Source organism: Ascaphus truei, chromosome 3 (genome assembly GCF_040206685.1).
Source record: "Ascaphus truei isolate aAscTru1 chromosome 3, aAscTru1.hap1, whole genome shotgun sequence".
Classification (NCBI taxonomy): domain Eukaryota; kingdom Metazoa; phylum Chordata; class Amphibia; order Anura; family Ascaphidae; genus Ascaphus; species Ascaphus truei.
In genome coordinates, this window is record NC_134485.1 from 145,166,755 (window position 1) to 145,234,254 (window position 67,500).

The following is a 67,500-nucleotide window of genomic DNA, read 5'->3' on the forward strand; positions in this document are numbered from 1 at the left end:
CTCTCTGTTTGTGTGTGGGTCAGTGTCTCTGTGTGTGTGTGTGTGTGTGTGTGTGTGTGTGTGTCAGTGGCCCTATGTGTGTTGGTCTGTGGCTCTGTGTGTGTGTGTGGGGGGGTCAGTGGCGGTGTGTGGGTGTGTGGGTCAGTGGCTCTGTGTGTGTGGGTCAGTGGCTCTGTGTGTGTGGGTCAGTGTCTCTGTGTGTGGATCAGTGGCTCTTTGTGTGTGGGTGTTATGGGTCAATGGCTCTGTGTGTGTGGGTCAGTGGCTCTGTGTGTGGGTGTGTGGATCAGTGGCTCTCTGTGTGTAGGTCAGTGGCTGTGTGGGTCAGTGGCTGTGTGGGTCAGTGGCTTTGGGTGTGTGTGTGTGGGTCAGTGGCTCCGTGTGTGGGTCAGTGGCTCTGTGTGTGTGGGTGTTATGGGTCAGTGGCTCCGTGTGTGGATCAATGGCTCTCTGTGTGTAGGTCAGTGGCTGTGTGGGTCAGTGGCTCTGGGTGTGTGGGTGTGGGTCAGTGGCTCTGGGTGTGTGGGTCAGTGGCTCTGTGTGGATATAACATTTTTTTTAGATCTATTTATCTTGCCTTTGGCTATATCCTCCCCTCCAAATTTCGTCAACATAGCTGCGCGACGTCACGTAATGCACATTGCCATAACAACGAGACGCTCTGTGACGTCACGCGGCATCAAGTTGACATGACCCCGGGACGCATTATGGCACCGAGGAATCACGTGATGCCACATTGTCATGGCAACATGTCACCGCCTGACGTCAGTGTCTCGTTGTCATGGCAACGGGGTGCGTTATGTGATGTCATTTGTTTTATAAATAATTTTTTAATGTGTCCCGGTTTTTCATTTTGAAAATCTTGTCACCCTACATTCTCCTAAATTCTGGCTGGCCCTGTCTCATTTTCTCTCTCCCTCTGTGGAGTGAAGAACACCACTCAATCAGCCCTTCACCTCATAAGGAGATGGAGGAGGGGTACACCAGGCCTGATCTGGGCACAAAGCCTAAGTCAGGGTACTGTGTTCCAGGGAGCTGTGAAAGAAATGTAATGACTCTGTGAATACTCTACATGCAATAAAACCCAGAAAAGACAAAGGAGTGTGCTTACTGTCTGCTGCTGTGAGAGGAGAGTGGTCAGTATGGGCCATCCCCTGCTCAACAAAGAGGATCCACACTGTCTGGAGGCGCTGCACCGAGGAAGATCAAGGTAATCTGCACCCCTGTCCTGGTTCTCCCCACACCATCGCGGAGCACTCAGCCCTCCTGTTTACCAACAGGTACAGCCTAACACCCTGAAGTAGTAGCTAAAAGAGCATACCCACCCGAATCTCACTTAATGGGGGTGGGGGGGTACAAGGGCTACATACACATTAATGCACCTAGGGGAATGAGGGCTTACATGTGTAATCTATAAATAACTGCCCCTGAAATTTTACATGCTACAGTACCGACCAACTTTATTCTAACTTGGCTAGCTCCGCGAATTTCGGAATATCCCGGTGATGTGCGGCTTTGTGTCGTTTTCTCCCGGGGTGTATTACGTTATTTTCCCGGCTGTGATTTAAACATTTTATTCCCGCTGGCTGCAATACTGCAATGCCGTGTACCAATCTATCCTTGATATTGGTATTTCGACGATAGCCTGTTGAAGGAGTATCTCTAAGGACTTTCCTAAGGTCGGGGTCCTCAAGCAGAATATTCCAATGTTTTTGAAGGATGTTTCTAGTTGTATGTGATTGATTGTTGTATGTAGAGATAAATCTAATCTCATCATCCTGTGGAATAATCTGTTTGGGTATCAGAAGATCTGTCCTAGGAGTGGTCAATGCCCTATAGTAGGCTTTTTTGATCAATTTTTGGCTATACCCTCTTGTTTTGAATCTGTTGGACATGTCCTTTGATTGTCTTACAAATTCATCAGTAGAGGAACAGTTTCTCCTCAATCGAAGAAACTGTCCCACTGGAATGTTGTTAGTCACATGTCTAGGGTGATGGCTGTTTGCTCTCAGCAAGTTGTTTGTTGCCGTGGGTTTCCTAAAAATACCTGTGGCGATGGTGTCACCCTCTGATCTTGATATGGTAATATCTAGAAATTCAATTCTAATTTTATCAAACTGCATTGTTAGTTTTAAATTGTGATTGTTGTGATTTAAACAGTTGATAAAGGCACAAAGAAGTGTCTCAGTGCCTTTCCATATCAGGAAAATATCGTCAATGTATCTGACCCACAACTCCACATGCTCAGTGTAATACTCGTTGGCCTCTATGAAGACCACTGTTTCCTCCCACCAGCCTGGAACCATGTGACGTGATTGAAATCCTGTCACATGGTACTAGAGCCAATCAGAGTAGGGATGGAGTTCCCACGCTCTGATTGGCTACCGTACCATGTGTGGACGGCCATGTTTGTTTTCATGACGTCATCTTAAAGGCAATTGAAGCAAAGCCATTCTGATTGGCTGTGCTTTCATTGCCTTTAAGTGACGTCATCATTTTTTTTTTTATCGGCCAAAACACATGGTTTTCACGGCCCGATCAGGGCCGTGGGAACCATATGACGAAAATGTGACGTCATAGGCCTTTAAAAGCCTATGTCGTCTCATTTTTAAGCAAGACGCCGAGGAGGAAAGACCTCCTACAGAAGAAGAAGCCCAGGGCGTGGTCGAAGACGGGAAGAAGACCCCGGAAGAAGATAGAAGAAGAATACAGATGAAGATGGATTACAATTAGAAGACCCGTGGATTGATTTTGATTTTTAGTTTAATGTTTATTTTTTTATGTGTTGATATTTTATGGGTTCCTGTGCCTGGTGGTTTTGATCGTGAGTAACCAGTTCAACGGGAGTCGGCGGGGGCAAGTAATGGTAAGTGAACTAAAGAAATGTATTTAATTGAACTTGTTAATTTTTTTAAATTCTTTTCTTGACATGTTTATTTAATTATCTGTCATATATCATTTCTTGCCACTGTATGTATGTATGTATGTCTAGAGAGATGGGGAATGAAACACAAAAGCTCACCGAGGGTCAAGATTTAATTAAAACATGTTAGTAGTAGTAACAATAAAAACTTACATATAAGGTAAAGTACATCCAGTATTCAGGTGCAGAGGAAACAGTCCTGGTGGTGTCCTGGGCATAAAGAGATGGTGCAGAGGCTTACGAGGTAGACCCGCACGCTGGGGCTGCCTGGCTCAGCACCACATTGTTCTTACTTCCGGGTTGCGGCTTCTCGCAGGACCCGTGAATAGTAGCCCGCCTCAAATGCCGGTTCCCCAGAGAAACTCACTCCGGCGTGCATCGGTGCAGCTAGAAGTCAGCCCACTGGTGTACCTACTCCCAGCTGTCCCATCAACAACCAGAGACCCTTCGGCACGCCGGAGTGAGTTTCTCTGGGGAACCGGCATTTGAGGTGGGCTACTATTCACGGGTCCTGCGAGAAGCCGCAACCCGGAAGTAAGAACAATGTGGTGCTGAGCCAGGCAGCCCCCGCGCGCGGGTCTACCTCGTAAGCCTCTGCACCATCTCTTTACGCCCAGGAAACCACCAGGACTGTTTCCTCTGCACCTGAATACTGGATGTACTTTACCTTATATGTAAGTTTTTATTGTTACTACTACTAACATGTTTTAATTAAATCTTGACCCTCGGTGCGCTTTTGTGTTTCATTCCCTGCTGTTGCCCGCGTTTGGAGTCATCCTGCGACGGGACCTGTGGAGGAGGGGTGCCTTCACATCACATCAGCTGCAAGAGGGAAGAGTTGATCCACTACGAGATCCTGTTAGGAAGCAAGAGCCCGGTTTGACTTTCTCATCTATGTCTAGAGAGATATATACATACAGGGTAAGAAATGATAGTGTTTCAAAAGCTTGATTTGATGTGTTTTTAATTATTTTGACTATGCATCTATGCTTTAATGTGTGTTTAAAGGCTTTTAAAATTAGATAGATGTAATCGTTGCTATTGTATGTTGTATTAGAGGTCAGGGTTAGCCTTGGTTGTCAATTTTGTATGCTTGTTGGTACTTATATATTTTCACAGGCTACATTGCTCAGTTGCATGTTTGAATTAGTTAATTGTTTAATTGTTAGGGATGGAATGTAAATTGTTTAGGGATGGAATGTAAATTGTTTAGGGATGTCATTAATGAATGGTAATTGATTTATGTTTACCGGATTGGTTACAATAGTATATTTGTTTGGAGTTATCTGTATTTTGCTTGCAATGTTATTGTTAACATTCATTTGCAGAATGTATATGGTGCATAGATTGAATGCATCATATATACAATGTAAATGCAATGTGTTGATTGTGATTTGAGGTTTTTGATTGGCATTTGATCTTTTTGATTCTAATATCAGTTAGGATTATGAAAGGAAATTAATTGTATTGTAGTGTGTATTTATGGAGAACTGTTATTTTGAGTACAGCATGTTTTTGATAATCCTTCTACATTTATTTGTATATTGGTTCATCATGTGTGTGTAAATACATATATATCTCTCTCTCTGTATATATATATATATATATATATATATATATATATATATATATATATTTGCATGATGAAGCCAATGTACAAATTCATGGGTGAAGGGTAGGTATCGGGCCAGTGTGGCTTAACCCCTTAAGTACCTTTGCGGTTATTATCCTATATGGTATTTAAGGGGTTAATTGATATCTGAATGTCATTGCAATGTATTGGCTATGTTTTTTGTGGGCAAGACAAGGATGTTGCTGGCGACTGAGACTTCTTATTGATAAGGTCGGTAGTACTTAATTTATTTGAATATGCTAGTTAATGTTTTTAATAATGGGCAAATAATCTATTATCCCTATCTGGATAATAGTTATTTTGCACATTATTGTACTGTAGGTGTAAGGGGGGGGGTGTATGTATTGAATGTATAGGCCAGGTTTATTTTTTTTACATTCAGGGTTTGTTCCGTGGTTCTGCGTGGGACCTCTGGAGACCACCTGCGGGTCTCCTCGGGTATCTCACGGGTATCAGGCTGGTGGTTCCACGGGTGACAAATGCGGGGATGAAGCGGTGGCCTCACATCTGTGGGGGCACCGCGGACCCGTAGTCTGCGGGGATGAAGCCAGTGGCCCGACTTCCGTGGGGGCACCGCTGACCCGTAGGTGCGGGGATGAACCGGTGGTCCCACTTCTGTGGGGGCACCGCGGACCCATAGTGAGCACTCGTGAGTTCCCCAGACCCCCGTGGGAACCACCCGAGGCCCCGCAGACACCTGTGGGTCTGACCCGGGGCTCCCAGACATCCTTGGACCTACCGTGGGGACCCAATTGTGGCCCACGGTGACCCAAAGAGACCACCTGGGGGCCATGGCGCTTGGCGGGACCCACCAGCAGGCCTCCAGAACCTGTTTGAAAAGGGCTGCTGGTACCCTGTAGGTCTGTCAGGTGCCCCGCCAGCCCACCAGGGACTCGCGTGGGGCTGCGTTATGAACCCTGTTTGTAAAAGGATAAATCTTGTATTTATGGGGGGGCACAGGGGGTGGGTAATGTATTTAATAAATAGAATGAAGTTTATTGTGGGTCACTGTATTGTTTTTATTGTGGGTACTGGGGGTTGGGGGGGGGTTCCCCAACGGTATGTGGGTAGGCCTCCCTTGTGGGTAGTGGGTGAGGGTGGTTAGGCCTCATGGGGTGGGGGGTTACTTTGGGAGGGTATGTAGGCATCCCGAGTGGTGGGTGAGTGTGGGTTAACCCCTTAATGACTGTAGCGGTTAATAACCGCTATGGTGATTAAGGGGTTAGGGGACATTACATTGGATGTTTTCATTCTTGTGTCTGTTTTGCAGCAGCGGAGGGGCCATGGGCAGGATGAAGAGGCTGGCCTTCATCGTGGCAACCGGTAATGGGTAAGTGCTATATGTAATTAATGTATTTATTCTTGTTTATGTATTTTAAATACACAGGGGGTGTATGTTGTTTATTGCAATGTTTATTGGGGGCAATTGTCCCCAATAAACATGCTATTCTGCCTTTACCCTTCATTGCCTTAGCGGCTATATGCTATGGTAATGAAGCAGCATTTCTGTATTTTAATAATATTGTGCGGCATCAGGGGCTCCCCTGAGCTGAACCGCATTGATTTGTGGCTCAGAGACCCCCTGCTCACTGTACACTATTATTAAAAATACCTTCATGTTGCTTCGTTACCGTAGCACATAGCCGCTAAGGTAAGGAATGAGTGTTTATTGATATGTGTGTTTTATTTATACTGTAGATGTGCAGAGGGTCTCCGGAGCTGAAGCGCTTTGGTTTTAGGTCCGGGGACCCCCTGCTCCCCGAGATACAGGCCCCTTTAGGGTGTGCAGGTATCCCTCTGCTTTCTTTACATTCCGCAGTCACGTGATCGAGACCTTTAAATGCAGAGGGATACCGGCACCTCATAAAGGGGCCTGTATCTCGGGAAACAGGGGGTCCCCGGACCTGAAACCAATGCGGTTCAGCTCCAGAGACCCCCTGTACATGTACACTATCAGTAAAAATGTATTTTAAATCATTTTTAATGTGCTGATGTTTGCGCCAAGAGAGCGGTGGATCTCTCTCTGCTGCAGACAGAACTCGCCAGGGGACGGCTTCTCGGCAGTTTCTCGCCAAGAAGCCGTCTCGCCACCGGTTACTCGCCATTATTTCAAATGGTGGTGGCGCATTCATTCGCCAGGGATTCGGCCCTCCCTGCATACAGTGAGTTTAACACGCCAAAAACCTGGCGAATTGAAACCCTGGCGAATGCCATTTTTCGGCCCTTTCTGCATAGGCCCCATAGACTGGGGCAATGAGATTAGCGTTAGAACAAAAGGAAAAAGGTTTTTGGGGGTGCTTAAAGACAATTACATGATCCAAATTATTGAGGAACCAACCAGGAGAGGGGCAGTTCTAGATTTGGTCATATCAAACAATGTAGAAGTAATAACAAATATTCAAGTCCTTGAACATTTGGGTAATAGTGATCATAACATGGTCTCATTTGAAATAAATGATCAAAAAACAGATTACTTGGGTTCAACAAAGACTTTAAACTTTAGAAAGGCAGATTTTAATAAACTGAGGTCTAATCTAGTAGTAATACAATGGGATGATGTATTTGCAGGGAAAATGTAGAAGATAAATGGGCAGTCTTTAAAACATTGTTAGAAAAGCACACTTATCTGTGTATACCCTTGGGTAATAAGTATAAAAGAAATAAGTCAAAACCAATGTGGCTAAATAAACAGGTAGGGGAGGAAATGGACAAGAAGAGGAAGGCGTTTAGATTCTTGAAGTCAGAAGGGACAGATAAATCGTATCAGAATTATAAGGAATGTAACAAAAATCAAATGAGCAAAAATGGATAATGAAAAAAGGATTGCAATAGAAAGTAAGGTCAACCCTAAAAAGTTCTTTAAGTACCTTAATAACAAAAAAATGAGAAGAGAAAATATAGGACCCTTTCAGTGTGAGATGGGTAGTCAGATTATTGGAGATAAGGAAAAAGCTGAGGTATTAAACAAATTCTTTGCCTCTGTGTTTACCAGGGAAGAATCAAGTTCAATAGTAGTGCCGCAGGAGGAAGCCACAACCTCCATATTAATGAACAATTGGTTAACTGAGGAAGAAGTTCATAAGCGACTTGAAAAAAATAAAGTAAATAAGGCACCTGGCCCCGATGGCATACATCCAAGAGTTCTCAAGGAGTTAAGCTCAGTAATAGCAAAACCATTATATTTAATATTCAAGGACTCCATTTCCACAGGCTCAGTGCCACAAGATTGGCGTAAAGCAGATGTGGTGCCTATATTTAAAAAGGGAGCTACTGTAGATCACAACCGGGAAATTACAGACCTGAAAGCCTGACTTCAATAGTAGGGAAACTACTTGAAGGTTTAATACGGGATAATATTCAGGAATACCTAATGGAAAACAAAATTATTAGTAATAGTAAGCATGGATTTATGAAGGATAGATCTTGCCAAACTAACCTTATTTGTTTCTTTGAGGAGGTAAGCAGGAATTTAGACCAGGGTAATGCAGTTGATGTGGTCTACTTAGATTTTGCCAAGGCTTTTGATACGGTTTCACACAAGAGGTTGGTGTACAAAATAAAGAAAATTGGACTCTAATAATATATGCACCTGGATTGAAAACTGGTTAAAGGGTAGACAACAGAGGGTTGTCATAAATGGAACTTGTTCAGGTTGGGCTAAAGTCGTGAGTGGAGTACCTCAGGGATCGGTACTGGGACCCGTGCTTTTTAACTTGTTTATTAATGACCTTGAGGTTGGGATCAAGAGCAAAGTCTCCATCTTTGCTGATGATACTAAATTGTGTAAGGTAATAGAATCAGAGCAGGATGTAATTTCTCTTCAGAAGGACTTGGAGACACTAGAAACGTGGGCAGGTAAATGGCATCTGAGGTTTAATACAGATAAATGTAAGGTTATGCATTTGGGATGCAAGAATAAAAAGGCGACTTACAAATTAAATGTCATGCAGTAGCTGCAAAGGCAAACAAGATCTTGTCTTGCATCAAATGGGCAATGGATGGAAGGGAAGTAAACATAATGATGCCCCTTTACAAAGCATTAGTAAGACCACACCTTGAATATGGAGTACAATTTTGGACACCAATCCTAAGAAAAGACATCATGGAACTAGAGAGAGTGCAGAGAAGAGCCACCAAATTAATAAAGGATGGACATTCTAACTTATGAGGAGAGGCTAGCTAAATTAGATTTATTTACATTAGAAAAGAGGTGTCTAAGAGGGGATATGATAACTATATACAAATATATTCAGGGACAATACAAGGAGCTTTCAAAAGAACTATTCATCCCACAGGCAGTACAAAAGACTCGGGGCCACCCCTTAAGGTTGGAGGAAAGGAAATTTCATCAGCAACAAAGGAAAGGGTTCTTTACAGTAAGGGCAATTAAAATGTGGAATTCATTACCCATGGAGACTGTGATGGCAGATACAATAAATTTGTTCAAAAAAAAGGTTGGACATCTTTTTAGATGGGAAAGGTATACAGGGATATACCAAATAAGTATACATGGGAAGGATGTTGATCCAGGGATTAATCCGATTGCCCATTTTTGTAGTCAGGAAGGAATTAATTTTTCCCCTTAATGGGGTTTTTTGTTTGCCTTCCTCTGGATCAAAAAGTAAGAATAGATATAGGATAAAGTATCTGTTGTCTAAATTTAGCATAGGTTGAACTTGATGGACCTACATCTTTTTTCAACCTCATCTACTATGTAACTATGTAACATGCATGTATGTATAAATATGCAAATTTACAATTACTGCGCGCGCACACACAGACTGTGTACTGACGTAGGTTGAACTGCTACAGTATTAGACTTTGAAGACAACAGCTCGCGAACGCCCACCTGAGTTTTTAGACGGTATTGCAGACAGCGCTAATAATACGAGCACTAAAATACCGGAACATATTCCAGAAAAAAATAAAATATACCGCATCTGCCCGCGGTTATCAGAATTACACCGCTACGGCCGCACTAGCATAAAGGGGGTCGCAGCTGTATAACTATTGTGATCAAGGCCTCCAGCCCAGTGAGTACAATATAGTAGTTGAACAATTAAATTGACCAATATGTCCAGTTACCCGTATTACATTCTAGGAGCCTGACATTTTAAAATTAAGTCTTCCATGTAAATGGAAAATAGGTAAAGAGAACATAACTGGTTAGTGACAGTTCTCGGAATAGAAAAAAGAATCTAACAAAGTACAGTATGTATGAATCAGGGGTCTCTTGGGTCTTGATTAAGCCACACACCTTAATTTTTTAGTGAGGAGCAGATGTTCTGTGGCTGCAGTAGAAAGGACATGATTGCATTCATCTGGATTAGAGGAAGAGGTTTCAGGTAATCCAAGCCTTCCCCCTCTTGAGTATGTAATTGTACTTTTCTCCCTTGTAAAGTGAAAGAAAGTTGGAACAGAAAGCCCCATCTAGAAATACCTTTTTTTTTCTTCAAGACACTTTTTGGGAGACCCAAGGTTTCTCCTTGTACGAAGTGTATGGCTGGAGAGGTCCTCTAATACACTGGAGAGGTTACCTTGAAATGTCAGTACTTCCATATCGCTGCCTTTTTTCAGAACACTTTCTTTCATCTGGAAAGATTGAAATCTAACACGAATATCTCGAGGTCCGTTATTGTTGGGGCTCTCTCCCAATAGCTCTGAACTTTTTCAAAAAGCATCATAGGTGGTTCTTAATCTGTAAATATGACACGAAACAGATTTTTTTTTTTTTTTTTTTTCAACTTCAAATTTTTCTTTATTGGGGTCACAGAATCATACATAGTATCACATCCCATTGTGTTACTTCCCCCCAATAATATTTTTAAACATACATCAGGCAACGATAACTGCCCCAGAACACGACAAGGACAGCACATACAGGACAGACAAGACAAACCAGACGACGGACAGGGGAGGGGGGGGGGAGTGGGAGGGAGGGAGGGGGGGGGGGGAAGGGGGTCAACTCAGGGTGTTCCTGCTGACGTGTTATCTCTTACGGGCCTCCTGTCTTTTTTGCTGGCACTCCTTGCTTCCATCTCGAGCACGTAGTGTTTTCTCTATTGTTTTGTTTTGGGGGGCTACTACTCAGGAGGCTGTCAACTACTTGTTCGTCGCTATTTGTCGTTCAGTCCCTGACCCCCAAAGGAGAACGCCCCTGAACCTATTAAAGCAAGATTGCGGTGGTATCCACCCCGGGGATATCTGTCTGTGCCAGCCAAGGCGACCAGACTTTTAGAAAGTTTGTGCCGGTGTCATTAACCAAGCTCGTTAATTGCTCCATCCGGCAAACGTGTCAAATCCTATTTCGAATCTTGGGGATAACTGGGATTTCTGGTTGCTTCCATAATGCTGCAATCTCGCATCTAGTGGCTATTGCGAAATGCGCGATTAATTTGTGCATTTGACATGCCCTGGATCCGCCTGCCCAGCAGGAACAACCACGGGTCCAGGGGGATCTCCCAATCGAGAATCCGCTGTAACCAATCTCTGATCTGTTCCCAAATCGGGACCACTTTTGTGCAGGACCACAGCATGTGTCGCAGGTCAGCTACCTCCCCGCACTGTTTTGGGCAGAGCGGGGAGTAGCCCTTAATAAATTTAGCCAATCTAGCTGTGGTGTAGTACCACCACATCAGGACCTTATACTCGTTCTCCTTTAGTGTGGTACATATGGAGCTTTTAGCTGCTGCTTGTGTGATCTGCTCCCATTCCTCGTCCTCTAACGTCTCCCCTAAGTCAGTCTCCCACTGTCGAATGTAGTGTAGCCGGGTCTCGCTTGTCGTCTCCGGACAGACCACTTCCCTGTACATTCTAGATGTGAGTCCCCTTGTGTCCGTGTCTCTGGAGCACAGCTGCTCAAAATTAGTGCGTGCTGGTCTAATTGGGGTTTTGTTGTAAAAATCTCTGATCTGGAGGTACCTAAAAAATTCTGTATTTGGGATATCCGTTGCGGATTTAATTTGCTCAAATGTTTGTATATGTATCCTGCCCTCCAGATCCTCAAGACGGGTAATGCCCGCTTGTATCCAATACACCATGTTTTTACTGTTCAGGCCTGGAGCGAAATCTGGATTGCCAATGATTGGCGTCATGAGTGATGCTTTTGTGGTTAACTTAAAACAAAATTTAGTGGCCTCCCACACTCGTAGTGAACTGGCAATGGTCTGAAGCGGCGTGCCGATTTGGCGTGCCCTTCTCTTGGGCAGCCAGATCAGCTTCTGGATGTCAATTGGTGCACAACACTTTTTCTCCAACTCTACCCATCTCCTAAGGCTTGGGTCTGTGTGCCATTGGAGAATTTGGGCCAATTGGGCCGCTTTGTAGTAAGCGAACAAACAAGGTACCGCTAGCCCTCCTCTTATTGTGGGTCTCATTAATATACCCTTAGCAATTCTTGGGTTTTTCTTATTCCAAATGAATTTCATAATTGTTGACTGAAGGGAGAGGATGTCAGAGTGAACCAATGGTATAGGTAGGCTCTGCAAAAGATATAACATCCTTGGGAGGAGATTCATCTTCACGCAGTGTATCCTTCCAATCCATGAGATGCCCCCTTTTGCCCACACTCTGAGATCCTCCCTCAACGCCTTTATTAACCTGGGAAAGTTTGCCTTATATAGTTTTGTAGTCCCGTGTAAGATATACCCCTAAATATTTGATAGCGGAGGGTTGCCATTTAAAATTAAAGTTGAGATCAATCAGTTTTTCCACTTCTTTGGGAAGATTTATATTGAGGGCTTCTGATTTAGACTGATTAATCTTAAAGCCGGAAATATGGTTAAATTTGCCCAGAATTTCAAATACATTAGGAAGGGACGTGAGCGGTTTAGATAATGTTAGGATAACATCGTCCGCATATAGAGCGGCCTTATACTCTTGCTCTCCCCATCTGAGATTCCTGTTATATCTGGGCTATTACGTATGTGCGCCGCAAAGGGCTCTATACAAAGAGCAAACAGCAACGGCGACAGCGGGCATCCCTGTCTCGTTCCACTTTTGATGTGAAATTGCTCAGAGGGAAAACCCTGGTGCCTCACCCTCGCCGTTGGGCCCTCATACAGCGCCATGATGGCCCGTAGTAGGCGTCCTCTAAAGTCAAATGCCCCCAGAGTTTCCGTTAAGTGGGGCCAGTCTATTCTGTCGAAGGCTTTCTCCGCGTCCAGACTCAACACCATAGAATATGTATTTTTCTTTTGGGCCAGATCAATCAGGTCAATGATTCTTCTGGTGTTGTCTGCCGCTTGCCTTCCTCCGATAAACCCTACCTGATCCGCATGAATTAACCTGGGAAGGACACTACCCACCCTGTTCGCTATAAGTTTAGAATAGATTTTGATATCCGAATTGATCAGTGAAATGGGCCGGTAGCTCTTACAGTCCGCCGGGTCCATTCCAGGTTTGTGGATCACAGAGATGGATGCCTGAAGCATTTGTGCTGGAAAGGAGGCCCCCTCCAATACCCCGTTAAATAATTTTAGCATATGTGGGGCTAGAATTTTAGCGTATTTCTTATAATATAGATTAGAGAAGCCATCGGGCCCTGGCGCCTTGGCCGGTTTTAATGCTTTGATGACTTCTAATATTTCCTCTAGAGTAAAGTCCGCCTGCAACGCCTCTCTCTCGGCCCTTCCTAAGGTTGGTAATTTTGCCTCTTTCAGGAAGGTGGTCAATAACTCACCCGTTTTAGTGTTATGAGTGACCTTGTCTCCATTATATAGTTTTTCGTAGTAGATTTTGAATTCCTCTACTATTTTCCCAGGTATGGAGGTAAGGTCTCCCTGTTGGTTCCGAATTGCGTGAATAGAGTTATTTTGAAGCTTCTTTTTGAGCTTATTGGCAAGTAGTGTATCAGGTTTGTTCTCCTTTTCATAAAATTTCCGGTTAGACCAAGCCATTTCCTTCTCAGCCTGGGAGGTGAGGAGAAGATTAAGTTTAATTTTGGTGACTAAAAGTTGTTTAAGCGTTTGTTCCCGCTTATTAGTTTTGTGCAGGGCAGAGAGCTCAGCTATTTGTGTTTCTAACTCTTTAGTTTTTTTCTCTCTTTCCCGTTTCCGTTTGGTGGCCAGATTCATCAATATTCCCCTGAGGGTTGCCTTATGAGCTTCCCACAGTGTGGCTTGTGACGCCACGCTTCCCTCATTCTCCTCAAAATATTCTGTAATTTTTTCACCTACCTCCCGCCCGAGAGCCGGGAACTTTAAGAGGATCTCGTTTAGCTTCCAATTCGCTCTAGGTCTGTCCAGCGGAACCAATGTGCACCGCAGCTCTATAGGTGCGTGGTCAGACCATGAAATATCATGGATCTCTGAGCGAGAGACCCCAGGGACCAATCTATTGGACACAAGGAAGTAGTCTATCCGGCTGTATGTGTTATGGGGGTGGGAGTAGAAAGTGTACTCGCATACTCCTTGGTGTTGCTCTCTCCATATGTCTATAAGCTGACAACTTGTTAGGCCTTTTGTCAAAGTTAATACGTCCTGTCTGTGTGATTTGTTAGTGGTCGTGCAACGGTCTAGGCTTGGGTTGAGAACTCTGTTCAGGTCACCCGCTACTATAATGTTCCCCTTTGCGACTATACTTAGCTTATCGAAGAAACTACTAAAAAAAGATGTTGCGTTGTCATTCGGGGCATATATTGTAGCAAATGTTATTGGATACTCCCTAATGGAGCCTGTGATTATCATATATCTCCCTTCTCTGTCGCTATATGATTTGTCGTGCCTGAATGGTATACAGTTGTGGATTAGGATGGCGACCCCTCTTTTTTTTACTCGAGCTGAGGCTAGGAAGTGAGTCCGAAAGTCTTTATCAAAGTACTTGGGGAAGTTGGTTTGGGAAAAGTGGGTCTCCTGTAAGAAGAGCACTTCTGCACCTTTGCATCTGTAGTCTCTAAATGCGACCCTCCTTTTAGCAGGACTATTGAGGCCTTAAACATTATGGGATACTAACACTATGTCCTTACTCATCAGTAGATCTGTGCTGGGCCATCTGACGTAGCTTCATCCTGTCTATCCGGGTTTGTCTTTTCGTGGGTCTCCTGCTTTTTCCGCCCGCTCGACTCTCTCCGGGCCCCTCTGAAAGGATAAGGGAAAGGGAACAAACACCAAGGGACAGGGGGTAGACAAATACACAACACAACACACAGAAACAATTAACATTTCTCGACGTTCTCTTGCATCTCTCCTTTCGCCGATATGTCCGCCTCTGGGTTTTAGGCTCTTGTGCCGGATGTCCAGTCTTGGGGCGTGATGTTTAACACCCCTCTCTGACCATCTAACCCAAAAGGTCACGCCAGTGCACCTCAGGGCTTTTCTCCCCCACCCTAGCGCCCGGCCCATGCAGACTTCGGAGCAGGCTTCCCCCCGCTGCTCCCCCCCCGCTTCCCTTAAACAACTAAATCTTCCTATCTACCGAATTTTGGCTAAACCAACCAGGTCCCATTCGTCTCGTTGCCCCTTCTATAGAAGCTTCGTCGTTGCCCTCATGAAGAGACCCCCTGCTGTGTCTCCAATTTTTCTCTCCCCATAATGTCCCCTTTTGATACTGCTCTATATTATTGCTCCTCCTAGCTTCGGGCCCTACATCTGTCTCTCTCCTTGTCACTTTTTCTTCTTTGACTCACGCTCCCTTAGTGTTACGCCGGTGCTGCCCGCAGACCAGACCCGTTCCTTTCACTGAGGTGAGGAACTTATAGAAGCACGCACCCGCAGCAAAGGGAGCGTGTCCGGAGTGTGGTGATTTGGGCGTTGCCAGGCCAGGTGTGTTTAGCTAGCAATACTTGCCGGTACCGGTGTAGAAATGCCGTTGTCGTTGCCGTTAGCCAAAGTCTGGGATTGGAGAATTCCGGAAGGTCGTTTGTCCAAGCAGGGGTCTAGAGCCAGAGAGAGACGTCCGCCAAGCCAAGTCGTAACCTGAGAGAATAAGAGAGAAAACGCCAGAGTAGTAATCCAAGTGAAAACTATGTCGAGCAATGAGTAAGAGGAAGGACTGGCATTATAACGTGTGACTGGCCAATCAGAGGTGGGGGCAGGCCTGGAGGACTGCGTGGAGCTATCCTGGATAGGTCCCCTTGATTGGCAGGCAGGTGAGGACTCTTGTCTTGGTAGGAGGTCCTCTTAGTGTGTTGGGGGCGGGTCTTCACTGCAAGAGCAGTGAATAAATTAACCTCACCCGGCGCGCGCTGTTCAGGCGCGCGGCTGGGGAATATGGCGGCCGTATGCGGGAATGCAGATCCCGCGGGCATCCGAGGACGCAGAGCACGGCGGGGAACCCCCAGGACCGACGAAGGTGAGTGACGCCAGCGAGAGGCACGCGCCACGGTAGCGGGAGTAACCGCAGGGGAAGGGGGACCAGGGCGCGGATGCCGCGATCCCTGAATCCTCACAGTACCCCCCCCTTCAGGATCGGCCTCAGGACGATCCTTCCATGGTTTTGATGGAAACTTCTTTCGAAAGCGTTTGAGGAGTCCTGGAGCATGAATATCTTTCAGGGGTACCCATGACCTCTCTTCGGGTCCAAAACCTCTCCAGTGGACCAAGAAGTGGACTTTACCTCTTGAATGACGGGAATCCAGTAGAGCCTGTATTTCATACTCTTCGTTACCCTGTACCATCACAGGATCTGGTTTAGAAGTGTGATCCGGAAAGAGGCTACTGGAGATAAAAGGTTTGAGAAGTGAGGTGTGAAAGACATTCGGAATTCTCATGCTTTGAGGAAGTTGGAGTCGAAAAGAAACCGGATTAACCTGCTCCAAAATGGAAAAGGGACCCAGGAACCTAGGAGCCAATTTGAGGGAAGGCGTTTTGAGACGGATGTTCTTGGATGATAGCCAAACCTTGTCCCCGGGTTTGTATTTGGGTGCCGGACGACGGTGACGATCAGCCTGATTTTTAGATGTCAAGGATGCCTTTTGTAATGCAGATTGTATTCTGGACCAAGAGTCTTGTAGGAGAGCAATATGTTCGTCCACGGCTGGTACCCCAGAGGATTCTTTGGTAATAGGTAGGCGAGCCGGATGGAATCCGTAGTTGATAAAGAAGGGGGTCTCGTGAGTGGACTCATTCCTGGAAGAATTGAATGCGTACTCAGCCCAGGTAAGTAATTCTGCCCAGTCATCCTGAGAATTAGAGACGAAGCACCTTAAGTATTTCTCGAGGGATTGATTAACCCTCTCGGTCTGTCCGTTGGATTGAGGGTGATATCCAGAAGAAAAGGAAGACGAGATACCTAGTCTCTTGGTGAAATTTCTCCAGAACTTGGAGACGAACTGGGAACCCCGATAGGACACGATGGATGTAGGAATCCCATGGATCCGGAAAATCTCTTTGGAAAAAATATCCGCAAGGGCGGGTGAGGAGGGTAATCCTTTGAGAGGGATAAAGTGTGCCATCTTGGAAAACCGATCCACTACCACAAGAATGGTATTCATGCCATTCGACCTAGGCAACTCCACAATAAAATCCATCGAAATGTGGGACCAGGGACACTCCGGAATAGGTAAAGGTAAGAGAAGACCCTGAGGTTTCTGACGAGGAATCTTGTTACGCGCACATACCAGACAGGACCGTGTAAATTCCAGAATGGTTTTAACCATATTGGGCCACCAAAAGGTACGACGGATGAGGTCCAAGGTTTTCTTGAATCCAGGATGCCCTGCCGAACGGACGGCGTGTCCCCAGTCCAGTATTTCAGGGATAAATTTGGGTTCCACATACAAAGAGTCTTTAGGAACCACAAGACCGGACGGGAGGTTCTCTTGAGACTTGATGATCCTCTCAAGATTCTTGAATGCCACAGCTGCTAAGATTCTTTGTTTAGGGAGGATGGACTCAGTGGATTTCTCTGATCTCTCTTCAGAAGAGTATTGCCGGGAGAGAGCATCCGCCTTGACGTTCTTAGTGCCGGGAATGTATGAGAACAAAATTGAATCTAGAGAAAAATAACGACCAGCGAGCTTGGCGAGGACCTAAGCGACGGGCATTCTCAATGTACAATAAGTTCTTATGGTCCGTAAGAATGGTAAATGGCTCTTTTGACCCCTCCAGAAGATGTCTCCATTCTTGAAGAGCCATCTTGACGGCCAAAAGTTCCCTATTGCCCACGTCATAATTCCTCTCTGCCGATGAAAATCTTTTGGAGAAAAACTCGCAAGGATGAAGTTTATCCTGGGAAGAAAATTTCTGCGACAGAACCGCCCCAGCCCCACAGTCCGAAGCGTCAACCTCTAAGGTGAAGGGGAAATTCGTGTTAGGGTGTCGAAGGATGGGAGCAGAGACAAAAGTTTGTTTCAGTGTCTCGAATGCCGTGACAGCTTCTGGAGACCAAGATGAAGGGTCTGCACCTTTTTTGGTCAGTGCCGTGATAGGAGCGACAATGGTAGAAAAGTTGCGGATAAACTTCCGGTAATAATTAGAAAAACCCAAAAACCGTTGAACAGATTTGAGGGAATTGGGTTGTGGCCAATTCACGACGGCCTTTAGCTTCTCTGGGTCCATGGCCAAGCCTTTGTTGGAGATGATGTATCCGAGAAAAGAAGTGGTAGACTGATGAAAAATGCATTTCTCCATTTTAGCAAACAACCGGTTCTCGCGGAGGCGTGAAAGCACAAACTTCGTATGGATGATATGATCCTGTAAGTTTTGAGAAAAAATAAGGATGTCATCCAGGTACACTGGCGACACACTTTATTCGAGCTCGGCTAGTCCCACGAATTCGGGTATACCCGGGTGTATTGAGGTTTGTGACTGTTTTCTGCCCGAGTGCATTGAGGTATTTTCCAGGCAGGGATTGAAGCATTTTATTCCCACTGGCTGCAATACTGCACAGTATATATATATATACTGCATTACAATTCATGAATTTATGCCATCTGGTAGCCACGCGAAGCATTGCAGCCTATTAAATCCTAATCATTATCATTTAACAGATCAGCCGCCCATCAGCCAGGCATGAACCCAGGCTGGGAAGGCAAACACAACGGGGCTTGTCAGAGGTGAGGAGCGGCGCATTCCAGGTATCTGCCAGGTACATACTGGGTATTTGCTCGAATAAAGTGTGTCGGTGCAGTATACAATGACAAATATATTAAGAACGTCTCGAAAGATGTCATTGATGAAGTCCTGAAAAACTGCCGGTGCGTTGCATAACCCGAAGGGCATCACTAGATATTCGTAGTGTCCGCTACGGGTGTTGAAGGCAGTCTTCCATTCATCGCCCTCCCGGATGCGGATGAGGTTGTATGCCCCACGTAGATCCAGTTTAGTAAAGAGATTGGCCCCTGAAGTCTATCAAAGAGTTCGGAGATGAGTGGGAGTGGATAACGATTCTTCACCGTGATATGGTTCAGACCCCGGTAATCAATACATGGTCTGAGAGTACCATCTTTCTTTTTGACAAAGAAGAATCCAGCCCCCGCAGGAGAATTGGAATGACGTATGAAGCCCCGCTTAAGATTCTCACGAATATATTCGTCCATAGCTTTGGTCTCGGGCAACGAGAGAGGATAAGATTTGGCTTTAGGCAAGGTATAACCAGGTACCAGATCAATCGGACAATCGTAGGAACGATGAGGAGGTAGAAGTTCAGACTGCCTTGCTGAAAACGTCCAAGAATTCGGCGTATGGAGAAGGTAAGTCCCTCCGAGAACTTGATGTGTTGGCTAATAGAAAGGATGGTTGCTTGATAGAGGAAAAAGGTTTCTCTGACCTTGACCTCCAGTTAATAGGGTTAGGAGAAACCCAATCGATGAGTGGATTATGCTTCTGTAACCAGGGCAAGCCAAGCGTGATAGGTGTTCCTGGGGCATGAATAACATCAAAACCCAGAGTTTCTTTGTGAGAATGAGTAGAAAGGGTGATAGGTCCGGTCTCTAAGGAGATATAAGCCGGGGTGAGAGGTCGATTATCAATCCCGACCAAGGCAACGGGAGAGTCCTTCCTGGAAAGCGGAATTTGATTTTGCTCAGAAAAGGTTTGATCTATGAAATTCCCTCCTGCGCCGGAATCGATAAATGCAGCAGTGGAGGTGCGGAAAGTCGGTCCTGAAAGGGAGACGGTGTAAGGATTATGGAGACACGCCGTTCACGGCGTGTCTCCCACTTACCTGCTGCCTCGCCTGACATCCTCGTGGCTCGCAGGGACGCCGGAGAGAGGCGCGCGAGTTCCTGCACAGTGTGCGCGCGCGCACGTTCTTCTTTCTCTTCTGCCCTCGGATCAGGGCGTGGGGCCGCGCACGCAGCCGCAGGCGCTGCTACACGGAGGCGCGGCCACACGGAGGCGCAACCGCCTCTTAAAGGTACAGTGAACAAAACTGTTGCTGCTATTGAATGCAGCCAGATTGCTGCCCTTTATGCCTCATCTCCTGGGACTCATAAAGGACCTATCCCTGCTGCAGCTGGCTCCTTCTACACACCCCTTTATGGCTGCAATCCTATTGGACCCTCACTCCTTTATATACTTGCCAAAATCACTGGTTCTTTGGCTGAGCATAGTTCCAGTTGTCCTTACCATTCTCTGCCTCCCTAGTTCTATTTTTACAGACCTCCTCGTGTACCAAACCGGCTTCCGCTACGTCTTCCTGTACCTCTGGCATCCCGAACTCGGCACACGGCTACTCGACTCTCCGCATCTCTGGCATCCCGATCCTGGCTTACGGTAAACGACAACGTCCCTCTCTCTAACCCTTGATTTGGCAAACGGCACTCTCTACCAACCGTACCTCTCCTGCCCCGATCCGGAATCCCCGACCAATCTACTTTCAAGACGTGCCCTCGTGGCTGTGGGTGGTGTTCCTACCTTCCCACCTCAGCACCGTGGTCCCGTCTCGTTTGTGGTGAGCACATCCTAACATTATGCTCAGCCCAACAAACATGGACCAAGCTGAGGTGGAGCGGACTTTAAATGCCCACTCTGCTCTGTTTACCAGATTAGAGACTTATTTGGAGCAATCCGATAGACGGATGGATACCATACAGCAAAGCCTCCACTCTCTTACTCTTCAGGTCCGAACCCTCACTCGGCAATCTCCACTCGTGGCACCCCCTGCACAGCCTAATCCTTTTTCGTTATCTCCGTTCACTCCGGAAGCACGTATTCCGCCACCAAGACATTATGCGGGGGATCCTCAAGGATGTCGGGGATTCATTAACCAATGTCTTGTACAATTTCATCTCTCTCCCTCTCGCTTTGTGTCTTCTGTCTCCAGGGTTGGCTACATCTACTCCCTTCTCACCGACCAGGCACTGGCATGGGCCTCTCCCATCTGGGAGCAACAAGGGGCGCTCACACAGGACATCGATCTCTTCGTTGAGGAATTCCGAAGAGTTTTTGATACACCAGCACGGAAGTTAACGGCAGCTTCTGCTCTTCACCACATTAACCAGGGAGACCGTTCGGTTGCTGTATATGCGGTGGAGTTTCGCACTCTTGCTGCTGAGACGGGTTGGAACGATGACGCCCTATCTTCCGCGTTCTGGCAAGGATTATCGGAGACCCTAAAGGACGAGCTCGCCGCACGAGATCGTCCTACTAACCTAGAGGACTTAATCGCTCTGGCTATTCGGGTGGATCAACGCCTGCTGGAACGTAAATACGAACGTTCTCATTATCGTTTACGGGTTCCAAGAACTCTTGCACCCTCCTTCGTGGCTCCGTCACCTTCTTCCGGGGACATTCCTGAACCCATGCAGTTGGGGGGCAACAGACTATCTCTGGCTGAGAAGTTACGTAGGCGCACGGCCGGTCTTTGCATGTACTGTGGCAATTCCACTCACGCCGTGTCCCAATGTCCCCATAGACCGGGAAACGCCAGCTCCCACTGAGATCCGGGAGAGTTTCATTGGGAATACTGACCTCTTCTTCCATCATCCAAAACATCCTTCCCACCAGGATAGTCTTACCTATAATGCTGTCTGGAGAGGGGTTCCACACCCGGGCACGGGCGTTCATTGATTCCGGTTCTGCAGGTAATTTCATTGATGAAACTTTTGCTAGACAGAGCAATATCCCTTTTGTCAACAAGGAGATGCCTGTAGGTCTGGAGGCCATCGATGGTCGACCTCTAAAGCCAGCATTTATCACGCTTCAGACGGTACCTCTCCTACTGCAGTTCGTAGACGTCCATACAGAGATCATTACTCTCGATGTCATCCACACGCCCTCTGCTGAGTTGATTTTGGGTCTTCCCTGGCTTCAACTTCATAATCCTCGCATCGACTGGACGGATCGGGAACCGGTTCAGTGGGCTCCTTCTTGTGCCAAGACATGTACCAGGGTTTTCCAGAGGATTGGAGGAGTGTCTACCATATCCGAGAAGATCAACTCCTTACCTTCTGTGTACTGGGATTTCCGTGACGTATTTGACAAAGCACGTTCTGAGGTACTACCGCCGCACCGTCCGTTTGATTGTCCCATTGACTTACTTCCTGGCGCACCTCTTCCCAGGGGAAGATCTTATCCTCTCTCTCTCCCAGAGACAAAGGCTATGAACACCTACATTGCCGAGAACTTGGAGAGGGGTTTCATCAGAAAGTCTTCCTCCCCGGTCGGAGCAGGTTTCTTCTTTGTTAAGAAGAAGGACGGATCTCTCCGTCCATGCATAGACTATCGGGGTTTGAATAATATCACCCGCAAAAATCACTACCCCCTGCCTTTGATTCCAGAATTATTCGACCGCCTCCAGGGAGCAACCATCTTTTCTAAATTGGATCTGAGAGGTGCCTACAATTTAGTAAGGATACGAGAGGGGGACGAGTGGAAGACTGCTTTCAACACCCATGACGGCCACTACGAGTATCTTGTTATGCCTTTCGGGTTGTGCAATGCACCAGCAGTTTTCCAGGATTTTGTCCATTCTCAACACTTTTCTTATTGTTTATTTAGATGACATCCTCATCTTTTCTAAGACCGCTCAAGATCATATTAAACACGTTCAACAAGTACTATTACGTTTGCGGGAGAACCATCTGTTTGCGAAATTGGAGAAGTGTCAGTTCCACCTTAAATCCGTGGCGTTCTTGGGTTACGTTATCTCGGATTCCGGTTTTAAAATGGATCCGGAGAAACTTAAAGCTATCTTGGAGTGGCCTCTTCCGACTACTCTCAAAGCCGTGCAACGCTTTTTAGGTTTTGCGAATTATTATCGACGGTTCATCCGCAATTTTTCTGATACCGTATCCTCCATAACCGCCCTCACTAAGAAAGGGGCAGATCCGTCATCATGGTCAGTGACCGCTAAAGAAGCGTTTGAGAGTCTCAAGAAGGCTTTTGTGTCTGCTCCCATCCTCACCCACCCAGATCCTGGACTCCCATTCACCTTGGAGGTAGATGCTTCGGACATTGGGGCTGGGGCTGTTCTGTCCCAGAGAACTTCTCCGTTAGCCAGACTGCATCCCTGTGCTTTTTTTTCTAAGAAATTCTCTTCCGCCGAACAGAATTATGATGTCGGAAATAGGGAGCTTTTGGCGATCAAATTGGCGTTGGAAGAGTGGAGACATTTCTTAGAGGGTACTGAGACACCCATTACCATCCTTACGGACCATAAGAACCTCCTTTACCTGGAGGGGGCACGTCGGTTGAATGCTCGACAAGCCCGCTGGGCTTTGTTTTTTTCACGATTTAATTTTCTTATTTCTTTTATTCCTGGCTCCAAGAACCTAAAGGCGGACGCTCTATCTCGACAATTTCTTGCGGATGACAGGTCCGAGGAACAGCTTGAGTCTATTATCCCCTCTAGTTGTATCCTGTCTGCCAACTCCTTTGAGGTCATGAGCAAAATTCAGTCAAAACAGTCACAGACTCCGAGGGGACTCAAGGTTCCGGAGGGAAGACTCTACACGGCACCTCAACACCGCAAGAAGGTCCTCGAGTGGTGTCATTCGTCTAAATCGGCAGGACACCCAGGGATACGGAAGACCAACGATCTGGTTCAACGTACCTTCTGGTGGCCAGAGAGGGCTAAAGACGTAGAGGAGTTTGTCAAAGCATGTAGCATTTGCGCTCGTAACAAGGTACCTCGTGTCAGACCCGCTGGGCTACTCCTTCCATTACCCATTCCAGATCGTCCCTGGAGTCATATCTCTATGGATTTCATTGTGGAACTTACAGAGTCCAAAGGGAAGAATACTATTTTAGTGGTCATCGATTGTTTTTCCAAACAGACGCACCTTGTTCCTTTGAGGGGTCTTCCAAATTCCCCCAGGCTGGCAGATGTGTTTATTCAGGAGATTTTTCGCCTTCACGGAGTTCCTTCTACCATTGTCTCTGACCGGGGCTCGCAATTCGTGTCAAGATTTTGGCGTGCCTTTTCCAAAAGGTTGGGGATCGCTCTTCAGTTCTCCTCAGGATACCATCCACAGACCAATGGGCAAACGGAGAGAGTCAATCAAAGCTTAGAACAATATCTCCGATGTTTCATCACGGATACACAGGAGGACTGGGTGGATCTACTTCCTTGGGCCGAGTTTGCCTTGAACTCTCTCCGCAACGACTCTACCCAAGAATCTCCGTTTTTTATAAATTATGGATTCCATCCTTCCCGGTTACCCTTCTCTTCACTACCATCAGGGGTGCCAGCAGTGGACAAACACGTCTCTCACCTGAAGGTTTTGTGGTCTAAGATACAGGAGAACTTGAAGGTAGCTACAGGGAGACAGAAACTCCAAGCAGATCGCCTTCGACGACAAGTGCCGGAGTTCGTTCCAGGGGACACGGTGTGGCTTTCATCTAGGAATATCCGGTTGAAGGTTCCTACCATGAAGCTTGCTCCCAAGTTCCTCGGTCCCTTTCCCGTGGTTAGGAGGATTAACCCTGTGGCTTAAGAACTACGCCTTCCACCTTCCATGAAGATTCCACCAGTTTTTCATGTATCTTTACTCAAACCAGTGTTTCGCAGCCCTCGCTTTTCCAAGAAAACTTATTCTCCACCTCCGATTATGATTTCGGGTCAACAGGAGTACGAGGTCCAGTTTGTCCTGGATTCAAGTATTTCCAGAGGAGGAGTACAATACCTGGTTCACTGGAGGGGGTTCGGTCCAGAGGAACGTTCATGGATTCCTCACCGGGATCTTCACGCACCTCAGCTTCTACGGGCTTTTCATCGCAAAAACCCTTCCAAGCCTTATCATGGTCGCCCGGAGGTCGCCCCTGAAGGGGGGGGTACTGTAAGGATTATGGAGACACGCCGTTCACTGCGTGTCTCCCACTTACCTGCTGCCTCGCCTGACATCCTCGTGGCTCGCAGGGACGCCGGAGAGAGGCGCGCGAGTTCCTGCACAGTGCGCGTGCGCGCACGTTCTTCTTTCTCTTCTGCCCTCGGATCAGGGCGTGGGGCCGCGCACGCAGCCGCAGGCGCTGCTACACGGAGGCGCAGCCACACGGAGGCGCAACCGCCTCTTAAAGGTACAGTGAACAAAACTGTTGCTGCTATTGAATGCAGCCAGATTGCTGCCCTTTATGCCTCATCTCCTGGGACTCATAAGGGACCTATCCCTGCTGCAGCTGGCTCCTTCTACACACCCCTTTATGGCTGCAATCCTATTGGACCCTCACTCCTTTATATACCTGCCAAAATCACTGGTTCTTTGGCTGAGCATAGTTCCAGTTGTCCTTACCATTCTCTGCCTCCCTAGTTCTATTTTTACAGACCTCCTCGTGTACCAAACCGGCTTCCGCTACGTCTTCCTGTACCTCTGGCATCCCGAACTCGGCACACGGCTACTCGACTCTCCGCATCTCTGGCATCCCGATCCTGGCTTACGGTAAACGACAACGTCCCTCTCTCTAACCCTGGATTTGGCAAACGGCACTCTCTACCAACCGTACCTCTCCTGCCCCGATCCGGAATCCCCGACCAATCTACTTTCAAGACGTGCCCTCGTGGCTGTGGGTGGTGTTCCTACCTTCCCACCTCAGCACCGTGGTCCCGTCTCGTTTGTGGTGAGCACATCCTAACAGACGGGAATAGTCAATCTTTTGGGAAGTTCCCTTCTGGGAGGGGGACAAGGAGATTCAGTACCCAGAGAGCGCCCCTTCGTACTCACTGGGCTTAGTCATTTCCCGGAGATGGTGGATGGTTACGGGTACGCTGCTCAGAAGCTCCGCAATGATGGCACGATTCCCCAGTAGAGCGAAGTTGTCGTGACGGTGCCCGAGGTTGCTGAACTCCAAGTTGCATCGGCTCTGGAGCCTCCAGCGCCGGTAACGGGGAGACGACGGGTCTCTGGTTAGTAGAGAACCTGGAAAAAGAAGCACGGAAAGGCGTAGCCCGGGGAAGCTGATGCTGAGCGCGGCGTACCTGAAGGCGCTGATCCATACGCGTAGCCAGGGTGATGAGATCCTCCAGTAACTCTGGCCTGGTGTGGGAAGCAAGTTCATCCTTCAGAGACTCCGATAGACCTTTCCAGAAGACGGCGACTAAAGCCTCCTGACCCCAATGAGTCTCAGCTGCTACAGTTCTGAATTCCAAGGCGTATTGACCCACAGGCCGACGTCCCTGTGTAAGCTCTAGCAGGGTATCAGAAGCAGTCTCTTGACGTGCGGGGGTATCAAAAACCTGTCGAAAGTCCCGTCTGAAGGCCGCGTAATCGCGGGTAATATCAGGGCGTAGTTCCCAGATCGGAGAGGCCCATGCCAGTGCATTACCTGTGAGCAGACTATATACGTAGGCTACCTTTTTCCGGCCAGTAGCATACAACTGGGGAGCCATCTCGAACTGGATCTCGCACTGGTTGAGAAAGCCACGACAGGCGTGTGGATCCCCTGCGTAGGGCCTTGGAGCCGGAATCTTCGGAACTGAAAATGAAGTGGAAGATAAGTCAGGCTGCGCCGGGGGTGCAGCCGCAGGCGGAGCCTGTAAAGGGCGGTCCGATACCTGTTGGGAGAGGAGAGCCACTTGATCCGTTAAGGCCTGTATTTGTTGGTACATGGCCGTCATCATAGAGTCCACAGTCTGGTCTGCGTCTTGTGGGCTCAACATAATGTTACGCCGGTGCTGCCCGCAGACCAGACCCGTTCCTTTCACTGAGGTGAGGAACGTATAGAAGCACGCACCCGCAGCAAAGGGAGTGTGTCCGGAGTGTGGTGATTTGGGCGTTGCCAGGCCAGGTGTGTTTAGCTAGCAATACTTGCCGGTACCGGTGTAGAAATGCCGTTGTCGTTGCCGTTAGCCAAAGTCTGGGATTGGAGAATTCCGGAAGGTCGTTTGTCCAAGCAGGGGTCTAGAGCCAGAGAGAGACGTCCGCCAAGCCAAGTCGTAACCTGAGAGAATAAGAGAGAAAACGCCAGAGTAGTAATCCAAGTGAAAACTATGTCGAGCAATGAGTAAGAGGAAGGACTGGCATTATAAAGTGTGACTGGCCAATCAGAGGTGGGGGCAGGCCTGGAGGACTGCGTGGAGCTATCCTGGATAGGTCCCCTTGATTGGCAGGCAGGTGAGGACTCTTGTCTTGGTAGGAGGTCCTCTTAGTGTGTTGGGGGCGGGTCTTCACTACAAGAGCAGTGAATAAATTCACCTCACCCGGCGCGTGCTGTTCAGGCGCGCGGCTGGGGAATATGGCGGCCGTATGCGGGAATGCAGATCCCGCGGGCATCCGAGGACGCAGAGCACGGCGGGGAACTCCCAGGACCACCGAAGGTGAGTGACGCCAGCGAGAGGCGCGCACCACGGTAGCGGGAGTAATCGCAGGGGAAGGGGGACCAGGGCGCGGATGCCGCGATCCCTGAATCCTCACACTTAGCCACTCTGTCACTTACTTTGTTCTCACCACTCCTGGTTCCACCCTCTCTACCTTTCCTAATATTACCTGCTTGTACCTTCCGTGTCCCTCCTTCCCTCTGCGTCTCTCTTATCTACTTCCCCCTTCCTGTTCTATCTCATTCATCTCTCATTCCTCTTATGGTGCCCCCCTCGGATGTCTCCCCCCTCTATCCACATACTTAAACCTTCTACTCCCTTCGTTCTCCTAATCACTTCCCTATGTTCCATCTATTCTTCGTCCTGTCTACCTACTCCCTCCCTCTGTCCCCTGTCTTATCCCACCCCATTACTACCTTCCTCTTCCCCTCTGTTATCTATTAACCTCCTGTCTTCCCTTTCTGATCCTACCTGCTTCCACCTTCTTCTCCGCCGCCTCTATACTGCCCTCCTCATCTCCCCCCTAGCCTTTAGACTATCTGGGACCTCCCTCCTCCCCTCCTTCCCTTTCCCCCTAGGCCCTTGTCTCCTTCTCCACCCTCCTCCTCTGCCCCGCTACCTCCCAAACCTTCTCCTCCTGTCTGTTGCTGTCTGTGTCTTTCCTCCGCATCCTAGACCCGTTTGAATTTGCCCGCCGTTAGATGGGGCTGTCTGGATCATGCCGGTGAGGGCCTTTTTGCATGCCCCGCTCCGGCGCGTCTTGGCCACCTCTCGTGTCCTTCCGTTACTCCTTGCCTCCTCCAAGATGGCGTCTGTTTTGCCGGTTCCGCCCCCTTCTTGCTGACGTCTTTCCGGGCCACCGCCATTTTGGATCCAGCTTTCTCCCTATGCAGAGGTGCGTGCGCGCTCTCCCGGCTCCCGCCCGAACCTGCTATCCGGCTCCTGCGTGTCACGGTGGGCTCCATCTGCCACGTGTTTCGCCGCCATCTTCTGCATCGAGATCCATCTTGACCGCCATGGGGAAATCAGTTATTTCTTCTTCGCCACGATCCGGACTCTCAGGGGGTAAGTGCGTTCAAAGCTTATTGTCTAGCCTCTTTCACCAGACTATTAGGGCATAGTTCCACGACGTCTCCTTCGTCAGTGAGCCTTGGGACCTGGTATAATTAACTTCGCAGCCCAACCAAACAGCTGCATAACTCGTAACTGGGGTTTTATTTCTCATTCTTAGGCTTTATCTTTCTGCACTCGGGGGGACTTTGGGGTCTGTGACCAGATGGGGTCCGGGGTTGGACTCGCCGGGTCAGCAGCTACGGGGCCTTCTCCCAGTTCCAGCTTGCTCAGGAAAGAGGGTCCATCTTCCGGGACCTTGATGGTGAAGGTTCTGCCTCCCCGAGCTACTAGTAAGCCGAAGGGGAAGGTCCACCGGTATCTGACTCCCTTCTCCCTCAGGGTTCTGGTAATGGGCAGCAGGTTTCTCCGGCGGGCCAGCGTCATTGGGGACAGGTCCTGGAACACCGAGAGCCTCACTCCTTCATGTTCCATAACAGGTAGGGGCCTGGTTTTATTAAGGATAGACTCTTTTGTTCTGTAGTAATGTAAACGTATTACTATATCCCTCGGCTGCTCATTTTGTAATGGTTTAGCCCTCAGTGCCCTGTGGCATCTGTCCATTGCCAGGGTGTCTTTAGGGGTCTCAGGGAGCAGTGTCTCCATCCAGTGCATGATGTACTCCTCACAGTCCAAGACACTCTCCGGGACCCCTCTTATCCTGAGGTTATTGCGCCTGTCGCGATTTTCAGCGTCTTCTTGACGCTCCTTTAATTCATTGATTTGCTCTTGTAAGTCTATAGATTTTTTGTCCTGTCTCCGGATGGCTCTTATGGATTGGTCCACTTTTGTTTCCAGAACTCCTGTCCTTTCTCCCAGCCCGGACACTTCCCTTTTCAGCTCTTTTATTTCAGCTTGAAAGAAAGCTTTAAGATCTGTGCAAAGTCTAGTTATGTCGCATTGCCTTGCCGGCAGTTATTCCTGCGGGGTTAATTCCTCCTCCTCCCCGTCGGGCTCAGTTTCTGAGCCGGCGTTTGAAGCTGGCGCCATTTCTGAGCCTGCACCGCGCGGCCCCGTTCTGCCAAAATATTCTGGTAGCCCTCGTTTTTTCGTAGTTTTGGGGGTCTTCCGCGACATCCTGGGTATTTGTTTAATCTTTGTATGTGTTTGTGTGCTGTTTTGTGGGAAATTCGGTAGATTTTGCGCGATATATTGGGAAGCGAGGCAGGGAGCTATCAGACTAGGCTGCCATACTCCTTGCCGTCGCGCATGCGCCTCACCACCATAACCCACGAAACAGATTTTAAGTATAGCCTGGGTCCCCCTGGTCCACCGTTTGTCCCCTTACCGTTCCACAGGAGTATAGCACAGCAGGGGAACTACAAGTTTCAGCAGCCTCAGGGGCTACAGGACGCATTGCCAGGCAACCAATAGGGCCGAGAGATGTATGGCAGTTAGAATTCTGACAGTTAAGGGGAGCGTTAGTTGGCAGCTGATTACTGAAGGAGTAGGGTGTGAGTGTGTAGGTGCCTGTGGCATCTGCAATAGGCCAGAGACCCCTGATAGGCACCAGCTAGGCCCAACTCCCCTCAGTTTGTGGCTTCTACAGGGACAAGCCCAGAAGATAGGGAAACTGCCCCTGTAGCTTGTAGTGAGGGACACAGACAGGACACAGTGGCATGCTGGCTCTTGGTGGTCTGAGACCAGACCACCCCCATGGAAGAGACTGTCCTTGAGGTAGACATCCCACCCGGATTATCGTTGGGTCCGTGTACCCCATTGCAGGACGCAGCGCACCTGGCAGGTATCCCATGCACAAGTGCACCAATATACACTATAGTGGCAGCGCTGAACACATGTAAGGGTGAGGGGTTATATCCTTGTGGACACTAGTGGTTGGGTGCTCGAGGGCCCCATCAGGTACTGTGGGGACTGAACAAGAGTGTGGGACACTGGGCGGGTGGTTACGGCCGTGCGAGGCCTGGTGGGTAGGCTGTAACCAGTAGCCATACTATCGTTCTGTATTAAAGTTATTTTATGTTTTACCCATTGCGTGTGGTTATTGTATAAGCATATGTATACTGTATAGGTCCTGTAACGGGTAATTCCACACAGTAGAATCCGTTAGAGATGGAGGCGCTGAACAATACTGTACCAGTTACACCCCAGGCTCCCTGCAGCGCAGGCTCAGACCTCCTGTAAGCCACAGGTATTGCACCACACACACACTGTAGCCACACATTCTCCAAGGGGGTGGGGGAAAGTGCACTACATAAACAAATGGAAAGATATTATCCCCTTCAGATTTTTCCAGAATACCCTTGGTCCACACATTTTTACATCTCATTCTGTTCTCAAGATCTTCTTGCTGTAATTGCAAGGATTGGTTCTCTTATTCGAAGGGAAGCTATTTTTCCCCCAAAATCTTGATGAATAGAAGTGTGGCAATACAGCGCAAAGATCCCCAAAACTTCAGAGTCTGGAGCCAACCAAGCGGTCCGTTTAATCAGGCCCCACAACTTTAAGCGTGTTTTGTTGAGCTATTTTTTCAGTAGCCAATATATCTGCAAACTCTGGAAATATGTGTATCAGATTTTTTCAAATCTTGCAATTTCTACATTTGCTGCTTTCTGGAAAGTTCAAGCTTTCGAAGTAGCAGATGGTAAAAGATATGTTCCCTTTATTGATGGAGCTCTAACTTTCTACAGCCCTCTTGCCAGGCCAAGGGAAATGTTTTGGTTATTAACCAAAATTTACCCTGCCCATATCCCCTATACCGTACACCTCTTACCATTCATTTTGGGTGAACAAGCCAAAATGAGACTCACGACAGCAAAAAAATGCTACTTGAAAGTATATAAAAACAAAAGAAAAATCCAGCTAACAAAAAGTTCTTGAAGAAATACAAAGATTACATACTGCTCTTGTGCCCCAAATTATCTGAACTTAAAATTATACTTGGATTCTCTCAATGCAGAGGCTTAACATACTGTATATGGTAGCAGACAAGGAACCGGAGGATTTATTTCAGGTATCCATATCCATATGGCTTTTTATATGGAGAAACTGAATGTCACCATCAGTCTTAGGTATCAAAAAAAAACAAAAAAAAAACAACCTTAATATTGTGATTCTGAAAAAAGGAAACGTATATATTTTTAAACTACATTTATTTAATTAAAGCTGAATGTATGTATTGTATTTTAAATATAAATACATTTTCTTTGCTCTGGGTTCTATCACCATTTTGTCTACAAAAATACATCCATTGAACGCTCAGTAACAAAGTAGGGTTCTTGCTAAATAGATGGCATTTCAGGCTTGGACACTGGCCGTTTAGAAGCCATGCAAATGTGCTTTATCATAAAACAAACCAAGAATATCTGGAATCTTAAAACAATAATCTTCTAGGGCAATCTGCTGGTTAAAAGCAGATCATTTTATTTTTTACATTTGGTTCTTGTATTGGGATTATGCATGTACATTTAAATATCATGTGATTTCTAACAATATTAATTAGTTAAAACATTCATGAAAAATCTTCTAGAAGTTTCTGTTGCTTCGAGTAAAGACGACGATATGCCATGAAGAATTGGGGATTTCTTTAATCTGGTCACTGGCACGTCTTCATAAACATGAGGTTCCCCATTCATTGTCATATCTATATTCTATTCTATTCTAAACGTGATGAATTACATATTCGTTCAGTAATAGCTGAAGTTACTCATATTAGTAAAAGTAAAGATCGGTATGACACCAGTTTCCAAAACGGTATTTATTGCCAGTTGTATACCAAAAAATATTTCTAATTTGTATGCAGTATTTATAGCTCAAAATATAATTTACAAATAAAGAAAATTAAAATGTTGCATATAAAAATTTGAACAATGATTCCCAACCAAGTGATTACATCAAGAAAACTATACAAATATCAGCAGTGCTATAGAATTACTTCTGTACAGAATTATTATTTTTTTATCCAAGAGCCATATAAATCCATGCGTATTCATTTAGCCGTTTTTGGTCTAAAGCGTCTCTTCATTATTAGATGATCGCTTTCTTCCTCTTTTCTGTCCATAATGATCTGAGAAGGCAAAATGTTAAACATGAACGTCATTTCCGGGGGATTTTTGTTTCCTGTCCCAGCGCGAGCAGTCAGGACCCCGACCACAGGGTCAATCCAGTGGCCGTGGGAGAAAGAACACAAAAGGTACTGCACCGACACACTTTATTCGAGCAAATACCCGGTATGTACCTGGCAGATACCTGGAATGCGCCGCTCCTCACCTCTGACAAGCCCCGTTGCATTTGCCTTCCCAGCCTGGGTTCATGCCTGGCTGATGGGCGGCTGGTCTGTTAAATGATAATGATTAGGATTTAATAGGCTGCAATGCTTCGCGTGTCTACCAGATGGCATAAATTCATGAATTGTAATGCAGTATATATATATGTACTGTGCAGTATTGCAGCAAACGGGAATAAAATGCTTCAATCCCTGTCGGAAAATAACTCAATGCACTCGGGCAGAAAACAGTCACAAACCTCAATACACCCGGGTATACCCGTATTCGTGGGACTAGCCGAGCTCGAATAAAGTGTGTCGCCAGTGTAATAAGGTGGGTTTTTTAGCACAGGCCCAGCAAAACGTAAAACCCGCAGGGGAAAAAAGAACACTAAGGGGAAACAAAAATCCCCCGGCCCCCACCTAACCAATTGTGAAACTAGTGTAACTGACGCTATGCAAATCTACAATCTTTCTAGCCATGTATTTAGTGAAGAACAACTTAAACTACTAAGAAAGTGACTCTCCTTCTCCCCTACCTCAGACTTCAACTTGTTCGAATGGGTGAAGGACCTAAATCTTTTCGGTAGAAAATTATTATTGCACAAGTTCCATGCGAAGAGGTCAAATGATAATGAACTTACCAGTGGACTAAGTGCTCAAGATAGACAAAATCTTGATGCTGTTATACAATTGTTGGAGCAGAACGTTTCTACTGAATTTGATATCACTGGGCCCTTCACCCATCTAAAGAATAAAAGTCACTTTACCCCCCCGATGAACATTTGTCCAGCAGTTGAGCTGTTTATTACCTGTGTTACAAGGGATTTGGAAGCCGAACCAGAACGTTATAGAACCATCAATAACCTAAGTACAGATGAAAGAAAGGGTTTGAAAGACCTTATGTGCGAGACATCATTTGTTATAAAGCCATCCGATAAGGGTGGAAATATTGTGATCCAGGACACCGATGCATATGTAAGAGAGAATAAGAGATTATTGAGTGATAAAGACTGATATGAGACCTTAGAGAACAGCCCTACCTCTAGATACAAACAGGAATTAATGTGTATTCTATTGGAAGCCCTTGATAGGGATATGATAAGCAGACAAGAATACGACTTTATGTACCCCAAATCACCGACTGTGGCGACTTTTTACACCTTACCTAAAGTACATAAGAGATTGAAATCTCCCCCTGGTCGCCCCATTGTGTCAGGGAACAACTGCTTATCTGAAGGTAGCAGCATTTACTTGGATAAAGTCCTTAGAGACTTTGTGATCAGTTTACCATCCTATGTTCAAGACACAAAGGACACTCTAAAGAAACTTAATGGTATCAATATCTCCACTGAGACCATTCTCGTTAGTTTAGACGTTGAATCTTTATACACCTCGATCATCCACGAGAATGGTCTCAACGCTGTTAACCACTTCCTAAAAACTAGGGATTGCAGATTTAATAGACATAACACATTTATCCTGGATTTAATCAGTTTCGTGCTTACCCACAACTACTTTGTTTTTGATGGCACCTATTACCACCAGACCCAGGGTACAGCTATGGGGACAGCATGTGCCCCTACATACGCTAACCTGTACCTGGGCTGGTGGGAATACGTCCACGTTTTCAATGAGGACCTATCTATGTATACTGACCATATCCTACTATGGATCAGATACATAGATGATATCCTCTTACTATGGGACGGCCCTCAAGACTGTTTACTCGAGTTTATAGACCATCTGAACAGGAACACATTGAACTTAAGACTGACAACTGTATTTAGTACTACATCAATAACCTTCCTTGACTTAGACATATACGTCGACGACGACAGGAATATCCAAACCAAAGTCTTCAGGAAGAGCACAGCGACCAATAGCTTGCTATTGGCACAAAGCCAACATCCTGCCAGTCTTATTTCTGGTATTCCAACTGGGCAATACCTTCGGTTACGTAGGAATTGCTCTACAACCCAGCAATTCATTGTACAGTCCAAAGAATTACGTGATCGGTTCCGTAGTCGTGGGTATAGCACTAATACACTCAATAAAGCATATCATAGAGCTCTACATAGTAATAGGGATTCTCTCCTGTCCTCCAATACACCAAAAAGGAAGGACAACATTATTAGATGCATTGGGACTTATAATAAAAGATGGTGGGCGATTAAAAGAATCTTCGCCCGCCATTGGCACCTTCTTTTATCTGATACTGATTTGAATAAAGTTCTTGGGCCCAGCCCGACTATCACAAGTAGGAGATCTAAGAACCTACGTGATAAACTCGTCCATAGCCATCATCAGCGAGCAAGATCAGAAACCTGGCTATGTCCCACTAAAGGGATGTTTCGTTGCCAAGGGTGTAAGGCGTGTAAATATGTCATTTCGGCCAAGGTGTTCGATAGCTCTGATAACATGCAACAGTTTAATGTGGATAGCTTTATTAATTGCAGAACAACCAACGTTATATACCTACTTATCTGTAAATGTGGAAAAAAGTACGTAGGTAAAACAACAAGGCAATTGCGTCGCAGAATACTTGAACATGTCAACTCGGTTAAGCATTTTGCAGAAACACCAGTGGCTAGACACGTCACGCAATTCCACAACGGTGATATGGACAGTCTCAAATTTATGGGTATCTACCATCTTAAGTGTCCGGCAAGAGGTGGCAATGTCGATCAAATGCTGTTAAGAATCGAAGCCGAATGGATCTACAAATTGAAGACCAGAAGTCCCTTTGGACTTAATGAAGGATTCACTTATACCCCATTCATTTGACCCATATCTACCGAATTTATTTCCCACTTATGGCTGTCTGTGTTGTCGTCCCTTGATCACCTTACAGGCCTAACACATTTTCTTGCACTTCTGAACACTATACACATTATCTATGCTGTAACTGGTAGTGGCCCTACCACTTGTTTATGTTGTCCCAGCCATGATATTGCTATACATTATATACCTTATTGTGATTTTTTTTATTTTTTATTTTTTTATTTAGAATCAGTGACTATATTACCTGGAGTATAAACCCATCCCCTTCTGCTGGCATTGGGTTTATTATTTGGTATAAATAACTACACACATCAAACATATACTGACACTAATATATTTATGTCATGTTATGTGTGTTTAACTTAGTGTAATTGTTCTCTTTTATTTCACTATGTTTCATGAACATGGTTGCACTTTTTTGCTGTAAAACAAGGGGCAATTTTGTCTGTCTCATCTTTGACTGCTTTCCCCCCCCCCTTTCCCCCTCTCTCCCCCCCTTTCCCCCTCTCTCCCCCCCCTCCTTCCTTGCCTGACAGCAACATTTATTGTGTGCTGGGGAATTAAGAAGCTGGACCTAATGAACCAGGGCATTACTCTATTACTAGCATGAGGCCAGAATATGGGACAGTATTTAATCTGCCTGTTTCTACATGCCCTGTACTAAATTAGGGGAGTCCCAGTTGATTTCTATTACCCCAAGCATGCGCAGTACTGCGGAGGAATAGTCCGCTTCAGTTGCTATCAGTCGCGTCATGCGCACTGACTAGTGAAGCTGTTCATTTGCATGTGTAGGGGAAGGAGAGAGGGAGGAATTGTATCAGCCCACGCATGCGCAGTAGCAACATTTGATTGTTACAGTACAACGCGATGCTGTGGATACAGATCGGGGGATGCCTGCGGGCACTTGGATATTAAGGATCCAATACATTACACCTTAGGGTATGTTATGACTTGGTTATTTGGGGGTTTTATTAGCAGTTGCGAGTGCGCTTTCCCGCGCATGCGCAATAGCGGCAAGTTGTCAATGTCTCCATGACAACCGGAGGGTTTAAATAGCGCTCGCCTCCCCTTGTGTGCAAAAATTGTCCCTGACGAAGCTCCATAGTAGGAGGACGCGTGATTATGTCATCAGTCCCCGTTATGGGGCTGTTTTTAACATAGTGTTTATTCCAGCAATCCACTAGTGCAGACATTTATCTAAAAACAGTGTAGCAGTTTGAGTATGGTATTATCTTGGCAGGGTTGCTAATGAGTATCTTCCTGTAGGCAGTGAATAATCCCTGCTGCTACGTCTGCTATTGCATTTTCTGCACGAGTGGTTATATCGCTGAGCTCTTTTGGGCTCACCTTGACTGGCTGCACCCCCTTGAGTCTCTAGGACTCCAGTAAAATTATTGACTGGAGTATCTATATACACATTTCTGTGAGCAATTGTTGGGTGCATGTATTTATACTATTTAATTCTTTTTTAAAGTTCATTATACCTTTCTTTTCGGTAATATATGTTTTAAGTATTATGTATTAAAAGTTATATTATATTTTACTCCCAGGAGTGTGCATATAAGTGAATTTCTTCAGGGATACAAACACATTGTATCCCCCCCTTTTTTCCTGATTCACTCCCATTCACGGTTGCACCTACCTGCATTGATAATTATCGATTAATAGACATTATTTAATTCAATATCTCAATTAGTATGATTTAGTTGTTCATTCCCTAACCCCCGTACTTTTCCCATATAAAAATTTGAACAATGATTCCCAACCAAGTGATTACATCAAGAAAACTATACAAATATCAGCAGTGCTATAGAATTACTTCTGTACAGAATTATAATTTTTTTATCCAAGATCCATATAAATCCATGCGTATTCATTTAGCCGTTTTTGGTCTTAGGCGTCTCTTCATTATTAGATGATCGCTTTCTTCCTCTTTTCTGTCCATAATGATCTGAGAAGGCAAAATGTTAAACATGAACGTCATTTCCTAATGGATCCAAATCAACTTGCATAAACTCCTGCTATTTCAGACTCTGAAATAATCCATAGTTAAGCTTGTTAAAACATCGTTCACACCAATGCTAATCTTTAAGAGTTTAAAGACCACCAAAAACAAGTACACAGGGCCACAACCAACCATTAATAACGTTTAATTTACGGATTTAGGATTTCTGTGTACATTTTGAAAGGTGATTTTATAATTTCAACGTTTATAAAAAAAAACAGTTAAAAACGACATCTATTGTACGGAGAATTAATTAACAGAATAATATCTATCAAGGAGAGGGATCAAGCACACTTGGAATTTCCAATAAGGTATTTATTGCGGTGATCAACGTTCCGAGCCCCGATGGGACCTTTGTTAAGACGCATTAGAAGTGAAAAAGCAATCAATGTATAATCCCCACAATCAAACAGAAAGGCGTGAGAAGAAACAGATGACCCGTGGTGTCTGTGATTAGTGCCTGTGCAATAAAGTAAACAATTAAAAAGATTGCGCTTGTGTCTGTATATCATTAATGATTATCAATAACAAAGTTGGAATACAGGAAAAGACACAAGGGTAACATTCGCTGGCACAATCAAATCAGGCAAAGCCTAATCATGGCTAAAGTAAATTGAAGCAGTGTCTGAACCCTCCGAGGCTTGGATCCAGCAGTGTACATTAAGACGCTGTAGCGCTGTCCTGCGGGGAATGTTACCATATACCGTTACGTTACATAGCTGTTTAGACCATATGAGGTCATGTGCGTCAGGGCTCTCAGAAGCACATACATATATGAGCTAAAACGTCAGGAGAAGGGTCTCCAACAGGCAGGAGACGGAAGGCATATCTGGCATGGCGTAGGGGAAGAAGGTAGAAGCACCTAATAGGTCATCTTGTATCTTGTATCTTAATAGTATATTGGGCTATAGTTGAACAGTCAGCGTGAAATTGCCCTAGTGTACAGTGTGCGCATCCAGTTCCAGAACAGTCAGAGAACAGACAACTGCAATAATGCAGTGGCCAAGGGCTATACCTATTACCTGCCAAGGGAAGCAACGGACAACTCAGCACTGTAGCTAAATGGTTACCATACATGTGCCACAGGGGTATTCGGCAATGCCATTTGAGACTTGGGCACAGTACCAGGTCAAGCCAGTGGCAATTTAATCTGACCTTCCCATGCCTACCCCGTATGTACCACGGAGCATAGTGGGGGGCCTGGCAGGGGAGAGGTTAACACAAACACTGGTACACCAGCGCTGTGTACCAGTGTGATGAATAGTGTACCTATCACCCTACCTCAATATCATAAATATAGATGCGATAAACGGTTAGTCAGACAGGGTAAGTTAGCTCACAAAAAAGCATGGTATCACTGGGCACAGAGAGGCTGGGGGAGTAAAACAAGGCAATTCTACATAGCGCATAGAAATAAATAGTGCTGGGTATTCACACAACGGGCGCACACGCACAAATCATGTTACTATAAACAAGTACGAGAGAGGTACAATAAAGCCTGCAGTACTTATCACCGCAATAAATACACATTGTTGAAAATTCCAAGTGTGATGGATCTCTTCTCAAATAGCTGCACAGATCTGCACATCTGTGATACCGTCGCTTTATTTCCCTAAAGGAGTGTCTATTACCTCACATAGATATACAGTATAGATATATTTATTTATTTATGTCCTGGGCACCGCGTTATGATGACAGATACAGTTACATAAGTGAACAGGGTATACATTATATACACAAGACATTGCATGCACAGTTAGAGATAATATATATTATAGGTGTATGTAACAGTTACAGACCAGATTAAAATGTACGACAACGTGTGTGTAATATATATATATTGACATTGGATAAAAAATGCTTTGTATTCTTAGCAGTGATGTAATTCTGTAAAGATACGGAGGCTTGGGTCCTCTGTGAGCCAACAGGTAACAGCAGTCCCAGTAGTCTCTTTATTTAGGAGGAAAGAGGGCTACATGTGTATTTGTATAGTGTGTGTGTGTGTGTGTGTGTGTGTGTTACACAAATGTTGCATGTTTGGTATGTGTTTATATGGTGTAGTGTTTGTGTGTGGAAGGGGAGGGAGGAGAGAGGATGGGGGGGAGGAGATGAGGAGGAGGGGGAGAGATAATGATGAGGGATGATGACTAGGAGGGATGAGGAGGGATGATGAGATAGATCAGGGAGCGGATTAGGGAGGGAGAAAAAATTGCAGTCAGAATTAATATTAATGAAACCTTGAAAAAAATGTTGCCCGGTGGCCGGCGAATATCTAGCTACGCCACTGATGCAACAAATGATGATTTTTTTTCTTTAAAGTACAGTGATCACTCCTGCTGTGTCAAATTCAAAGTTTAAACAACACTATAATTTGAGTGGAAGATTACAAGTTCATTTAAATTGCAGCATTGTAGAAAAAGGCTCACTGCAATTGAACAATGCCTGCATAGCGTGTTCTTTATGAAGATGACAATAGCTAAGGTTATACATGTTACCCAGTAGAAAAAGAACCACAAAAAAAAAGGTGAACAAAATCTGGCCAAATTGTCGTTCACACATCATCTTTATAATCTTAAGAGACTATAGAACAGCGCCAAAGGGCATCATACAGACGAGCCAACGAGTATGCTAAAGCTTGCCTTAAACTAGCCAGGTGCATGCTGGGTACATTTCAGTGACATTTCTGCAGAGGCTAACGGCCCATAGGATTAACACAGCAGGGGTTCCTGGCAGTCCCATTCAATTTGAATGGGACTGCCAGGGCCCCCTGCTGTTAAACCGATGGGCCATTAGTCTGTCTGCAGAAATGTTGCAGCATGAACCCGGGTCTTTTTGGAGATTGCCCCAGGTTTGTTTTAGAATAATCGTCGGCACTACAGTATCAAATTTGTACAGTTTAAATCAAACCATAATTTTTTCTCTTTTGGCAAACATTTTCAAATCACTGGTACTAACATTTTACATGACAATGATGTCAGTCTTTTGGCGGCTGTGTGTACAGTATATTTGCATGTTACTGCAAAGCAAGAATTACAAGACAAGCGAAACCTTGTGTAACAGGGTTTCCCTCTGGTAGTTTTGATTGGTAGGTGCAGCTGGGCAGATTAGAACAGCAACAAAAATTAGTATACTCACTTGCAAATATATTAAAAGAGAAAAGAAAAGGTCCATACTTGTTAACGCTCTGCAAGTGTTTTGTTTAATTTCATTTTATTATGAAAATGATGCTAATCTGCAAAACTGTAGGCGACCCACGATGGGGATAGCTTTAAATGTATTTATTTTATAGCAGTCATGTCATAAAATCACAGAGCTATTTAACACAGTTTGGGAAGAAACTAAAATATAAAAAAATAATGGTTTCGTAAGATTAACCATTTATCTTAAAACTGGTTTAAGGTCTAATCCTCTAAACAAAACACTAAACAGCAGGGTTGAAAAGCACAGATCACATGAAAAAGCTACTGTTCCCATAATGGGTAGTCTACTGCAATGATGATATACGGGAAATGAATTCTGCCACGCCCACTAAAGACTCAATACCTGACAAATGCCTGCAGAAATCTCTGGCTCGTTAGATCTCATTTTCCAGCAGCTTGAAAGCATTTTATTCTTGAAAAAAAAAATCAATTGGAGAAATAAACAATTATTTTGTCCGAAGCGGTTGATACGTTTTTTTATTTTTTATTAAATTGCTATCAAACCTGTCACTCTGCTGTGAACCACTTTACTAATAAAAAGATGTCAATTTAGAAACCATGGTTTCTGGTTACCGCTTGAGATCTTTAAATATGAATATACAGGCAACACAAGTACTGTGAGAAAGTATGTGCTAATATAGAATTTAGTATTCAAAGTGTAAATTAAATTACATGAAAGCATCCCTACATATTGCATTGCGTTTGGGAGAAAAATTATATAAATGTAGCCATGCCACCTGTGGCTACTAGTCTGCCCTTGTACTGGCAGTAAGCCCTGGTAGAATCAGGCTGCCAGTAGTAAACATGGGTTTCCCCCACTCCTTGGTGCTGCAATTGAGTGACAGCAGGAGGCGGTGACATCAGGCCTGGGCATGTCCAATCATGGGACAGACCTGGTGCCCTCCTCCTGACTGTACTTAAGGGCAGTGCCGCCCCAAATTTAGTAGTGCCTCTCCCCACTGAGAGAGGCAAGGTCACACAACAGGGAGCCTGAGATTGGGGCCTTCCCTAGTCCTCTTCCCCTTGATGGAGAGCGAGTGTGGGCCTATACCCTGACTCCTGATAGGGGAGTCGGGAAGAGCTAGGACAGCTGCAGGGGCCCCTGACCTGTAGTGGTTGTCAAGGGACCATCATCCAGTGGATAGCTGACCTTGAGTAAGCTGTGATTGAGCAAACCACTGCTGTATTGTGCTGGTCTCAAAGACCGTTCCTGTTTTCGTACACCACCTGCCTGGGTGTGATCTTACTGGGAGGAGGGGAAGTAATTCTACCGTAGGAGATCGCCCCCATTCATCTTGGAGCCAGCGGCAGATGGAGGCACTGCACTGCTAGAGAACCATGTGGGTAATGTACCCCAGAAACCTAATCCCGTGTCCCCACTACCATCGCCGTACAGCTCAGCCCTACTGTTACCGGCAGCTATCATGCACCACACGACCACTAATGATAGAATCTCCCAGGGGATGGGGGAAACACCGTTAAATATATACACCTTTAATTATAGGTCTGAACCAGGGGGTCTCCAAAGCTGCACCATGTTAAAGTCAGCTTCGGGCACCCCCTGCTTCCACAGATACTTCTCTCCGTAGGGGTGCAGGTATCTCTGCAAGCAGGGAACGGTGTGTGCCCAATGAAATGGTGGCTTTGAATGTCCCGCGTCACAATAGGAAACGGTGATGTCTTCCGGTGCAGCTTCCTATTGGCCAGCGTGTCCGGGACATTGAAACTGCACAAGGGTACTGGCACCCCTACAGAGGTAAGTATCTCTTGAAGCAGGGGTCCACCAAATGCAGTTCAGCTCCAGAGACCCCCCTGCTTCAATCCTGTAATTACATATAAACGCAGATGCAGCGTGTACATGTAAAGACTAAAGGGAAGGGCTTGTAGCAGGCCCTTTTTGGTAGTTTTAGATGAGGCTACAACAGGAATCTAGTATGACAGAAGCATGTTCTCCACAGCCAAAAAGAACTATTGATTGTGTAATCACTACTGTAGTTTAATCTACCAAGAGGGGAGAGCAGATCAATTTCAAGGTTTAATACCCTATCCCGTTGCTAAATCTGAAGTCAATTATTGTTGCATACAGTATACTCTAGCATAGGGATTCCCAGGAGGTGTGGAGAGGGGGGTTATTGGATTTAAAAAAAATGTACTGTGGATCCCAGTCAGTATAGTGGGTTGCTGAGCCCGTATGGGGACACCGTCTTTAGTAAGGTCCCAAACGGCACCTTAGCATGGGTGGTATAGCTGTCAAATACATCTGGAAGCTTTCCAAATCTCCCCCCACCCCACTCCGGATTCAGGACACACGGTCAATAAGTTGGTAGCAATAGTCTGATGAGTAAGCAATATAATTTATTAATTAGGGGTTGTCAGAACAAATATATTTTAGCAAGGGGTGGACAATATTAAAAAGATTGGTAACCGCAGATCTAGAGGAATGTTCTCATTTGCACCTGTAAGACTAATGGGTGCTGAAATGAAATCACAGCGCAAAGGATGCTGCATTGGACAGATTACTTTTTTTCTAAATAAATGCAGACTTAATCAAAAACCTTCTTACACCTAATCAGTAGATCAGATGGCTAGTTCAAATATTTTTCAAAATAGAAACAACAGACATCTGAATCTAGACACATATTTTAAGGATGCCAATTTGTCTTTTAAAGAGGACCAAGAGCAGATTAATGCAACCTGCATTAAATTAGAACGCACGATGATAAAAGACACAAAAAAGTGGATAGATTTACTGTTCCTTAAAAAATATGTGGAATACAAAATTATTCCTAGAGGACTGAGGGTCCAAAAAAATCCATCAATGGACCTAAGTGATGAGGATTTTTTATCAAAATGGAATAGTGCACAAGACGAGTGTTCTTTTAACCTAATAAAAATTATTATGTCACAACAAGAAAAACACTTAAAAAAATTGGATAAGGAAATAGAAGACTTGCGTTTAGAACTAGGATCTCTAGAAAATATTAAGGACTATAATGAGCGAGATCAAAAAATCCAAAAAAATATTGATAATTTTAAGAAAGAAGTTATTGAAATTAAATTACAAAAATTCAGAAGGGATCAGGACGATTATGCCAAAGGAATTGAAAGGACCTGGAATAAAGGTTCAAAAAATGGCAAAAAAACACCTTCTAGTCCTGATCCCCCTGGGGATAAAAAACCTATCACTACATCTACTATGGATACCTCATATAGAGGGAGATTCATAGAATATTATCCTAAAAATCATGCAGGTTTTTTACCACAGGTAATAGTCAAGAAAAGTGAGACTAAAACTCCACTAACTGGAGGGAAATCTAAAGAAAAAACCAAACATCTAGAGATTAGGGATATTATTGAATCCTCAGGAAAGGAAAAATTTAAACTGGGTCAAGAAGTTGAGTCACCCTCTCCTTCTTTTTTGGCACAAGGGGGGTGTATGAGTTCATGGGAAACCAGGAACCCATTTCACCCCCTGACAACACCGAAACCAGGTGTCGTCCAAAGAAACAAAAGGCGCATGTCAGAGGGAGACGAGGGGGGAGACTACGGAAAGGCAAGAAAAATACATTAAACACAAGAAACATTTTTAACTTAAGTAAAAAAATTTTAACAGACTGTGAAAATAAAGTGATCAGCAAGGGACTTACTTTTGCTCCCTCTATTGGACCTAATAAATTTGGTCTTTATGTAGACACACAAAAATTTCTACGATCACTAACTTTGAAAAGATTTTTCAGGAGTAAGGATGTGGAAACCAGGAATTGGGATAATAAAAACCCAATAATTCCCAATCCAGGTGTCCCAAACTATGCTCATTCTAAATTCAAACCACAATCAAATTTTTTTCCCAAATTTGCAAAGGGGAACCATCTAGAGGTATTTTTTCAATTAGTAACAAAAGATTTGGAAAACTTATGCAACAACAAAAGCAGGCAACATAACAACCTAACTAGGGAAGAAAGAATAGCTTTAGAAGAACTCTCAGCTGATAAAACAATTGTGATTAAACCAGCTGACAAGGGGGGTGGTGTTGTCATCATGGATCATGACTATTACATGTTAGAATCCAACAAAATACTGGGTGACAGAACAACGTACAAGAAATTGAAATCTAATCCCACAATCATATATAAGAAGGAACTTTTGTCCTTGTTGGAGGAGGGTAGAGGACTGGGAATTCTGGAGGAACATGAATTTCAGTTCCTAAATGTCGAGGATCCGGTGTTCCCAGTCTTCTACTTCCTACCAAAGATACATAAAAATGTTACACACCCCCCCGGGAGACCAATAATTTCTGGCATTGGGTCACTAACGGCGAACTTGTCAGAATTTATTGATAGTTATTTATAGGACATTGTGAAACAACAGAGATCTTTCTTAAAAGATACCAGTGATATAATCAGGGCCCTTAGGAACATAGAATGGCAGGAAAACTACATATTGGTGACCACCGATGTAACCGCTTTATATACATCTATAAAACATGAGGATGGTTGCCAAGCAGTTAGAATGTTTCTAGAGAAAGATGGGAAAATCCCAGAGACACAGATAGACTTTCTTATAAAATGTATTGAATTTGTCCTAACAAAAAAATTTTTTTGGTTTTGTGATGAGTTTTTCCTGCAATTATGTGGAACCGCCATGGGGACCAAGTTTGCCCCCAGCTATGCCAATCTATTGATGGCCATGTGGGAAGATCAGTATATATGGTCTTGGATAGGTCTGGGGGCAAATTTGGTCACATGGCGGAGGTTCATTGATGATATTGTCTTTGTTTGGAAGGGTACATTGGAGGATCTAGATACATTTCTTCTGTATCTGAACAATAACGAGCTAAATCTTAGATTCACCTCCATTGTAAGTAAAACCACTGTAAACTTCCTGGACTTAACAATTTATATAGAAAACAATGTTATTAAAACAAAAAATTTCTTCAAAGATGTGGATGCAAATAATTACATCCTACAGTCCAGTTGCCATCTTAATAAATGGATTAACAACATTCCATATGGCCAATACTGTAGACTGAAACGAAATTGCACTGATAACAAAGTATATGAAGAAAAATCAACTACACTGTCCAGGAAGTTTGCAGAACGGAACTACAGGCCAAATGTCATCCAAAAAGCGTTGGATAAAACAAGACAAATATCCAGAGAGTCTATGTTGATCCCCAGAGAAAAAAGTGGGGAAGATGATAAGCTAAGGGTACCCTTTATTACTCAGTATAATAGGGATGCACACAAAATAAATGATATATTGAACAGTCACTGGTCTATATTGAGAAATGATCCCATTATAGGAACTGCACTGCCCAACAAGGTTCAAATGGTATATAGAAAAGCACCGAATGTAAAGAAATTTGTAGCACCTAGTGCTTTGAGGAGTCCTACTGTAAATAAAAACCCAACGTGGTTACAACCACCGAAAGGGTTCTTTGATTGCAAATTCTGCACTGCTTGCCATTATAGTTGCAAGAATACTAATACCTTTGATTCTAACATCACAAAAAAGGTATATAGTATAAAACAGCATTTTAACTGTAGGTCCAATTTCGTTATTTATCTGATTGAATGTGATTGTGGTCTACAGTATATAGGGAAAACTATAAGACCCCTAAAAACACGCATTTTGGAATATATAGGAAATATTAAACGAAAAATGACCACACATAGTGTTCCAAACCACTTCTTGATGGTACATAATGCGGACCCCAAGGGGTTAAAATTTAAAGCAATCGAACAAGTTATGCCCCATTGGAGAGGAGGAAACAGAAATAAAGCATTGATTAAAAGGGAATCCTTCTGGATGTTCGAACTAAAAACTATATCTCCATCCGGTTTGAATTTAGAATTTGATCTTAAACCTTTCCTATGATTTTATAATGCACTAACATTTTATCTTTCTATTTTTAGAAATATGCCTCTTGCCCAGCACTTTCCACATATATACCTCCAGTTTAGAGATAATTTCTTTGTAATACCTGTTTTAACTATTTTAAAGTGTTTTTAGGCAGTGTATTTTATATTTAAATTTATACATTTTTTATTGTTAATATTTGCACTGAAGATTAAATAGTATATATATATTTTTAACCAAATATATATTTTTAACAAACCTGATGTATTTTAAAATGATTGTAGAAATAATATGTATTTTTAAGAACTGTATACCAAAAATGTTATTTGCACAACATATATGAGTTAACTTATAAATTTCATATGTGTGCAATAGAGAGATAGCATTTTTGTATAGCTCATTATAGCCACAGATGTATACTATGAGTTAAAGTAGTATCAGGTGTTTTTCTGACTAATGAGACCCAGAATTAGGGTATATACACCGCCCCTATCCACTGAAACGTCACTCCTGATGAAACGCGTAGAGTGACGTTTTTCTTCAGCGCCGGCCGAAACCCCAGGAAGTGGACGTAGCGGATGACATCACTTCCGGTTGAGTGGAACGCACCGCTGGAACGCACGCCACGAGAGAGGGGAAGAGGAGACACCATCCATCCGGCCAGCGAGATCCAGAGAGATCTAAATGCTTGTTTTTAACTGATACCATGTGAGTGTAACTCCCTTTTTCACTTATCCATTATAAATTGTTCAGACGGTCTGCACTATGTCCAGTTGTATCTTTTATTAAGGTGCTTGGGAGTCCACATATCTGGGGGAACATTGAGTTCTGCATCTCCTGTCCACCGAGTGAGCAGCATCTTAAAAGATACCTTTATGTGCCTTATACCCTCTCACGTTTGTGAGTATTAACTATTGAGCCAAGATATTAAATCCAGATTTTAATTTTAACAGTATTGCACTATCACGAATTGTATTTCTTTTCACATATTGCGCTTCCCGGACATTTCTTCATTAATCAAAATGTTAGAAAGGAGACAACCTTCCTACAATTCACCCAGTGAATGGCCTAAAAAAAAAGAATTCTTTATCAAGGAAGTTACTGTATGAAAAATACCAGTCTTCTATATCTTGGCATAAATGTGTATATGTAAACCCCCATACAGAGAAACCAACATTGTTCCCCTTTCTGCACAATAGTACTCAAAATAAGTCTTGTGAAAATTACCCCTTCCATATCATGACTCTTCCTCTTTCTTGTAGTCCTGGATATTTTGACAGTCCTCGGTGAAGCGTCACCATGGCGTTTGACTGCCATTTTGTTGGGCGTCGCTGGACTGAAATGAATTTCCAGTTCTGGTTTGGGAAACCTACTGGTTTTGCCATTTTCTGTAGAAATTTCAGAGGAATCCAACACCGTGTCTGACGCATCCTGTGACAAACAAAAATACGCAAGTGGTTTTATTATGTGTTTTAGTTGTGGTTTGCACCAGGCCAAAATGTCCACCAGAAGCATCAAACACATTCTCAGACTTTTAAAATGAGTATGAAAATGGACTAATCCTCTATAATGCAAGGTGCTTTATAAAAAGCACAGAAGCAGGAGGACCACAGACAAAATGGGAGGAAGTGGAAAACAAGCTATATGAAGGAAGAGGCACCGTTGTATGGTTCCCTTGCACACACATTCAAGGGAATCATTCAATGAAAGAAATAAGAGCTGGATAGAGCACAAGTCAAATTAGCTTTCAAAAGGACAAACCAGAAACATCACATTTTTGGGATACAACAAAATACCCTTTGCTGAAATTTGTTTTGGTGTGTATATTCTCCATGCAGATCCAGCCTTGCATACATATCCTGCACAATTGGAAAGGAGTAGCTTGCTGCCATTTATAGGGCACGTGAAGTGTAGGGAGCAGGACGGCTGATTACATTTTTAGTTATAGGAAACAAAGCTTTGATGTGAGAAGTGAATATGTATAATATACTATAGAGCAGCAGCAGCAGCAGCATGAACTACTCTTAAATGTTCTTCAAATTATAAGTTTTTTAAATTATATCTGGGTATAATCTTACATTGATCTACGGTAAAATTACCAAATTGCTTACACATGCTATACAGAAATGTGTCTTTGCATCAACATAACGTATCAACACAGAGTGAACATAATATATATATTTTTAAAAGTCATAAAATAGAACGTATTATGTATACAATTAATTTTTAACAGACGCACAGCAAATTATTATTTAATTGTAGTTTTGTGAAGAACTAGATCAAATTAGCATTACGATGCAGGTGTTGGTTTAAGGATGATTAAATTGTTGAATACATCTCAAATAAAGAATGACTGGTGTAGTGGGGTTAAAGATCTATGTTGGTATTCAGGAAGCATTTTCAGGCAACACCATAAGAGAATAAGCATAGAAGCTTGAAACTGAACACATATATACACACCAACTGTTTCTCAGACTAAAAAGTTTTATATATCTCCAAATACTGACCCTGGAGTCCTCTGTAGAAGAGTTACTGCCAACAGAATGCTGCGGGACTCGCTTAGTTTCCGATTCATGCTCATTGCGAAGTAACTGGTTGTTTTGTCCAGGTTTATCAACTATCCCTGTGTGTCGTTCCTTCATCTAGAAAATATGTTAATACATAGTAAATGTCATAAACATACATTGAAAAGCATTTGATTTTCCAAAAGATATTATTTGAGCTAGATCTTCACTTAAAACACTACAAAAAAGTAATGTTTGTAAAGTTATTCAAGTGTAAATAGAAGTGCTCATGCGTAAGATGTGACAAGATCATATAAGTGAAAAGCCAGAACATGCATTTATTTCATGTGATATCAAAGTGGCAGAAGAATAGCTCATTCTGTGGCATGCTGCACGGTATGGCAAGGTCCCCGGTGGTGACGGTGGCGCGTGCCTCAATAAGGCAGGCCCCGGTGTCTTCTCGCGGGTTGCCTCACGCAGTGCGGTGGCGCTTCAGCCAGCAGGGGAGACTATTGTGTTCCCGTGCGGCGACGCGATCACATGGTCTGCTGGGAGCCTATAGCAGGGCAGATAGCTAGGATCAATGGGAGGGCTTTGAGCTACTGGGCTGTGCTTTGTGTTGTGTCTGACGTCATGGCTGCGCCTACTCTGTTTCAGCCACGCCCCACGCGCCTCCCTACAGACCGCTGTTTTAAGCTGTGCACACGCGCGTGTGCAGCAGCCACTCTGGGGACTAAGCCTAAGAACATGGAGGAGAATCAGCCATCGTTTTGAATCAGACACGTGCAAGAAGGGGGCATAATTTTAGCCGCTGCAGCGCGTCACGGGTTGCAATAACGTTGACGACATCTATACATTGGTGCAATCTGTGTTAAAATTGTACACGAGTCTGCAAACAGATTCTGTGAAAGCGACTAAATTCAGAATTTAACCCCGTTCATTTCACATATGAACAGTTAAAATTATTTGCGCACACACGGTCGGCCCAATCTCACCACGAGAAAACAATTCCAAAAAATATCCCCTTAAAATAATTTTATTGCCAGGTTTTTAGCATCTGACAGTTTATTGTTAGGAGCAATGTTGAGACATTTCAAGAGTCAGCGCTTTTGATAATTCTGCTACTGTGAAACGCACAGGCAGCAGACCTGAGGTCTGTCATCAAACTCACTCGCAGATTAAATGCCTCAAATGTATCAAACATAAAAACTACTCGAGCTTGTAATGTTTAGGAAGAATGCATTGCAATGACACTTTGAATTAGTTTGTCAAGAACGCCTCTGCACTTTTGATGGGAAATAAAGGTAGGCTTTGATTTTTAGAGGTGCACCGAACGTGAAGGTAATTTAAAGAATGTATTTCCTGAAGGTTTTTGTGCCTTTACCTGATCTTCTGTCGTTACACTTGCAGACAAAGCCTTAGAATGCGGGAGCTTAGCAAGTTCCTGCTGCAGCTTCTCGATAGTGTCATCTCTTGACGTTAGCTGCCTCTGCAACTCCGCTATATTTGAATTTTCCTACATATAAAAGTTGACATTTCAGTGATATAAAATACGATTGGGAAGATTTACCAAATATATGAAGCAAAAATGGAAAACGTAAAAAAAAGTTGCATTAGTTTTGTGTGGTCTGAAATGTTCATATATTTCTAGATTTCAAGGAACTGATCAACCATATCGTCTGAAGGATAAAAAGATAAAAGACCGTAGCACAAATCCTAGTAGTGCCAAACCATAACCTTGGGTAGCATAATGTGTAGATAAGTATATGGAAAAATAAATCAAACAAACAGCAACAAGTCAACGATGGAAGCGATAGAGCTAAAAGAACAATAGTGGGCTGGTATGCAATATACATTTTGCCGTCTACTTAAATCTTAGCATTGTGGCTTTAAAGTCTGGGGTTATATGCCTAATTTTAGCCTTACACTGCTTTTTAACAATTATGATACTGTATATGATTTTACTTTTAATATCTGCAAGACACTGTGGTACAGGTATATTGGAAGAAAAGTTGGCATTCTAGAGAGCATGTTAGACAGAATATAGAACACTATATACAGCAGGGATCACCAACACGTCAATCGCGAGCAACCGGAAGCTCGCCAGTTGGTAGCTTGCCTCTAAGCAGTGCCGGCCCTCTAGTTGTTGCAGGCGTCTCTCCCGCAGGGCACCCCTCACCCACTGGGTGCACCTCACTCCCGCCTCTTCTTGCCCCCACCTAATTACATCTTTCTTCCTCTTTCCCCCACCACATCTGTCCCTTCCTTCCCTCCTTTTCCCCTCCCCCCCCCCACGATAGGTTGGGCCTGCCCTAAAGTCAGCTCAGCGCAACACCGGTAAGGGGTAGTTCGTTTGTTATTGTGATGTGTGGGGGTGTTGTGTGTACCGGGGGGCTGGGGGGAACCTGCTGTACTGGGGTTCTCCAGGGGCAGTGTTGGAGTTGCTTGACTTCTATGTACCGTTATCTAATCCACATATTTTCAATATGTTTTAGTAGCTCTGGTTAATTTTCATTTATCAGAAGAAGCCCTCATTACACAAAAGGTTACTGCTCTAAAGTATTGCTTTAAAAAACAAGAGGTAAGAGGTAAATTTGTTTTCCATATTTGTAAAGATCAGTAATCCCCAGAGATTTTAAACACTCGGATATATACAACACAGTACACACAGACAAATGAAGAGAAGCTCACCCCCTCCGTTTGTGATATGCTGCTTTTCTTCTTTAGATTTTCTATTTCTTCCTGTTTTTCCATGTTGCTGGAAAGAAGGCTTTTCATTTGAACTTCCAATGCAGAAAGAAGCTGATCACGCTCTTCTCGCCATTTGAGAAGGGCATTATCCTTCTCTGCCAGTTGAGCAGTAAGATGTTCCTAAAACAAAAATAAAACCAATAGGAAGATAGCACAGATTATTAAACCTCTAAAGAACCCGAAAATGTATACAATAAACACTACCCATAAAAGAATCTCCCGTAACCCTTTGAATTTCAGAGGGTACGCAGCCCCTCTGGCACACTGCGATCACAGTCATTATTGAGACGAACGCGAGTCATCGTCCTCTTCCAGTGCTCCACGAGCGCAGAACGCAAACTCCCCGGGAAAATGAGTGAGTCTAAACCAATGTTACATATATATCCTTCAATTGCAATGATGATGTGAGAAGTTACTCGTATCTTGATAAACAAACACAGAGTTCTCTAGACCAGCGGTGCGTAAACTGGAAGGGGCGCAGGGTTTACAGAGGCCCCACAGAGCTTCCCGAAGGCACTTAAATTAAGCGCCGGGGGATCGGCGAAGAACTCTTTAAACCTTGCTTTCCGTGGCTTCTTAGACGCGTCGCCACAGCAATACGGCGCCATGCCGTCGGAGCAGAGGTGGTGGCGAAGGGAGGGGAACCGCCGGCAGGGGGGCGCCCCCCTGATGTAGACTGCCATATAAATGCTGTTTAATGGACAGCGCAGCTCTAACAGCACTGCCTCATTTTACTTTAGACTGATGGAAATTGTCAGTGTTGTCCTATGATTATCAGCAAACAGAATATCCATATAACTGCAGCCCTAATGCTATCTAAACTACCATATAAATGCTGTACCTGGACAGTGCATCTCCAACATCACTGCCTAATTTTACTATGCTGACTAAGCTCGATGGTTATAGGATATGTAAAACAATGTTTCTAAGCACCACGTGTTGTGGCGTCACTACGTGTTTCTTTCCTCTACAGTACTTAGTGGATATTCTGTTTGCTGATAATCATAGGACAACCCTGACAATTTCCATCAGTCTAAAGTAAAATTAGGCAGTGCTGTTAGAGCTGCGCTGTCCATTAAACAGCATTCATATGGCAGTCTAGAGAACTCCGTGTTGTTTGATCATTAAGATACTAGTAACTTCTCACACCATCATTGCAATTGAAGGATATATATGTAACATTGGTTTAGAGGATCCAACTGCAGTCAGATTGTTGCAGCTGAAATTATAGTAGCCATTGTTCAGTAATTTGTGCTTGGATAACATCTAATGATTCGTCTGAATTGCAATTATACCCTATGAAAGGTTAAGTGGAATTCATTATTCTCTGTAAAGATAACAGAGATGCATACCTCTTACCACAAGTTAAAATAAGAGCCAACAGTACCACATGTTTGAATTTTTCATATTGATATTTTATTCACTTATCACTTCATATCATGTTAGGATATAAAATGAAAAAATGGATTAGCTTGGAGTGCACCACGGTAATGTACTATCTGTAGAGGACTTGCTGACTATATCAGTCAATCCTCTAATTTGTTAATATTCATTTTATGCTGTAGCACTAAAGCTATATTGGCATATTTTTATACCTCAGAAATATGCCAAAATAGTTTTGGGGCACTGTATATTAAATAAAAATTGCAAGAACAATGCTTAAATGTATAAACAGTACAGAGTTTAGGAAATTCTAGTTGTTTTATCCAATTCTTCTAAGAGCAGCATCAATAAACGGTTCCTTTTTTTATAGTGAGTGCAAATGACAAGAAAATGAGATAACATGCAAATGCAGTTGCATATGTTTTAATAATATTCTTTCAAATGAATCTGTGGATAATATATATTTATTCCGGTCAAAAATATATTAAGAGCACTGCATTTTCTGTGCTACAGATATACATTTATACTATGGGAAATATTTCATGGCAAGTGAATAGCTGTGAAACGTTCAACAAAGACCGGTTAACTAAGCCGACCGCAACCAAAAACTATGTATAAAGATGACATACACAAAGGGAAATAAAATTAACCAATCTCGGCCAAACTTTTAGGCATCAAACGTCATTTGTCTATACAAAACAAATGTCAAGTTTGATTTCTCCAACACTCGTGTGACGAACAACCTTTTTGACAACAGACTTCCAGCCCGGCAACTACGTGATAGTTTGCGCAGTGAACACGATGCGCCTTTTGATGATGGAAAAGGAACAGCAGAGAGCACAGCATCCCCTATAAAAATAGAGTCAGTGCCATAATGTTCTCAGAGTGGGATAATGGCACTGTAAAGGTTAAACCACATTAGTATCCTATTTCTGATGTTTCTCTAAGGTGCCTTCTGGAAAGATAGAAAAAAACCTAATGAGCGTATGCATTTTAACAAAGGGTAACTTGAAGTTGCCAGCTGCAATGGTCTTCTCTCTGCTTGCATGTCACGGACACTGGTGATTCACTAAGCGCGGATGCGGAGCATCACAGACTAATCCGACGTTAACTGCCTTTGATTTGAATGGTATTTAATGCCAGGATGGGGTGCAACACCATAGCAAAATATTTACTAGTAAGTGTTAATCTATAAAAAAAACTTTCCTGTGTCAAAAGGGCTTTATGGTATAGCCCTGCTAAGTATGGGTCCTATTTAAAGGTACAATCCCACATTGGCGGCCTGTTGAATTGCTTAGGAGCCTGAATTAGGAAGGGTTTGTCAATCAAGTGGTTTCATTACGCTTATCCCACCCAGTGCCAATCAGAGAACCAATAAAGTGAAGGGGAGGTGCTGTACAAGCACTTGCAGACCCACACACTGGGCATCACACAAAAGGGAGCAGCCAAAGAGAAAGCAAACTCCTCACAAGTCTTAACTAATAAAATAAATAAAAAACACTTGCGTCAGATCTGTTTAAAAAAATAATCCCCCACCCAGATGAGACCCCCTGAAAGTCACTGGAATTAGTTAACTTTGGTCGATTGCCTTTAATTTAATTAGCTGTGATGCAGCCAATGCTCAGTTTGTGGCTGTTAGCGGTGTGCTCCATGGCTGCAGAATGTAATGATTAAAGCCCTTGGCTTAGGACATCCTTAAAAGAGATTCCCTCCTGTATAAACAATATCCGAGCTGAACATGAGAATACCAAGCAATGCATTTGCCCCGAGATACAACCTAGAACTGTTCTGCATCGTGATTGCGCACAGATTTCGAAGTAGGCTGACCCATGTATTTGAGTAAAGGAGGAGAAAAGGTGAAATACAGCAACCAACAATTACATGTTGAACAAATGTATACCACCAAATGTGATACACCCACCATCTTTACCTGCTGTTTTGTGTGACGCTCTCTGTCTTCAGCAAACTTCCTCATCTCCCGGTTCCTGTGTGTCTCAGATTCTTTAGCCTGAGTCAGCAGTTTCATTTTCTCTTCCAACCATATTTTTCTTTCGCTGCTGTATTTTTCTTCAAATTCCTGTTTTAAATCAGTGAAATGATACAAAAAAAAATGAAGAAAGAATGTTTGTCTTGCTAGTCAAGGGTTATTTTGCGTTAGGTTTGTTGATAATGTAAAAAAAAGTAGAGACCTAAATTGAATACACACTATGCACGAACAACTCCGAACTTGTCCTAGAGCATCCATTCATCTGCAGGTAAAAGGACAACAATCCCCATCACCCAGAAATAGGGTGACCAGAATGGTCCCAGCAAATACCGGGACAAAGGTCATGCATGCGCACCGTGCCTGCAGACAGATTTCCTGGGGCCCCGGACTAGTTACAACCCCCCTCGCCCCCCCGTCGGCAGAGAGCCGGGCCCAGCTGCCCCTACATTAGCATCAGCCGGGCCTCCCGCAGCCACAGGGCCCAGGACACTTTTTGGCAAGCGTTGATCACGCATGCCCCAATCGTGCATGTGCACTAGCAGCCGGCAAGTACCAAAATCAGGCATGCACACTCGGAAGTTTTGCTTTTGGTCAGTGCATCGGTTTGAATACAAGTAATATGTAAATGATATATTACTACAAATGAATTTAATGTTCCTGCATCTTGCAGCAAGTTTTAATTTTCTTCCAGATCTCAGGCCGCAGCTTCAACGACCCACAATGCAACTTTGGAATCACGGTCAACTTAAAAATGATCATGGTCAGACACGGTCATCCATTGCATTTATATCTACACCTGTTGTCTCCAAGTCTACCAAAATACCATTTAAATTGTAAGCCAACGCAGGGAATCCTTTATCGTATTAAAATTCCCTTTGAATTAATGTTTAGCTTGTCTACACACTATTAAGCCGAAATTCACGTCCTCACGATTTTTTCTATATAGAGAAATTATTTAAATTAGTAGCCTGCCAGCAACAGATAATTCTTGCCACAAACCTATGTATATATGAAACCTCATTTCCCTTTGTATTTCAGCTACTGGTCACAGAGTATCTGCTACATTTCAGCTACTGGTCACAGAGTATCTGCTACATTTCACATCACAGACATTATCAATACAACAGAGACATTCTAAGAAACATTAACATCTCTGCACTTAATGAAAATAAAAAACAACCCACAGATCCTTCCTTGGAGGAAAGATTTATGAACTTACTTCTAATTTATCTTGTAGCCTGGATACTTCCATGTGAACAGTTTCTACATCATTATTCTTCCCACCATCCCTGCTAATTTTTTTAAGCCATTCATTACTGCTGTTCTTCTCATGTACCCTATATTTTTGTTTCCATTCTTCCAACTCTGCAGAGAGAAAATAAAACATTTACATTAATTTCACAATAAGACGTACAGTAGATCGTTCTCTTTTGTAGAGAAAAACACTCTTTTATCCGGTCTGTGTTGCAGACATAAATTGGGATTAGTATGTGGGGGAGCTCACACTACAGAGAAGCAGCTTCTGCAGCTGTTCAATAGTCAATAAAGCCACTCCAGCATAAATTACATTTTTCTCATATAGAGCACTTGCCTTTAACTAATTTTTCAGCTTCTTCTTCTTTGGCTTCAAGTGCTTTATCTTGCTCTGCCTGAGTTTGCTCTTGTTCCGTAAGTGCCAGTCTCATGTCTTCAATTATTTTCTCTTTTGCTTGAACATCTGAAAGAATGAAGACAACAGCTTTTCACAATAGTCTTTATTCTCCAGTAAGAGTTAATCAAGTTAATTTCAGAGACACGCCTTTTATACAAAATTTTGGCATTCTTAAAAAAGGATATTGTAATTGTTCTTAACATATATAGAAAGGAAAAAAACATGCCTATCTCACAAGAGAAGTGCCACACAGTTTTATTTTGTTCTTGCCTTCAAAGTGTTCTTAAATTATCGAACATCTTTGTCATAATCATTCAAAGCAATTGTTGCAAGAAATTAGTTTCACTGAATGAGATTGAAAACTGCAGTGTGTGTGTGCGTGTGCGTGTGCGTGTGCGTGTGCGTGTGCGTGTGCGTGTGCGTGTGTGTGTGTGTGTGTGATGCAAATGAGCACAGCACAGAGAAAAAGTCACTGTCGTGACGAAACGTCAGGGTACGTCACCACGACATTACGTCATCACGCATTGTGCGCTTTACGGCCGGAGAGCGCATGGAACTGATCTGAGGCTGTTAACTCTAAATCGCATTGAAGCAAAGAGACACTGTTTCTAATCGTCCAAATTGCTGGAGGTGAACCGGATGGGCTTTCGATCAACTGATGTGTTCCAGGAGGGTGTTGCCTTGTTGGTGGTGATTATATCACAAACTGCCTTTTATTCTTGTACTTTTGTGAGTGTCCTTAATCCCCTTGTCCTCTTTTTATATCATTAATTTTACAGTTTTACACTATGGGACGTGCGCTCTCTGTTCTCTTTCTATAGATTCCTGCTGGAATTGGTTATTCCTTCTTATTCCGTGGATCCCTGGTTATCATTTTGTTCCCTATCTGAATTTTTTCTGGATTTGCACTAAGGGTTGGACTTTCTTAATTTTTTTTGTTTTTCTTTTTTTGTTTGTTATATATGCAATTATTATTATTGGTATGTTATATGTATGTATTATATATATAGTTTTTTAGATTGATATATATTTTTTTTATATATAAATTCATATTTGTATTCATTATTATATACATTTATAATATTGTTTCAATCACCTTGTTTCACGAGTGGCGCTACTGAAATTTCTCTCTCTATAAAAAAAAAAAATATATATATATATATATATATATATATATATATATATAAATATATATCAAGGTCGAAACAGCTGTCTGTGGGTGGTTTTCTGGGTATGCACCTTAACCCTGGCTGTGCTCAAAGCTGTGACCATGCAGCAAGCTTAAGCCTATAGGGAACCATGTTAAAAATGGTTTTTGAAGCAAAAAGTGACACTGTGTGCTCATTTGCATGTCATTTCCCAGAATCCCTTGCTGCAGTGGAAGTGCTGTATGCTGGGTGATAATGGGGAAAGGCGGGGTTGCAGACCTGCCTAAGACATGCAGATGAGCATACAGTTGTATTTGCATATTTGCTTTCATGTGGAGGGTTTTTGTCACTTTTTTTACTCACCATAACTTAACTCAGTATTATGGTATAGCCTATCCCATAGCCTCTTTGCATACCCAGTTAAAATCAACCCCACACTGATGAGACCCATCAAGGTCGAAACAGCTGTCTATATATGTGCGATAAAGATGCAAGAGTCGACAACTATGTAATGGTAGGGTGGGAAGGTGGCTGCGGAACCCGAGAAAGTGTCATTAATTCATTAGGTGACCCAGAACCTTGTGGATTCGCGAGGGATTGAGGCCACATACTGAGCAGTACTTGTTCCGGCCCTTAAAATAGATTTGTATTGCGGAAGGAAGACTGATGGGAGTTTTGTTTTCCCCCACAAAGTTGTATGTTTTGTAAGATTCATTTGCTTAGTAAAACCGATTACTCTATTCTTTGCATGTCTGTTCTTCTCATATGTGACCTTTTAGGAAAATATATTTTGAAGAACCTGATAATTATCTAATGCATGCGAGTGCATAGAAGACCTGTGAATATTTACACTACCGCTTTATTCCAAAAACACAACTATACCATCATGTTTTCCTTTTTATAGTCCCGCATGAAAAAAATAGAAAGGCAGAGCACTACATCTCCATTGAAGAAAAAAAAAAAAAAAAATGATTTAACAGAGATATCGTTCCCATAGTAAAAAAATGAAAAATGTATTGGATCAAAAAAACACACACACAGACCATTTAACAGCACATACGCGTTTCAGGCAAAAAAGCCATTTAACATCGTAACTGAACAAACACTTACCGGAATGTTTAAATACCGAAATTTCACGCTGATCGATCCCATCCACTACCTGGTGCGTCTATGCGGGATCTATGACGTCAGCGCGCAAACGTCTGTATTCAAATTCTAAAACACTAACAAATGCTATCCCCTTGAGTAAGGCCGGGGCCATGGTACAAAATACAGCGCTGACGCTCATGCAGGAGCTTTTTTGTGTCCTGACATGAGCGTCAGCGAGCGTGCTTGTAAGGCAGGTGGGAGGCGGGGCTAGCGCGCCACGTCATGGAGTGCCATTGGCTTTTGCCGGTCACGTGACCGGTCCTCCGCGCGAAAAATTATATGATCTGTCGGCTGCAATTCCACACGCCTCTGCACGCCTGCGGAAGCTTCTACCAAAGCCCCACACATGCCGGATGCAGGAGGTAAATCTCCTGGCTCAGTGTGGCTCAGCGCTGTATTTTGTACCTTGGCCCCGGCCTAAGGGTTTGGGATGGCAGCCGCCTGCCCTTAAAAACGTGTGGGAGGCACTCCGTCAACTTAATGACACGTCCTCCAATTTGGTTTTACGGGAGATCCCACTGTTCCCATTTTAAGGGAACTTAAAGCCTTATTAGAAGAGGGTTCTATTTTGGGAGTATTGGATGCCAATGAACTGGAGTTTATTTTTTGAGGCCTATCTCACTGTCCCGATTTTTCACCATCTCCCAAAGATCCATAAGACGTTGGTCTCCCCTCCCTCCCCCCCCCCCCCTCTCTAGTATTGGATCTTTGGGAGGTGGTGTATCGAGATATGTGGATCATTATCTACAGGTTCTTGTTCACACAATGCCCTCATATATAATAATAATTTAAAAAATTTAAAAAAACAGTCGGTGTTTCTTTCTCATTTTTCCAATTAAGAATATTTTGAACACCCTTCTGTTTATCTCAAATACATTGTCATACACAGATACATTGTATTTATGATTAATGTCTATCTTAAGAAGAATGGTCCATTTATAATATTTCAGAGTATGTCATAATACATTTCTTTTGTGCTTTAGCCGTGATAGCATTTATTTGGGTATTGATTATTTTTTCTCTTACCTATTAATAGTATTCTCGATTTGATTAGCTCCAATTAATAACCATCATTATAAGGAAACTGATTGAATATTTACATTTAGGTTTTTATTTACTGATGCAGTATTAGGGTCATCTCGAATAGGTTTGTTAAACATACAGAGACCTGTTTTTCAGCTGTAATGTTTTTTATTCCTTTCTGGGGAAATTATACATGTTGATTATTTAATAGCTTTTTTAAATGTCTTGTTCTTTGTTTAAAACCATTTTTCATTAGACCCTACTGGATTGTTCACTTTGTCAATAGCGTTTGTTAATAAAGTTTTTTATAATTTGAATACGGACGTTTGCGCGCTGACGTCATAGATCCCGTGTCATTTGACGCATCAGGAAGTGGATGGGATCGATCGGCACAAAATGTTGGTATTTAAACTGTCATGGAACAGGAATATCCCTGTCTGCACTTCTGTTTCACCCCCTTTTCCTCGCAGCTCTGCTTGCCAGCTTATTAGTGCCAGCTGTATGTGTTTGGTTCTGCACACTAACACAGTGTTTGTGTGATAAATACAGTGCCATTTCCCCTCTCCCAGCAGCTTGCTGTATTAGAGATGCAACATTATTGCTACATGTTGTAGCTCCCCCAGACACTCCTGTGAGTTGCCATAGCAGCCCCAGCCTCTCTCTCAAATGGGCTAGTCTGCTTTCTCCCTCTCTGCTCTGCCCACAGATGGTCTGTCCCCAGACTATCTTGCTACCCAGCATACATTGCCATTTCCTTTCCACCACACCACTGGACGAGTGAGTACCTTGCTGTAACCCCTGTAATGGTGCTGCAGGATTATCTTTTCACCTCCCTTTACTACTAAGCACACACAGATTTAGACCTACACCTCTACACAAGATACTGTTTTTCCCTGCTTTCTCCAAAATAAAGTAAGAAAAGAAACAGACCTTGTCGTGCTTGGAAAAGAGGGCCAAGTTGACACTATCTGAGCTAAGTCATCACCACGTGACCCTCTGGCTTCCAGAATAGTGAAAAGATATCGTGTGCCTTATAGACACTTACAGGAGCTGCTACTCCAGACTCCATGATAAAATAGGGCAGTCTCTGCAGACAAAGGAAGCACCAAGTAGCTCAAACTGCACACAGCCTGCAGCCTTAACAGACAAGCAGCAGCCTACACTGCACAGCAGCCTTGCAACATACAGTGTTTCTTACACAAACCTAACTGCCTTTTTCTCTGTCTGAGTTCACCCCCTGCACAGCCCCATAGTGAGGAGCCACCATCTCACCTACCCCTGCGCACGTACCCACGGCCAGCGCCATCAAGGGCCACGCCACCGGACACCCGCCAGGACACGGGTCAGAGCCACCGGACACCTGTGAGTACAGCTACCCCTACGCTGCACGCTGCAGGACACCGCTCGGCATCTGAGACAGACGCCCATCGCTGACACAGGTAAAAGACCGCACGCCACACGCACTGGCTAAAGGCCTACACACACCTACAGCATGGCAGAACTCAGAGCCTCACCAGACATCACGCAGGAAAGCGATCACTCAGACACAGAGAACGCCGTGCAACCGCAACAGGTGCAGGCAGGCGCAAGGCCCAAACGGACAGTCACACTGACACAAAAGGCCCGCGAAAAATATGAGACTGACATTGAAGCGCACCGCGCCAAATTAGAGTTGGCCTGGGAAACAACCGCACTTGGGGTATGCAATGTCGCCGGCGCTGGCAATTCTGTACAACAGCTCGAGCAGGCAATAACTCAATTAAAGATAGATCAAGCACGCTACCAAAGACTGTCAGAGGCATACATCACTTACCTGGCCAGGGCTAACACCGGTGAAAGCCTGCAAGAAAGGGACTTACAGCACAATATTGACTTGACACGAGACAGCCGCGTGCGAACCGCCATCGTAGAAGCCCAAAGCGAGAGAAAAGAGCTCCTCCTGGAGACCGCATCGCAGCGCTCCAGCGCATCCAGACACTCATCAAGGTCAGCAAGATCAGCACAATCCAACGCGTCCAGCGCAAGCGCTACCAAGGCGCGAGCCACCGCAGAGGCCGCACGTGCCAGGGCCGAATATGGTCGAAGAGAGGCAGCCGTAAGGGCAGAAAGAGCGCGCATAGAAGAGGAGGAGCAGAACGCCGCCGCTGCCAATGCCGCCGCCGATGCTACTGCCGCCGCTGCCAATGCCGCCGCTGCTACTGCCGCCGCTGCCAATGCCGCCGCTGCTCGCAGAAAGGCCGAATTAGACGCGGATCTAGAGGCACTTAACCAAGAGAAGGAAGCCGCCGCCGCCATAGCCCAAGCTGAAGTCCTGGAAGCAGCCGCATGACAGGACAGCGGGGAGCAACCGTACAGACGGATTGCCTCAGAGGATCCAGTCCAACGCACTGAAGACTACGTAAGGAGCCTCTTCAGTGTGAACACCAGCGCACCATCTCAACACGGATGGAGCGACTCCACAGACACCGAAGACTTGCTAGGCCCACGAGGAGAAGATGCTGTTCCTGCAATGGTACATGCTGCCTGGGATAGCCACAGCCACAATAGTGATCCACACGCCAGCGCGCACACGGATGCACCACAACAGGCTCGCAATCCAGGTACACCCACGCGGGAGAAAACAGCCCCTCACACTAGCCAGCAGCCATCACGCGTCCACGCCAAGGAAGAGGCGACCGCATAGACCGTCCCAGCAACTACCTCAGAACGGGACAAACACGCCGATGCCTCAGGCCTGACAGACATAGCCAAGTATATGATCCGGCGTGACCTGGTGCAAGCAGGGCTCATCTGCTTCGACGACCGCCCTGAGAACTACCGGACGTGGAAGTTCACGTTCAAAGACGCAATCAACAGCTTGGACTTCTCAGCAAGGGAAGAGCTCAACCTGCTATTCAAGTTCCTGGGGAACGAATCCAGAGAGTACGCGAATAGACTGCGGGCAGCAAATGCGCACCAACCCCAAGTAGGTCTTGACCTAGTGTGGGAAAGGCTAGAAGAGTCCTACAGCAGCCCAGAAGCAGTCGAGGATTCGCTCTTCAAAAGAGTCGACAGCTTCCCCAGATTACAACTAAAGACTACTCGAAGTTACGAGATCTTGGAGACCTGCTGCAGGAACTGGCGTTCGCAAGGAAAGACCATTCCTTAATAGGTCTCAACGTCCTAGACTCAGCTCGTGGAGTGAGACCCATCCTGGAGAAGCTACCCTTCAACCTCCAAGAAAAATGGATCTCATAAGGCTCCAAATACAAAAGGGAGAAGCAAGTCGTCTACCCCCCATTCTCAGTTTTCTTGAGCTTCATTCGCGAAGCAGCAAGGACGAGGAACGACCCCAGCTTCTTCTTAGGTGCGCAAACCACATACAGTGCAAGCAGCCTGAGGAACGAGAGACCAGCGACGAGATATGGTAACCCCCAAACACCCATCTCGACCCGCAGGACGGACGTGCCTCCACGACCTAAACTACTCCCGATCAGTCGGTCGCCGGAGACAAGGAACCAAGGGACCCAAACAGGGAATGTCCCATACACAAGAAGCCACACCCACTCAACAAGTGCTTTGGGTTCAGGATGAAGTCCCTAGAGGAGCGCAAGAGGTTACTTGGAGAATTCGGAGTTTGCTTCAAGTGCTGCGGTTCCACGACTCACCTAGCCAGGGACTGTAAAGAAGAGATCAAATGCACAGTGTGCGAAAGTGACAAGCACGTGACAGCGTTACACCCTGAGGTGCTGACACTCCACCAACTCAAGAACCCATCCTCCGTAGCGGAGCATGGCGGGGAGAAAGAAGAAGGAGAGTCAACATCCGTCACATCTCAGCTCACTGAGGTTTGCGGAAAAGAAGGTGACAAAATGTCCTGCTCCAAAATATGCCTTGTCGCAGTGCACCCCCAGGGACAACCTGAGAAGGCTATTCTGATGTACGCAATCCTCGACGACCAGAGCAACCGATCGGCAGCCGGATAGACTACTTCCTTGTGTCCAATAGATTGGTCCCTGGGGTCTCTCGCTCAGAGATCCATGATATTTCATGGTCTGACCACGCACCTATAGAGCTGCGGTGCACATTGGTTCCGCTGGACAGACCTAGAGCGAATTGGAAGCTAAACGAGATCCTCTTAAAGATCCCGGCTCTCGGGCGGGAGGTAGGTGAAAAAATTACAGAATATTTTGAGGAGAATGAGGGAAGCGTGGCGTCACAAGCCACACTGTGGAAAGCTCATAAGGCAACCCTCAGGGGAATATTGATGAATCTGGCCACCAAACGGAAACGGGAAAGAGAGAAAAAAACTAAAGAGTTAGAAACACAAATAGCTAAGCTCTCTGCCCTGCACAAAACTAATAAGCGGGAACAAACGCTTAAACAACTTTTAGACGCCAAAATTAAACTTAATCTTCTCCTCACCTCCCAGGCTGAGAAGGAAATGGCTTGGTCTAACCGGAAATTTTATGAAAAGGAGAACAAACCTGATACACTACTTGCCAATAAGCTCAAAAAGAAGCTTCAAAATAACTCTATTCACGCAATTCGGAACCAACAGGGAGACCTTACCTCCATACCTGGGAAAATAGTAGAGGAATTCAAAATCTACTACGAAAAACTATATAATGGAGACAAGGTCACTCATAACACTAAAACGGGTGAGTTATTGACCACCTTCCTGAAAGAGGCAAAATTACCAACCTTAGGAAGCTTCTATAGAAGGGGCAACGAGACGAACGGGACCTGTTTGGTTTAGCCAAAATTCGGTAGATAGAAAGATTTAGTTGTTTAAGGGAACCGGGGGGGAGCGGGGGGGGAGCAGCGGGGGGAAGCCTGCTCCGAAGTCTGCATGGGCCGGGCGCTAGGGTGGGGGAGAAAATCCCCGAGGCGCACTGGCGCGACCTTTTGGGTTAGATGGTCAGGGAGGGGTGTTAAACATCACGCCCCAAGACTGGACATCAGGCACAAGAGCCTAAAACCCAGAGGCGGACATATCGGCGAAAGGAGAGATGCAAGAGAACGTCGAGAAATGTTAATTGTTTCTGTGTGTTGTGTTGTGTATTTGTCTACCCCCCCCGTCCCTTGGTGTTTGTTCCCTTTCCCTTATCCTTTCAGAGGGGCCCGGAGAGAGTCGAGCGGGCGGAAAAAGCAGGAGACCCACGAAAAGACAAACCCGGAAAGACAGGATGAAGCTACGTCAGATGGCCCAGCACAGATCTACTGATGAGTAAGGACATAGTGTTAGTATCCCATAATGTTAAAGGCCTCAATAGTCCTGCTAAAAGGAGGGTCGCATTTAGAGACTACAGACGCAAAGGTGCAGAAGTGCTCTTCTTACAGGAGACCCACTTTTCCCAAACCAACTTCCCCAAGTACTTTGATAAAGACTTTCGGACTCATTTCCTAGCCACAGCTCGAGTAAAAAAAAGAGGGGTCGCCATCCTAATCCACAACTGTATACCATTCAGGCATGACAAATCATATAGCGACAGAGAAGGGAGATATCTGATAATCACAGGCTCCATTAGGGAGTATCCAATAACATTTGCTACAATATATGCCCCGAATGACAACGCGACATCTTTTTTTAGTAGTTTCTTCGATAAGCTAAGTATAGTCGCAAAGGGGAACATTATAGTAGCGGGTGACTTGAACAGAGTTCTCAACCCAAGCCTAGACCGTTGCACGACCACTAACAAATCACACAGACAGGACGTATTAACTTTGACAAAAGGCCTAACAAGTTGTCAGCTTATAGACATATGGAGAGAGCAACACCAAGGAGTATGCGAGTACACTTTCTACTCCCACCCCCATAACACATACAGCCGGATAGACTACTTCCTTGTGTCCAATAGATTGGTCCCTGGGGTCTCTCGCTCAGAGATCCATGATATTTCATGGTCTGACCACGCACCTATAGAGCTGCGGTGCACATTGGTTCCGCTGGACAGACCTAGAGCGAATTGGAAGCTAAACGAGATCCTCTTAAAGATCCCGGCTCTCGGGCGGGAGGTAGGTGAAAAAATTACAGAATATTTTGAGGAGAATGAGGGAAGCGTGGCGTCACAAGCCACACCGTGGGAAGCTCATAAGGCAACCCTCAGGGGAATATTGATGAATCTGGCCGCCAAACGGAAACGGGAAAGAGAGAAAAAAACTAAAGAGTTAGAAACACAAATAGCTGAGCTCTCTGCCCTGCACAAAACTAATAAGCGGGAACAAACGCTTAAACAACTTTTAGACGCCAAAATTAAACTTAATCTTCTCCTCACCTCCCAGGCAGAGAAGGAAATGGCTTGGTCTAACCGGAAATTTTATGAAAAGGAGAACAAACCTGATACACTACTTGCCAATAAGCTCAAAAAGAAGCTTCAAAATAACTCTATTCACACAATTCGGAACCAACAGGGAGACCTTACCTCCATACCTGGGAAAATAGTAGAGGAATTCAAAATCTACTACGAAAAACTATATAATGGAGACAAGGTCACTCATAACACTAAAACGGGTGAGTTATTGAACACCTTCCTGAAAGAGGCAAAATTACCAACCTTACGAAGGGCCGAGAGAGAGGCGTTGCAGGCAGACTTTACTCTAGAGGAAATATTAGAAGTCATCAAAGCATTAAAACCGGCCAAGGCGCCGGGGCCCGATGGCTTCTCTAATCTATATTATAAGAAATACGCTAAAATTCTAGCCCCACATACCAGTATGCTAAAATTATTTAACTGGGTATTAGAGGGGGCCTCCTTTCCAGCACAAATGCTTCAGGCATCCATCTCTGTGATCCACAAACCTGGAATGGACCCGGCGGACTGTAAGAGCTACCGGCCCATTTCACTGATCAATTCGGATATCAAAATCTATTCAAAACTTATAGCGAACAGGGTGGGTAGTGTCCTTCCCAGGTTAATTCATGCGGATCAGGTAGGGTTTATCGGAGGAAGGCAAGCGGCAGACAACACCAGAAGAATCATTGACCTGATTGATCTGGCCCAAAAGAAAAATACATATTCTATGGTGTTGAGTCTGGACGCGGAGAAAGCCTTCGACAGAATAGACTGGCCCTACTTAACGGAAACTCTGGGGGCATTTGGCTTTAGAGGACGCCTACTACGGGCCATCATGGCGCTGTATGAGGGCCCAACGGCGAGGGTGAGGCACCAGGGTTTTCCCTCTGAGCAATTTCACATCAAAATTGGGACGAGACAGGGATGCCCGCTGTCGCCGTTGCTGTTTGCCCTTTGTATAGAGCCCTTGGCGGCGCACATATGTAATAGCCCAGATATAACAGGAATCTCAGATGGGGAGAGCAAGAGTATAAGGCCGCTCTATATGCGGACGATGTTATCCTAACATTATCTAAACCGCTCACGTCCCTTCCTAATGTATTTGAAATTCTGGGCAAATTTAACCATATTTCCGGCTTTAAGATTAATCAGTCTAAATCAGAAGCCCTCAATATAAATCTTCCCAAAGAAGTGGAAAAACTGATTGATCTCAACTTTAATTTTAAATGGCAACCCTCCGTTATCAAATATTTAGGGGTATATC

The 67,500-nt window shown here is 44.5% G+C and overlaps 1 protein-coding gene across 1 annotated transcript; it reads right to left on the reverse strand.

Annotated features, from left to right (window-relative positions):
- Positions 1-37,174: 37,174 nt before the first annotated feature.
- LOC142490672 (kinesin-like protein KIF20B) lies at positions 37,175-59,579 on the reverse strand. The gene is made up of 10 exons (XM_075593092.1): positions 59,561-59,579; positions 56,582-56,707; positions 56,210-56,355; positions 54,934-55,080; positions 51,561-51,740; positions 50,254-50,385; positions 48,873-49,007; positions 47,593-47,796; positions 40,850-40,918; positions 37,175-37,252 (listed from the first exon to the last, which is right to left on the reverse strand). The coding sequence occupies exons 1-10, from the start codon at positions 59,577-59,579 to the stop codon at positions 37,175-37,177; spliced, it is 1,236 nt and encodes a 411-aa protein (XP_075449207.1).
- Between the last annotated feature and the right edge of the window lie 7,921 nt (positions 59,580-67,500).

Bases quoted from the DNA above. Each gene is read 5' to 3' on its own strand.
- LOC142490672 (XM_075593092.1), bottom strand. The intron at 47,797-48,872 runs GTCAGTATTTGG...TGTTTGTCACAG, and splicing joins CTTCTACAGAGGACTCCAGG to GATGCGTCAGACACGGTGTT. The intron at 37,253-40,849 runs GTATTGAGTCTT...TTGCCTTCTCAG, and splicing joins TTTCTGCAGGCATTTGTCAG to ATCATTATGGACAGAAAAGA.